This window comes from Sparus aurata, chromosome 6 (assembly GCF_900880675.1).
Source record: "Sparus aurata chromosome 6, fSpaAur1.1, whole genome shotgun sequence".
Lineage (NCBI taxonomy): Eukaryota > Metazoa > Chordata > Actinopteri > Spariformes > Sparidae > Sparus > Sparus aurata.
Window position 1 is genome coordinate 33,311,454 of NC_044192.1, and position 60,948 is coordinate 33,372,401.

Below are 60,948 nucleotides of genomic sequence, written 5' to 3' on the forward strand. Positions count from 1 at the left end.
GGCACTGCTCCCGATGCACATCTGTACTTTGCAGCTCATCGAATATGCCTTTTCAACTGCATTATTATTTTCTACAAGCCTTGAATCTGTGTGGCCTCCTGTCAGTGTGTTTTCAGGCTCTCTGAAGTCTCCGAATCTGAGACGGAGATGACTGTGGAGATATTGTTGCCGATGACAGCTGGCCAGTCACATAATTGGCTTGTCGACATGTCACTCTCTATCACTGATGTTTCCATTGGTGCAGAACACTGGTCTGGGGGAAAGGAATCCACGTTCTACATCTATAATTCAACTGAGACTCTCAAAACGTCCACAGCCAGCAGTTTTTACTTGGCAAAACTTAACAGCTTATGGTACTTGGCGCAGGTGGAAGATGCTTGCTGGGGACTCTTACTGCAGGGTTTGTTTCGTACCGGCTCTACAGGAGCAGTAATTGGGCCATGGTGTTTTTTGGACTGTGAAAACCAATTGCACCTTACTCAGAGGAATACTCACAGTTAACATTCACGGTCAACTTCCCCGATAAATGATCAGTCAGTGCCAGGCAGGTCCCGAGGTCCTGTGCTGTTGCAGCAAATACCAGCCTGAGTTCCAGAGGAGCTGTCCACACCGGCATTTCCAGCCCCATCTTCAGATACTCTCTGTTGATGGATCAAAACCTAGTTGCATTTTATATGCTGCAAAAAACGAAACAGAGAAAAACTCAAAGGAAAAGACACGCAGGTCAGAGCACTAATGTATTTTGATAAAGCGGGGAGGTGACTTTGCCCTGGTGTGTTTATACAGGCCGAGTGCAGCCGGGTCATACAGCCAACCGTGTTGTATGAATAATACAATCAGATCAGCATGTGGCCATACAACTCATACGCTATGTGCTATCTTTAAAGGCTTCATAGCATTTTCCCACAGGTAGAAGAACCTGTTTAAAACTAGGGTTGGTGTTTTCTTTTACAAGCATTTTTTGTTATATTAGTAGAAAGTCTTTCAACATCCCGACAGCCACCAATAAATCAAATGCTCTGACTAAAACCCAGCCTCTAATCCTTATCGATTTTGTGTTAAAAGTTTTTTTTTTAGCTCTCCCACGGACAAAGGTTTTCCCAGTTTTCCTTGACTGGCCTGCGCAGAGCCACGACCTCAACCCCATCAAAGACCTGGGATGAACTGGAGCGCCGCCCATGATTTTGGAGAGAGATGCTAAACTATCCCATGTGGGTGCCTATAATTTTACCATGCAGTTTAATTTAGAGAACAGAAAGAAGGTCTAGCAGCATTGAGAATAATCCACTTAATTTAGCAAAGGTCACCTGCGACTGTAAACAAGAAGATACAAGCATGTTTTAAACTGTTGCAGGAAACTGTTATCGAGCTTCAGAAGACTTCACGGACATGTTTCATGCCTCACCTTACTGCCACTTTCCGCAGTTTAAATACTTTTAATTGCGTTTTCACTTCAGACAGGTACTATCTGTGCGGTCAACATTTAAATAAGAAGTTGAGCCACACTCATCCCGGCAACCAGTCAATTTAAAGCTGGAGGGGAGCTGTGGCAGTCCATGTGCCAGCTCCAGACAATAGATATTCTGCAGAGTGAAGGCTACAAGGCAGAGAAGTCTTTCCCCCATGCACAGTACAGAGTGAGCCCCAGGCAGAGCTTCACTTCTGGGCCCGTCTTGCTAACCGCCTGCCTTCATCCACTTTGATCACGGAGGCGAGTTGAGGAAATTCAGGAGAGCTCGACTTCAATCATCCAGCGGAGCTCCGTCTGTGAAGAGATTCAGTGTAGTGTGGCGTCGTGTGCTGGGAGACTTTTGTATGGTAATTTGTTACGGAGGCAGGGGGCGAGGGAGGGTTGTTTTTCAAAGGAACTCTTTGAAGCTTGCCAGAAGTGTACATGGATGCATAGTGAGATTAGAATATACAGGAGTAATTGTTCTGTCCCAGGCAGAGATGAAACAATGAATAAATTCTTCAGTTATGACCTTCAAGTTTTCGAGTCAAACAGCTTTTGTTCCAATCTGACTTGCGAAAGTAATTTGACAGTTGAGACTCCTCTGCCTTTCCCTGTGAGAACCGACAGACACGGCAGGCCGGGGAGCTGATGTCCTCCATTACACAGCAGCCATCTGAGTGTTTACACCACTTTCAGATGCCGTACGTAGAGATTCCAGCTGTTCTCACAGGGCAATACGAGCTATAAGCCCAACGTGAAGCCTTGATAATTGTTATAATTTTACCAACCACATCATTCAAGCTGTAGGTTTAGCACATAACGAGGCAGTTATATAGATAATTACACTTCAGTTGCTCGCACGTGTTTTAGTGAAATGCCGTTATGTCTTTGCAAATCGCAGCAACTCAAACGTCTGACTGTGAAGCAAGGAGCCTCTGTCCGTCTGTCGCTCTGTGATTTGCATGCCTCAAGTACTGTTCATGTGATGGACCTCAAACTCGACACGTTTGTTGCCGAGGACCCAAGGAAGCGCAGTGTTGATTGCTGGAATCTTGACATGCGACATGTTCAGTATTAATAAAGTTAGATCATTCTGTGCTCCCATGTCATCCCTCTGACATGATCTCATGGCCACCGAACAATAGAGGTGCCACACCATAAAACAGTCATGTAAATGATTTTTCTCGGTAGGTTTTGGGGAGGATTGAATAGCGATGAAAGAGCTGCCCGGTGATGTCATCCTGCCAGTTTGGGCAATTATGAAACACTCACATGGGCTGTTCTCGCGGGCAGCGACAAACGTTTTATTTGTTGTTTATTTGAAGGACTTAATGTATATTTACTTCTACCATCTTAATATGCACTGATCATAACATGCCAAGTCATGCTACAGCCACAGTCTGTTTATGTATTGACCCTTCCTAGTCCCATTTATGATCTTGATGCTTTGTACATTTCTCTATGACTCGGCCACTTCTCAGAGACTCCTCAGCACAAACCCCAGGGCAGAAAAACACAAACCTTGTGTTTTTTTTACCTGTTATCCAGCAGGGTTTGCATCTTCAGAGGTACTTTGGTTATCTCACAGCCTGCCCAGGATGAACCATGCCCAGGGCAAAAGCAACAGCATACAGCTCGTACAGGGAAGAAGAGAGCAGCAGGGCCATGCTTGTAGTGCTTTTGCTGAAAGGTCTGTGGGGATGCCGGATTTAAATGCAGGTTTGGCCCCAGGTTTCAGTCATGTTCCTTTCCTGAGAAGACCACAAACACTTGTGAGAGCTCATAAATACCTTCAAAAATGCAAACCACTGCCGGGTAACAGGCACAAAAATAACATTTATATATCCCACTAAGGTTTATGCAGAAAAGTCTCTATGACTAAGCGAGGTCACAAATGGAGCTATGCCTGACCCGTGCCAATGTTGTCATGAGGCGTTTTAAGGCCAGGTTATGCGGCCGTGTTGTCCAACCAAGTGTGAAGGCAAAAGATTTGTGGCAGTGGCTCAATAGTGGCGGCAGAAGCTGAGGAGGCAGGGCAGTCGTCCACTAATCGGAAGGTCGATCCCTGGCCCCTGGAGTCCAAGAGTCCATGGGCAAAATCTGAACCTCAGTTTTTGCACCCAATTGCTCCTGGTGTGTGAGCGTGCGTATGAGCGGTTATTGCTGATGCGCAGGTCGGCGCCCTGCAACAGTAGTCCCTGCCAGCAGTGTATGAACGTGTGTGTGAATGTGGCATGTGTTGTAAAGCGTTTCGAGCAGTCAGTAGACTGGAAAAGTGCTATATAAACGCAGTCCTTTTGCCATTCCAATCCTTACAGACACACTCAAAGGTAGTGTCAAAAGCATGGTAGGTAGCGTCATATAAGAAAGCATGATGGATAATTATTCAAATAAGGATAAAGGTGCACAGTTTCAGAGAGTCTTTCCTGGAGGGCGTTGCATTGCAATGAAATGTACTCATTTAAAGTGTCAAAAAATTGAGTTTGAGAGAGTTTCTCAAAATGCTGCATAAAGTAGGGAATTAAGGTTGAAAGGTCTGTTTCAGGAAGTTGGAACATGTTCTGACATCATAAAGGTGTGGGTAGAGGGAGCTGATGCTGTTTGCCCATCTGAAAAGTACTTCAGTTGAAGCATACAGTAATGACACCTCTACATGGCTCTTGTATCTGCTCAGGTTTTTGGCTATTTGGAGTGCGTTCCTGTCACATGACTGTGGTGTATTTCTGTGGGGATCTCATACTCGACTTGGTGACCACTGAGGACAGATGAAGCTGTGGCTGGCTTTACTCATACAGTACATTTAAGTAATATAACAATTCACTTCTCAGTGATATTATATCAAACCCCTGTATAAATTATATTGTTTCCCTGTGGTTTTTACAGTGTTAGAGTTTTTTTTTTTAGAGAGATTTGTACACCATCAGACATTCCTGAAGCTTCACAGCAAAACAACGTCATTTCTCCTAACAGCCGAGGTAGATGGGGAACAGATTTGAAATGTAGAATAAAACAATGTAAAAAATGCCCAGTGGCATAGTCCAAGTCTCTGGAAGCCCCAAGAGTTTATGCAGGCACTTCAGACAGGGGGTGTGTGCTTACACTTAAAGGAGAGACATTTAAAGATTTCATCTTTAAACAGGGAAAATGTTGTTTGTAACGTCTTACCAAATCAATTATGCATTATCATGTTAATTTTCATGTTTTTAGTTTTCTTTTCTTCTCAGGTTGTTCCCATCTGACTCAACTGTTAAGGAGAATGCTGTTTTGCTGTGAAGCCTCAGAAATGTTATTGGACTACAACTGCAACTTTCCATCGGCATGGAGGAGCATGAACTCATTCTCTAATGGTTAAAAATCTGGCAAAGCATGGTCATGCATCCATCTGTCTTATTTGTTCAAAAGTGTCTGCAACCACTTTTCCTGTGATTTCGACTGGCAGCTGTGTGCCGAGATTAAACCTTATTTTTTCCATTTTTGCTGTGATTTACATCCTCATAGCACCATAAAACCATAAATCACAGCAAACCAATACATTATGTAAGGGGGTTTGATAGCAGATCACTGAGAAAAAAAACATGTAATATATTACTCAAATGTGTGCGTTTAGCCTTCTACAGATTCTTCTGTCTTCAATGGTTATCCAACCTAACGTGACAGACGCCGCGACTTGTGATAATTACATGTGTTTTCAATCCAACAGTAAGCATCTGATCACATGAATGGTCTGCTTGGTGATCTGCTCCGGCTCACTTTAAAGATCACCTTTCCTGGTAACCCAACCGCCAGAATGAAGTGTTTGTTTCTGCTAACAGTGGGTATGTTGCAACTTTACTTTACGTTCAAGTGTAAGTTTTGTATTGTGATAACTCTGTGCTTATGGTTTAGACTTATTTAGACTACGTGGTTAAGGGTAAGGGAAGCATCATTTTGGCTTACCGGCTTCTGCGGCTGCAAACATGGCTGTGTCTTGTTGAACATATCCAGATGGTGCTAAATGTCCCCACATCCCGTTAAAAATATCAATACAATGCTGCGTGGTGTCACACTTACAGGTGGTGAAAAGCTGCCTCGATCAGTGGTCTCTTGCTTTTCAGCCGTCTCGCTATCCCCTCCTTCCCCTGACATGGAAGTCTGCTCACATACATTTAATCTGAAGGTGGTCGGACATGTATTGTACACCTTTTTGATATGATACACATAAAACACACCCGTTTAACATATCCATTGTTTGAAGAACTGGATTTCCCCTGGTTGGTCTGTGCTTAAAACTTGTAGCCTGTACTAAATTCACAAAGCATAAAACTGTCAAAAAGTATTTTCAGACTGTCGGTGTATAAAAGTTCAGTTTCCGGTGCTCCTGGGAAGGTTGGCAGAGCTTCAGATTCATCCTAGCGGTGTTCAGTTGGAGTCCAAACGATTAGCATTCTGAGAGATAGAGAATGAAAACGGCATAAAAAAAGTCGTTCAATCCACTTTACGAGAAATAATTGCACTAGACGTGGCTTTAAATGTGAATTACTTTGTGGAAGATCTTCACAGAGCATCGCTGCCTCTTTGACTGGAGAGCCAGAATGATGTCACCTATTGCCTAATTGTTGCAATCCATGCAGCTGGTCATGCGCAGCACTGCCTCTATCTGAGTGCCAATCAGAGGCAGCCCTGCCACGCTCATGTGTGTTCACAGCATGCCGAAATAATCATGGCTTCCTCGAAATGACCAAGATGCTTCATCACACATCCTAATCAACCCTGAAGCCGTCTGTAAGTACACTCCCCACTAAAACGCCTCGGTGTAGTGTTGCTGATTGGTCTCCATCTGCTGTTGTGTGCTCACCCATTTGCTCAAAACTGATGGCATTAGCCGTTTTCTGGTGAACTTTGATTTGTCAGAACTGCAACAAGTTTACTCTTTCCTGCCTCGTTCAATTTCACAGTGCGATTTGACATGCTCTGTGTAACCACAGTCTCTGTTAATGCCGGACAAGGCGAGATCATTATGTAAAAAAATTGGCATCTCAAAGAGGCTGCTCCAACAGAGAAGTGTCCCATTACTGCTGTACGAGATGCTATAAATTCACCCTGCTCGCCCAATTTAAATGTTCTGATGTCAGCTGTGATCTCTTGTCTGCCCACAAGAAGTGATGAATCACAAGTGAAGAGCTAAATAGAAGGCAAACAGCCATACTGACATCAGTGTTTTATAAGATTGACTCAGCGTGCAGTACTTTCAGGTGTAATGTGTTTGACTTTACCCTGACTTTCATTGGAAAAATGTTCCTTCAGTACAGAGCATGTTAAAAGAATCACATCTGAGTAGTTCGAGCTCTTAAGTGAAGCGATGTTCAGTGTTCTGCCTTCTAAATATTTCATAACACAAACCGATATAGAATCAGGGTCGCAGATAACTGGACTGGACTGTGTTCTCTGCTGAAATAAGAGCTCAGAACTGAAAAAAAAAGAGCTTTCAAACGATCCAACATGGGAAACTGCGTCATCTTTGTGCTCACAAAAATCAAGTTTGAGTAAAAACCAATTCACCAAACCAAAACAACCAGCGACACATCAGACTCTCTCACTCTTATATCTCCTTTGATATCATCTTTGCTATCTGTGCCTAATTGAATCATACTAATTAGAGGTTCCCTGTGGAGTTGGCCTCTCGTAGGGCCCTGGAGCTGTTTTGTACCGCTCACACGTCAGGAAGCACATGCATGTGGGTAAAGCCTATGATGTCATACTATTCCGCCAATTAGCAGTTGAGAAGAACACTGGATGTAAACGACACTGAATTTAAAATGACTTACAACTGTAGATTGACAAAATAACCTGCATCGGGGTAAAACTCAGTCTGCTGATGAAGACGGTAGTCAAGTCAAGTCAGTTTTATTTATATAGAACCAATTCACAGCAGAAGTAATCTCATGGCACTTTCCAATTAGAGCAGGTCTAGACCATGCTCATTAATTCATTAATATACAGAATCCCAGCCTTTTCCCTCATGAGCAAGCGCTTGGCAGCAGTGATCAGAAAAAAAAAAGCCTTTTAACAGACAGAAACCTTGAGCAGAACTGGACTCATGGTGGGCGGCCTTCTCCGTTGACCGCAGAGTTTATGTTTATTATGGTCTGAATGCTGTTTCAGAGGCTTTCACACCACCAAATAAATACAATTATAAACACTGCATGCTTGTGATTGCTACATTAATTGACATGTAAGTAATGTATCAGTGTAAGATCGGTCCATTCAGAACGATGTATCAATGTAATCATGAACGATCCAATATCATCGGTACAAAGTGAAAACATCAGTCCACGCCATCATTTTTAAGACACACCTTTATTTGGAAATTCTGTATTTTGAAAAAGACAATGAGGGTATAAACAGTAGCTTTAATAAGGCAGCAGTGTGGAAATAATTTGGATTTTGGTCAAAAGTCACTCAACAAACAAAGAGCATCTCACTCAGAAATCTACTAACTTGTTGTAATCGCTGCGACAATGTCAGCTGCAGTGTTTCAACAGCGTTGGGCTGAAAAAACTTGCCTGCAAGCTGAAATTGAACACGCCTCCTCTTCTGTTACACAGCTGCGGTTCTCACATGGCACAAAAGCAATATATTGCAATGATAACTATTGCAGATTTAAAACTTAAACCTCTTGGCAATTTTTTAAGCAATATGTCCTTGATTTAAGATTTTCTTTCTGACAATTTTTGCAAAGCAAATACTAGCCATCTGAGTTCTTAATGCCATCTCCAGCTCAAGTATATTGCAAGAGGAATCATTTCATAACACAAATCCTGTCAAAACATTTTAAAAAAAAAATCCCTATTTACATGGCCTACAGATCATGCTGGACTGAGACTGAAGGTTAAAAAGTCACAGGACAAAAGTTCATTAGCACTCAGGACTGGCTTCTACAAAAATGGCAAAATATCACTCATGGGACGTGCCAGTTGTGACCTCGCAATCAACCAAATGCTCCTTGGCCTCAGATGTAATGCTGGGTTCAGTTTATGATGTTAGTAGAAAGCAAGCTAGCTTACAAGCTACATGAATGCTGACATTTACAGCTTATGTTAGAGCACACAAATGCAGTTTAACCAATACAAGTGTTTTATTGTTGGTTTTGAATAGAATAAAAGCGATCACACCAACCCATAACACTTTATATACTGGTATTGCTTCTACTACAGCCCCATACACTCAGTTCAAAGCTACGTAGCTTGTTTAGCTTTAATTGGAGAACTGATCCAAAGTGGGTAAGGGTTAGGATATGTTTGTAAAATTTGTCCTCTGTATTCTGTCTTTTACCCTTTGTGCGAAGAAAACATAACCCACCAAATATGTCCATAAACCTTTGTTTGCTTACATGCCACAATCATCTTATGAAAGGAAGCATCTGTTTTCTTTCCAGTGTTGGATATTTCATTTTGAAAAGCGCTGATGTGTACTTCAGCAGCGCTCCCTTCCGCTGCACTGGTGGATGTGGATCTTGCCGTAATCCTCGGGATGCTGAGCAGAACCCATCATGGGATTTCACGCCTCCTTCTCCCATCTCCTCATTTCCTCGCCTCCTTGTTCCCTCGTTCCCTCGCCTCCTCTCTTTTCACCTCATCTCCCCTGACCTTCCTACCCGGAGCGCTTCCCTCATTTCCATTGGAAAGCAGTCGTGATGAGCTCCAGCTTGTTGGGGGGGGGGCAGGCTAATCACTAAAACAAGTAAACAAGTGGAAAGGTGAGCAGAGTGCAGCGCAATCAATAACAGTGCTGCAGTTGATTGGTGTGGAGGCAGCAAGTGCATGCACACACACACACACACACACACACACACACACACACACACATCCACACAAACGAACAGGGTCATAGAGGTCAATCCGAACGAGACAATGAGGAGGTGGGATCAGTGTTAAATGGTGGTTGCTTGACATTAACAAACGAACAGGAATCTCTCAAAGTAGGTCTGCACTCGCTCTGACCTCAATTCCTCATTTCCTCTGGAAGCACACAGACACACACAAACACACGCACACATGGACCTGAATGTGTGGACACACAGACACCAACACTGTAGCTCATCACGCGCTCACACATACACAACTCGTGCACCTCAACGCGCACACAGACGCGGAGTTGTTAGCAGTTTCTCTCCATTAGGGAGTGCAGCTGCTGTCGTTGTGAATTTCGGCTGCTTTATTTGATCAGTTAATGGCACTTATTTCCCGCAAAGAGCCTCCACCTGGCTTCCATGCCACTCCATCAGCCACTGATTAAAAGCTGAGTGTTAATACCGTCACTCTGGTGATCTGTACCACTCCTGTGTGTAAAGACAGGGGCTCGGATCAGAGGGGAAGGAAGGATTTAATGATTAAATAAGGCATCTGTTGGTTACAAACATCGCCCAACAAAGAGGATGTGACTCATCTCGAGAGCAAGAAACGGTTCAACCCAAAACTGAAAATTCAATCACAATATACATTACGTAAGTCGGGTGAAGTTTTGTCGTCCAAAAAACACTTCTGGAGCTTCACAGCAGAGCAGTGTCGCAGCGTTCTCCTTAACAACTGAAGTTGATGGAGACTGGATTTAAGACGTACATAAATAAAATGGCTCCATACAGCCAGTTTGTCATACTCTCTTACTCTGTCATACTCTCTCTCTTCAGACAGGGTGAGTGCTACTGCTTTAAGTTCAGCAGCTAGGATGAAGATTCTGGCTGAAAAGAGGTGTAAATGTCTTTTACAATCAGTTTGGTATCTCAGGGTAGACACCATGTTGTGTGTTTTTTTTCCTGGTTGGTTTATTTTAGACCAAGTTCCCTTCTACGTCAGTTTTTATGGAGAATTCTGCGACAATGTTTTTCGCTGTGAAGCTCCGGAATTCTTTTTTGGCGACTGTGAAACCTCATCCGACTTTCAATCGGCATGGGGTTTGCGGAAATAATGAATTTCATTTTGGGTGAACGGTCCTTTCCAAGGAGTTCAAGGAATAGGGACTCGACAAGTAAGAGAGAGGCACTTGTAGGTTGAACGTCTCGAAGCGGTGACGTCCACCGTTTCAAACGCGTCTACCGCTGTGAACGTGACGGTCGACGTCGTATCTGGCGCGCGCACTACCTGCAGGCGGGGCCACACCAGCTTTTTTCAAGGTCACCTCGGAACAATTCAGAGCATCTTCATTACTCCTGTTGGTCCGCTGTCGTTCCCATAGCAACCCTGCTGAGCTGACAGATGAGAGGCGCAGGAGTCGGCATCCCACATGGTAGGAAAAACACACTTCACACACATGCGGGCGCACGTACACACATTACACACATGCACGCATAACTACATCTGGGGAGGCATACCCTGCATAGTTTAAAATAAACCAGGCATCAGAGGCGAGGTGTTGGAGCGAGATTGTCGTACACAAATAGGCCATTATGGCAAAAGTGGAGCACAAGGAGTCTCCTATGAAAACAGAGTGTTCTCTCGCTGCTCGACTCCCTCTTCCTTCGCTCTCTGTGTCTGTGTCTCTCCGTGGCGCTCTCTGTGGGCAGGCCGTGTGTGCCTCTATGCTCGTTATCAGAACAAACAGAGATGAGGGTGGAAGAACGGGGTACACACCACGTACCAGAGAGGGGAGGATGAAAGAGCACAAAAACAAGGGAAAATCAAACAGCCGGCATGAGGGCAACGCGAGGGAATTGTTATTGTTGGTGCACACCTACTTCCATAGGGAGCTTTACCATTTGAAAGCATTAAAAGGCATTGCCACACCACAACACGCCAACACGCACGAGAGATAGTCAGCTTCTGGGAGAAAAAAAACAAAACATTAATTCCAATTCCAGTCCATATCAGATGTACATTTCCCCCGAGGGTCTAGAAGATGAAAAAAGAAAAAAAAAGAGAGAGACACTCCAAAGACTGCAATAGGCTTGTAATGAATAAGACATTGCATCAGAATTGGAAAGACGGTGAAATCTCCTTCCTGTCTGCTTGCTGAGAGACAAGGGATGTATCATTACCAACTCTGTCTTTTTATGTCCTTGGAAGTGTGAATCCACAGTGTGACGAGTGGTGAAACATTCCAATAAATCTGCCAGCCACAGCGTTGAGAGAATCAGCAACTACAACATCAAAATATCATTCAGCTCCTCCGGATGAGGACTCACCGAGAATCTGATGTTCAGATGAAGCCATCAGGTACACATTACTACACATATGTACATTTACGCACTGATATACTTGGTAGTTCTTATGTTATTCAGAAACAGCAGAATAAAGCATGGGTTTTGGATTAAAAGTACGTTTGAGACAATTTATGCCAAGGGCATCTTTTGACTATCCAACCTGACCAGCTGACTCGCCCTAGGAAGGAAGAGAGTCATGACAAGCGTCATGCTAATCCAGCTTGTGGTTTAAAGGAGAACTTCAGTCGATTTAAACATGCAGCTTCATTGCTCAAGCTACCCTTGACTTGCCAGTACCGAAGACGCGAACAAATTTGGTCCAGCCATTACAGAGCTCCGTGAACGGAGATGTAGCATTGAACGCTAACAGCATGGGGTCAGAACTTTACACTGTGTTTTAAGCGTCTTAACATGCTCCACATCTCACACCAAAAGTTATGCAACATCAGCAGACACCTTACAACACAGCACTGTAGCGTGTATGACTCAAAATGAATAAAAAAGCAGTTAAAATAGTGTGTTTGTGCAAGCAGCTACTTACCTGTTTGTTGACATCCGTGTGTTCCGGTAGCTAGACCAAACTAGCATATCCATCGAGTGTGCACTTAACAGGCTTAACAGGCTATTGTAAGGCTCATGGCTCATGACAGGCTGTAACATGTACATTATGAACATAAACACGAAAATGCTGGATTACGTTTCCGTCTCCGCCAGTGAGGGAGTAAGTGCACGCTCGACGGATTGACTAGTTTGGTCTAGCTACCGGAAGACGCCGATGTCAACAAACAGGGAAGTAGCTCCTTGCACAAACACACTGTTTTAGCTACTTTTTTATTCATTTTGAGTCATACACGCTACAGTGCGGTGTGCTAAGGTGTCTGCTGATGTTGCATAACTTTTGGTGTGAGATGTGGAGCATGTTAAGACGCTTAAAACACAGTGTAAAGTTCTGACCCCATGCTGTTAGTGTTCAATGCTAAGTCTCCGTTCACGGAGCTCTGTAATGGCTGGACCAAATTTGTTCGCATCTTCGGTACTGGCAAGTCAAGGGTAGCTTGAGCAATGAAGTTGCATGTTTAAATCGACCAAAGTTCTCCTTTAAGGCTCTTTCCTGGCAAATTTCCGATCGCAGGAACAAGAAATGGACGAAGAGTCCAGGACTCAGGCCGGCCAAGAATCTGGAAATCAGAGACTCTTGTGTCTACATCTTTACAGAGACCTGTCTCAACTGCAACAAAGTGCAGGACTACAGCAGGAGGAGAGGTGGACTATGTGTTTATAACATTGATGCTTGATGCTCATACGTGGTCAAAGTTGATGGACTGTGTTTACCAGATGTTGAACTTGTAATATGAAGATGCAGATCAAATTATCAGCACCATCTTGTTGCCGCTGTTTACATTCACCCCAATGCGAATTCGAAAAAAGGACGACATGTTTGTGTATCTACATATATATATATATATATATATATATATATATATATATATATATATATATATATATATATATATATATATATATAAATACCTATATATATCTTCTTGTGTAGCATATAGTTTACTTTCATTTCATTATGCAACCTTGCAATTTAATTTAACAAGTGTACATCTTGTGATTGGATCACTGTAGCCGCCCCGCCCATCAACATGTCGACATTCTGTACATGAACACTTAATACTCATAGGCCAGACCACCATCTTGCACCACATCTGTGAAGTGGCTGTATTTCTCACAGTTTTGAACAAAATCTGTCCATGTATTGTCAGGCTGACATATACACGCCTGGCGAAGTACTCAAAACCACTTCTGTGGTAGTTCCCTCTACAGTAGGTGCCTCCAGGACCACAGGTTGCCATAATGAGACACATACAGACTCACAAGGTGGAAACATTAACAGTCAACACTGTTGTTGCTGGCTGATAAGTCTCAGAGTCTGGCCTTAACAGCAGCTCCGTATGGCTGGGCGTAGGCACAGTGGTGTGTTGGGATAAATACTAACACCAACCTGCTGACAATGACAACGCTGACTGTAGACTAACTTGTAAACATTTGTGAATTTCAAAATACAAGGTACAGCTCTGGCTGATGGGAACGTCATCCTAGTCATGACGTGTAGATTGTGAAACCAACATACAAAACTTGAAATACAGTTTGTAAAGTTAGGTTTACAATGACTAAGTCATTTGAATATGCTGAATATTTTCATAAACAAAACTTTATTATTTAACATGTTATACATTATATCCAATATAATAATGAAACAATATCATAAAAGATGTTATGTGCATGAAATATGCTCAGTACATCTATTTCAGGCAGAAACAGAGGGAGCACAAACAGCTTACAATTTGTGCTTGTCAGTCACGTTCTGATTAAATCTCCCTGTGTGAGTCCAGACAACTTCAGTTTTTGACCTTCAGCTTTCTAGATGAAGAACGTTGTGCAGCCTTATCCACGGCTGGAGACTGGCCCCTGCCATGCTGTGATGCAGTCACCCATCAAGCTCCCTTATCTCCCGAGGGAAACACCCTCAGTCCTGATGTCTGGATATCTACGTAACAACACTGTCTGCCCAAATTCCCAAGCGGCTGACACAGCCTGTAGAGAACAGAGACAGCCTGGGCTGGAATCAGACTTCTGATAACAGTCAAAGAGGATCAGACTCTGACAGCCATTCAAACACACACACACACACACACACGCACACACAGTTGTGATCAGAAGGTTGATAAAAGCAGGTTGATTACGTCAAGATTGAGGTTTTATTTGCTGTTGTAGTATCACAACCTGAGTCACAGAGGATTCAAATCAACCTGTATCATTAGAGTGTATCACTGTCAAAGTGAGGATCTTCTGTCAGAGGCAGTTGTAGTACTGTAAGCTGCCATTGGGTGTCCCTACTCCACCAGTAACATCAACTGGATGTGCCTGGACTCCGGTGATGGGTTTTCTCCTCCCTGCTCACAGTCCAGTCCGTCTGCAGAACAGGTGAATGGATCGCGAGTCCTAACGAAATCCAGCAGCCCTCCTTGCTTTTTATTTTCTAAACTCTGTTTGTATGTTTTTGCACCTCCATCATAATGAAGACCAAATATCCCAATAGAACATTGAGCTGTCAGAACTAAACAACAAAATAGGTTGAAGCTGTGTGTTTTGGTCACCTGGCATAGATTGGTAGGATGAAGACAAGGGATAATACTTAGTTAAAGCTGCCATTCATCATCTTTTTATCACTGACAAATGAAACGACCACTGCACATGTTATGTGACAAGGCTTGCTTGTAGTGGCGAGCCCACAGAGAATAATCTCCAATCTGACAGCATTTCAGCTCTACTGAGCTTTATTTGTGACTTTCGGCACATTGTTTTGGTTTTTCATCCAACAACTTTACTTTTTGGTTCAGTCTCAACGGTTTCATTGATTTTCGATGTACAACAGACGTTTTTCGGTGAAAAAGCTCCTGCCGATGTTGCTCTGTGTCTGCTGAATGTTTCAATAGTCAACAATAGTAAGTCACTCTCAAGTTAGCCAGACAACATTTTAAGGGGACAATAATATGTCTATATTGTGTTTTAAGCTCGTTTTTATGGGCCTCATATTTCAAACCTGCAAACATTAGGCCGTGAAAAGGAAGGAGATTTTCTGGGCTGTCAGCAAATGGTCTACACTTAAAGGTGCTATTTGTAAGAATAATGGATTTTTGAGTCTCACTCCCAATGCTGTGGGATGGCTGCTGACCCGTCCTACAATCAGCCAGGAATAAGACTCAAAAATCTACTTTTCTTACAAATAGCACCTTTAATGCCCCCACGGCCATATAACCCTACACCACAGGTTCATAGATTAATTAAAACAATGTTAAAGCCCCTGTACGGAGTTTTTAACTGGATATGCAAAAGTCTCTGGTTTCTGCTGATGTGTCTGTGTTACCTACAACAGCAAATGAGCCCATCAGCGTGAAGATACGCTTTTTCTAAGTAGTCTAATTCTATACCTCTGAAAGGCCTTGGTCGGGTGGGACCACTGACGAAACGATTTACGGCAGTCAGACCGGAACTGACGACACTCAGCATAAAACTTTTGTCATGGCTGATATTGAGACAATGAAAAGAAAAATAATTCGAACCGAAGACCAACGAAAGGCCGAGAGGGAATCCGATCAAGCTAGGGCTAAACATGGATAAACATTGGCGATTCCTTCGAGAGATGGAGAGAGTTGCGGGGCTTGAAGGGATTCAAGAGGGATTCCTCCTAGACAGGTATGTAAATTTTATTTCATTTATGAAATGTATTGCGGGACGTAGTTTACAGCAATACATGAATTTATACTGTTACAACAAAGCTGGCTAACGTTACCACTAGATTAGCTCTTGATACTACACTCGTAAAAACGACAACAAACGTCTTAGATCACGCATCCATTTCAGCTGTGTGTATCAGCCCAGCTGACCTGCAACGATGCATCGGTAATATCCTCTGTCATTATAAATGATTCAGTTTCTTACTTAGAACAAAACATCCATCACAATCACTGTGACTTTGCTGTAACGCTAGCTCTGTAGCACCGTGGGTAATATTTATAGCTGGGAAATTGCAGCGCAACAGCAGCATTACACACAGTGACAATAGTGCAGTCTTTGCATGTTTAGCCTATGTCACAGACATCACGGTAATACAGTTAGCTTACAACGTAAGATATTATGTTGGCAATGCTACTGCAGTTTTTTCCAATGCTGGGTTATTGCACTGACAATAAAATATTACTAAGGTAAGTTGACAACTAAACTAAACAGTTCTACTACCGAGTTATCTAAACTGTTGGTTGTAGGCTTACTGAACTTAGATGTATGTCTGTGTAAATTCTCATTTGTCCGGGTCAAGGCATGATTCAATTACTTAGAGAGAACTTAGATACAAGTTTTAACATTACTTTGTTTCACCTGCGGCATATTATATTACATAGAAATACAAATAGACACATTACCTCATCCATATGCACGCTGTAGACAGCTGCTAAAAAAAAAAAAAGTTTCCAAAGCAAGTCCCGTCTTCTTCCCGACGTTTCCAAAACAAATCTACACGCGCCGGCCAGACAAACGTCTTCACGACAGTGGGCGCTAGGGCTCGTGGGAAATGCGGTCTTCATTCCGTCAAAACACCACCGCTTTCGTCCACCGGGGCCACCAAAATCAACACTAAATGAAAAGTCTGTACAGGGGCTTTAAAGTATGCTTAAGTTTAACTCTCATGTTGTGTTCATTTCATGTTAAACAGTTTTGTGTTCCCGGTCAAAAATGACCGTTCCATTTAAACTCATCATAAAAACTGTGTAATACATATATTATCACTACTTGTTGTGTTAGATCTTTTTATCAACTTCAGTTCTTGTTAACGTTACAAGTTTTGAACTTATATTTGTTATTTATGGCCTGTATACCTCACTGATCTGAGCGTATACATCTTGAATTCGAGTTCTAAAAAGCATCATTTCTGGATTATTTTGACTATAAAAAATAATCAGATGAAACGTAGTATATTGTTTATCACAGACTACTTAGGGTCAAAGTTACCAAGGACATTTGTTTTGAAACCATTTCATTTTTTTATACAGTCAAATAAAGTAACACTAGTCGTGTTCCCGGTCAAAGGGTTAGGTGGGTCTCAGGTGGGGATGAAGACCAGGATAAGTTCCCATTCTTTGACCTGAATGTGACAGCAGCCTCAGCATGGCCATCCTCTTCATCGATGGATTCCTCCCCATCAGTTAATTCTTGGTCTGGATTATATTCTGTGTCGTCTTCATCTTCTGACACTTCCTCCTCTAATCCATCCTCACTGTCAGTGTCCTGGCCTCTCTCCTCCTCACCAGTGTGGTGATCACATATGTAATCAATAGCCTCACTTATGGTATATCGACGTGCCATGGTGCTGCCACCCAATGAACTGTGAGCAATGCCTCAAAAAAGCATTTAGATAGGCTACCAAAGCTGTGAGAAAAGTTCAATATTATTAAAATAATGTTGCAACTTTCTGAGAACAGGTGTTGTTCCCGCGGGAGAGAGATTCTACTGAGCTAAGGTTCCCGTGGTGGTTGCCTGGGAACCAAGGTGTGTGTGTGTGCATTTGTGTGTGTGTCCATATGACAAATGAGGATGTACCTGAGATCAGTTTGTTACACTAATTAGAGTCTCCCCCATTCATTTCTAATGACTGGTCATTTTTGACCGGGAACACCAAGAGTGTACAAAAGTTGAATAAAATACACAAAATTGTATGCAAATAAATACTATTTATTTTGTGTGTTGAAATCCTCTTTGTGGACAAAGTCATGGACTCTTAGGTCAGTCTGATCAAATTAAGTACATTTTTCAGAGATAAAACTTTTAAATCGGTCAGATTTGACCGGAACACAACATAAAGGTTAATCAATCCCCAGAATAAAATTTTGGCATTTAACATTTCTGCAAACACCACATATCTTAAAATCTGTCCATGTCGTACATACCAACTTGAAAACTGAGCCTATAGGAATGTAGAGTTGCAACATAAAGAAAAAACCCCTCAAGCTGAAGCATATCTGTGGTTTGCAGTAATGAACACTTCCAACATGTATTGCTTGATTCATAGCTAACATTAAGATGATAAAAAAAAAACATTTAAAATGTGCAAAAAGGTTATTATATCGAAAGTCAACGTATAAAACTTTTCTGTGGGACCAGTTTCATCTATTTTCAAATGTTGTCTGAGTAGCATGGACAGAGAAAAATTACTCTTATTATTTGATTTTTATCACAAAGAAACAAAAGAATAATGGGTGAAATATCCAATCAGAAGCCGAGCAGGAGAAATGGTTAAAAATAGGTGGACCTACTACCGGGTGTACGCATAGGGAAAGATCGCCTTCATGATTCAGAATACCAAAACAGACTTTTGGTCCCAGAAGACATGACCCACAGTTTCTGGTGCTGAAATCACATCCTTTATGCATCTAACCATCCCTCTAGAGTGATTTCTGCCTCTGTTACTGACAGGGACAGAAAGTAATCTAAAGACTGTAGGAGGCTGCTTGTCAGGAAAACTGCATTTAATCAAATTTCCAAACTGACAGGAACATTCTCAAAAAAATATATTAAGACATCATCTTTACATCAAGACACTGGTGAAACTGGTGTGTCAAAACAGTTATGTGGTGGGGCGTCAATAGTTAAACCGCATCCACAACAGCAGAGCTGGTAAAATGAATGACTTTTTGGAGTTCCATTCGAGGCCAAAGAGTGAAAAAAATACTCCTAACACCTTGTGCCAACACCTTGAAACTAAATGAGTGAACTGTGGGTCCTTAACTCCAATATTTACTTCATTATCCTCTATGTGTTCCTCATTTGCAAACCTCAGGTTGCCCCAGATTGATTTAATGGACGAGTCATGCTGCTTTAATGTGCCCCTTGCATGTTCCAGACTCCCAGTTTGTAAGTCATAAATACAGCTTGTGGCAGATTCATGTACATTTTAGTCAAAAATAACTATGTGGGCCATAAAATTAACAGCTGTCTCTGGAAAAATTTGGAGAAACCAAACAATAGAGAGCCGATTCATGAGGCAATACAAGGAAACATCTTTAGACTGTAAATTATTTGGTCAACTGCACCTAAAATTTTTCAGTTCTCACCCAAAACATCCCTGACCTTAAACCTGCAGTGCAGAATTATATATAAATGAATGCCCGTACCATTTACCATCCTTGACAAATGAGGTCACACAATGCTGATTAAGGCTGCCAACCAGATAAATCTCTCTGTATTTAGCAGTATGCTGGAAATCTGGAGTCTGTTGACTTTCACACGATGTGTTTTGCAGCCTTCCTGTGGGAGGGTGAGTGGAGGGGTATTCAGTTATTCGCAATCTTCAACTTCTCAGTGAGATGTCGCCAAATCATTCATACTCAGGGCCGGCCCGAGGCATAAGCGAACTAAGCGGCTGCTAGGGGCCCCTCGTTTTTTTTTTTTGTTTTTTTTTACATATTAAATAAAGGGGGGGCCCACATCAAATTCAGCTTAGGGCCCCCAAAAGGCTTGGGCCGGCACTGTTCATACTGGTCCTTTAGGTAAAAACTGCTTCATCTCGGTGCTGATATATTTGCTAAGGCTGTAACCATTGTGCCGGTGTTTCTACTCTAAACAGGTGGATGGTGGTCGGGTGCGCACCCAGACCTTCTGGAGGAAAAAACATCGTATTGGATTCTGCTCTGATCCAGAGCCATTTACTGATGAGAGGAGAGCTCAGACGTTCATTTAAAAAATTTGGGACTAAAAAGTGGATTTATCTGCACCCATACTTTCTAAAACTGTCTGCAGCAGTGATCCACGGAGGTGACCTCCATGGTTAGGTGTTTGTGTTCTGTATTGTTGACTGCCGTCTGGAGCTGAAGGGGAAATGTACTTAAGAGTTATAAATGTACAGAGGAGATAGGGAGAGAACGTGAGTCTGGCGAGTACTGAGTTCACTGACAAGCTTGACTGAATTCAAAAACACACACACACACACACCCTTGGTGTACCATTGCTTGCTTGCTTACGGCTAATGTATTGCAAAGTATCTGGCAGTTTGAGGCGAACCCACTAAACATTAGACGTCTTATGGACTTGCAGATCATGTCTATATTGCGTCCGTCAGTCCAAGACCAATTCTGGACCTCTTCACGTCGTGCAAACTAGGTCCACAATTTGGACGTCTAATCATGACCCCACTTGGACGTCAATATGCAGTTGAACATTTGAACGTCGGGCTAGGTCACTTTTTTGGACGTCTAAGACAGGTGCAGGGAATTGACATGATGTAAGTAATTTATTTATTTATTAATTATTATTATTATTATTATTATTATTATTATTATTAGTATTATTATTATCATAGGAGTAGTACTAATAGTATGGACATGATTATTTTGTGATTAAACATTATTTTTGAATAAAAGTAATGTTTTTGTTTGTTTACATTTCCCTGTTTTTCTTTTCTAAAACAGTGTAATTCTGTTTAATAAAAAAAAATATATATATATATATGTATACAGTCAACGCCATTTTGATTGGCTGAGGCATTGTGTCATTACAACGTACATCCTAATAGCCATTCCAATTGGCCCAGGTGTGGCCGCTCGGCTCTGTGCACCGTTGACCTATACAACAACTTACAGCAGTCCGAAAATTAGCATCCACTAAATTGTAAGTTTCGGTCAGCTTATAGACCCATAAGTTAATTTTATGTTCATTTATGCATTTATAGCGTTTGCCGTTTTAGCTTTGTTGTGTTAATCTACTCCAAATCTGTTGTCGCTATAATTAGCATTACATCTGCTAATGTTAGCTTTTGAACACAACCTTTTTTACAACGAAGCCGGCGAAAAATCAATACATAGAGTGATACGCTTGAGCCGTGGGCTGTTACCCAACCATCGCCGGCAACAGGAGCCTCCAGTGTTAACGAGCAGGAGGCCCTTAGCAAAAAGTAGTATACTTGAAGTTCATTTTATTAAGTATGCTTGAGTATAAGTATAAGTATAGCAAGTATACTATGGACCATGTACTTGTAGCATACTAGAAAGTATACTAATTTAATACTTCTTCGGACTAAATTGGAACATTTTAAGTTTATAAAAGTATACTTTAAGTATACTTTATAAGAACATTTTAAGTTTACAGAAAGTACACCTTCAAGTATACATCAAGTACACTCCCCTATATACTACTAGTGTACTAAGTATATACTTCTAGTCCACATTTTAGTGTATTAACATGTAAGTTCAGAGGTAATACCTCAAAGCAAATGTGTGTAGTGAAGAACATTTTTATTCTGCTAAATTAAATGTAAGCACAACTCAATGACTCAACATTTTTCTGTACTAATATCGTATCTCTCTAGCAAGAGATTCACCATTTATTATCATACATGACCACTGCTTAACGGACGGGAAGTCTCTCCTGGAAAACACCCCTTCACTCACGGTGCCAACATTTTTTATCATCTTTGTTAATTCGACACAATTTAACCACAGAACAAGGATGTGAATTAACCCGCAACCGTCTTACACATCATCTTATTCACAAACACATTCAGGAACCATAATTACACTAACAAAAACAGAATACCCAAGAGTCTTTGCGCCACAGTCCACAGTATACTAAAGTACAAGTATAAGCTTTAGTATTAAAGTATAAGTCTAAGTATGAATATACTTAGTCTTAGACTATTCTTTATACTTTTCAGTGTAAGCCAAGTATACTTCACTATACTTTTCTTAAGTATATAAAATGTAGTATATAAAAAGTATACTTCAAGTATACTGCCTCAGTTTTAGTATGAAATAAGTATACTTGTAGTACACTTGAATAAACTACTTTTTGCAAAGGGGGGCCATTGTGGTGAGCTGGGAAGCGGGTGTTAGCAGCGGATGTTAACCGCTACCGCTCGTCGAAGTTAGCATAAAGCTACCTCATCACAACGGCCATCATACTTGTTAAGTTACCGGTCAAGGCTTTTTTGTCGGTGACGGCTGTGTATGCGTCCGTGGCTCCAGCGCTTCACTCAGACTGTAGTTATTTTTCTTTGCGGTGCTGCTGCTGACAGAGACGTGCCTGCACTTGCTAACATCCGGGACAGCTAATGGGGCTAGCAGCACAACAAAACAAAACAGAGCAAAATACTAATATACAGGCGGGAGGAGGGGGAGCTTCAGACACAACCATGTGGGGGTTCGCAGCCAAATGCATAACAATTTAGTGCAATGGAGTTCTGAGTTCCATTGCAAACGATGTTTAGTTGGGTGTTTCTAAATCAATCTTATCCTTTTGTCAGGTGGAGTTTGGTCCTCTTTTGAAAGTGGAGTGGGGTTTCCAGCCTTTTGGAAGCCACCTAAACAAGGTACAGATTGTGACCTCATGCTCCTTTGCACACACCCAGTCAAATAAATTGTAAGACTAAACTGACTTACACTGCATCTGTGTCTACAGATGGCTATGAAAATGAGAGAATGGCGAAAACACCTAAGAGACATGGATGAACTTCTACATTATGACAGCAAAGATGGACATCAGAGCATTGACATTAATATGGATGTTGTGGCTGGGAGTTGTAGCAGTGTAGTTGTAGCAGTGTGCCTGGGACCCCACGCAGTTTAACAAGTGACAGCGTTCCTGAGACATCACATGGTTTTGATTTTGACACTGATGTGGACTGTTTGTCCACTGACTCTGAATATGAACCAAATGATGATGAAGCCGAAGTGATCAGCAGGCTTGAGGATGACCTGAGACAGTGGGCTACAGACAAAGGGAATGTGTGTTTGAAAATTAACCATTTATGTGTGGAGAAAAAAAAGCCAGATTTTTGTTTATTTTCACAAGATGAATCTGGTAAGCCCTTTAATTTTTCGGTGTTCAGTTTGATTTTTACCCCAGTGTTCACACTTAAAAAAATAAAAAAATAAAAAAAATAAAAATATATATATGTATATGTGTTTAATTGTTTTATATTTGAATTGTTCTTGTGTTTGTACATAGTCACTCAGGACTAACCCTATTTTTGTAGTACAGACCAAAGAGGTGTAATTTTATTTATTGTATTTTACCACTTTGTTTTTTTCAAACTTAATTGAGGGTTATGCTGCCTGCTGTTAAGAAGTAGTAGCCTAGTAACTAGTATTTCTCAACTGAATCCTGGAGGTTGTATTGTGATTTATTATTTTTAACAGCATGCCACCTTCTGAAACGGGACTACATTTATGCATAGAAACTAGAAGCAGTACAGTATAAAACAATGTCTAATATGAGTTCTAATTTGACGTTGAAATGACGTCCACAACGACCATATTTGGACTAGAAATAGCTCCTGTACGGAGGTACTGTGGATGTCATAAATGGACGTTAAGTGTATGTTGAAAAAAAGACGTCGTCTGGAGTAACAGTCTGCACCTTGAGGTGACCAAAATTAGAGGTGCAAAAATGACTTGGAAAAGACGTCGTTTGGACGTCTCTCTGCGCAGTGGGAATAGTCATGTCCGAGAAAATGAATAAAGATAAATGAACACAAAATAAGAATGGGTTTAGCTTGTTAAGGTAAATATCCAAATGTCTCAACAAAATATGGCAGTGATTTGTCGATGTTAAAAATGTCCGTGTAGCACCTTTAATCTTTGATTAATGTCTTTAGTTCGGTCAGAAGAATCTGCAAAAGAATTGTCCGTGGGCAGTTGCTGCAGGTGTTGACACAAATATTTAAAGCCAACGTGTGAAGAAAAGAGAGACAGAGAATGACAGAGACAGAGGGAACAGATTCCCCCCTGCTCTTGTAACTCCCTTTCAACGCTGACTTTTGCTCTGACGACATGATAGAGCTACTTTTTCTCCCCGTTTTCTTCTTCCGAAACGTCAAAGAAGTCGCCGTGGCTGCCGCCGAGCTGCTCTGTGTCTTCACTAGCAGAAAAATAGGCAGAGTGTCAGTGTTGTTGTAGTATACTACTCCTCTCTCTCTTTCTGTCTTTTCATATCTGAGTTTGCAGAGGCTTTGGGAAGAGAATTCTCCCCCTCATTAAAACATTGTAAGAGGAGCAGTCTGGTAGTTGCACACACACACACACACACACACAGGCGCGCGCTGAGTTATGGACTCATACACAAATACACAAACAAACTATAAACGCTCAGATGGTTCAGTCAAGCTAACGGAACCTGACAGAGCAATCCCAGTCACATCCATGCTTCCCTCTCTTTCTCTCTCATCTCCGTTTCATCTCCCTACCACCTCCATCCGCACATTTTCCGTACCCTCTTCCACCCCTCTTTTTCGCTGTTGCATTCCTGTTTTCCCTCGCCGCTGCTTCATCTGTCCTCCTCGCTGGCTTTTCCCCATTTTTTTTTTTTTTTATTTTGTTTTACCTAATTAAACCGATTCAGCCTCTTCCATCAGCTCTCGGGGCAAAAGGGACACAAACTACAGCTATTAAAAGAACACCTGGACTGTTCAATTTCCGTTTAAGCGATGAAAGCATGCAGAATGAAATCCATATTAAAATTATAAAGATAGACTCTGGCAATCACATACTCATTAGGTTGCTCTCAAAACAGAGCTGACGTAATTGAGATAAGGATAGAGGAAGTGAGTAGCCTGAAAAGTGAACAATTGTAATTTTAGGATTGAGCTCAAAATAAGTGAAAACAAACGGGATACATCAGGGCAATTAGCTCCAGCCAACTTTTGTACTACATACAGAAAACATTTCAATTGTTCCATTAGTCCAACCGCAAGTAAGCGCAGGACGTAGCGAACTAGACGTAGCTTTCCAAACAGGTTGAGAGCAGCCCATCCTCATCAGAGAGACGACCATTGAGGCTCACTGTGAAAACAGCTTTTCATGACCAGAATTTGTGTTTGTCGTTAGGTGGCGACCTCTAGTGGCCGAAGTAATTATTGTAGCAGCAAAGGAGGCAGTCAGGGGAAGTACTAAAAAGAGCAACCAAGTCTTTATTGGGGGAGGGGGGGGTGGAAGGCTGGGTAACATCAGCAGAGGGCTTTCACCCAGCAGACCGCTATTCATGTCCAGTAACTAACAAAGTTACTGCGTGCATGTGACGTAGGTGTTGATGCCTGAAGTTACAGCAGCAATGTAGTTATTGTAGTTAATGTAGAAACCACAATGTCTTCCTTAACTATACCAAGTGGTTGTAGTGCCTAAACTTCACAGCACCCATACGACGAAGGTCCGGTAGGGCTGAGGAACTGCGCTAAGTTACATTGTAACTGGCTGGTTCAAGCAACTCCGCGTTGCGTGAACAATGATGAGTGGGAGGCTTGTATCTTTTTATGTACTGGTTGATGTACTGGTCGGATATACAGTCGGCTCGCTAAAGGCCGCTCACGCACAGCACACTACAAATTAACAGAGAGGTACTTTAGCAGAGCAGCTAGCTAGCTAAGTTAGAAAGGGCATTACTCTGATATTGGAACATTTCAGCGCATAAAAAGTAGCCTGCAGCGACCCTCTCGTAAGGGCTTACGGTCATTAAAACACATTATTTGTGGGTGGCACTTTTTCACCATGTCTGAGGAACGTCGCCCTTGAACCAACAGATCCACACAAATACATCAGCATCAAAGTAAGGTGATAACGGCAAGTGGAATGAGTTACTGTTCAAACTCAGTTTCACCTGTCGCTGGTGATATATGTGTCGGTTGAAAAGTACCCAGACTTCCCTGCTCAACACAGACCGCCAAGCAATATTTTAACACGTGCTCTTATCTTCTAAAACATGAACAAACAGTTTGCTCGTGACATGACAAACGATCTTTGACTCTGACAATAAAGTGTCATTTAACCTAACTGTGATCTAATTACTTTTTATAAATGTGCAGGGCGAAAGTATCATTAATGTGAGGAGCACATTCATTTTTATGGAAGAAGTGACAGACTGGATGAAAGGCAACAATTCAAATTTGAAAGCTGTTGATCCTGCTTGTACTGTTGAAGTGCCGCCTGGTTTAACCCAAAGTTTTGGAGTTTTAATCCAATGTGTGTACACCCCATGTTTTTACATCATAATCTGTCTTATATACAGTAAAGGATTTGACCTGCACACCTACCATTCTCTATCTAGATATAATTTTATAGTCATCATCAGTAAGGCAGCAAATCCAAAAGGACTGCAATGAGGACTGATGACTTGGTCTATTTATCCCTCAGAAAGTTTCCCTTTCTGACTCACGTAAAGGTGGAGGGTACAAACAAACATGTGTCGGCGGTCAGGTGTTTAGAGGTATTGATTGTGTGAGGGAATGTTGCAGCAGGGCGTCACTTTGAAAGAACTACAGTGGCAAACAAAGTGGAGGGAGGATGTTCCGCTGACACAGCGCATTATTATCAACGTGGTGTTTGCTAAAGTGCAGCACATCGCCCGGGAGACACAGATTTCTCTCAAGTTAACACTCGCGTCTCCCAAAACCCTGTACAGTATTGACTGTTCTCCTTCAAGTCAACAAAGAAGTCACATCCCAGTGATTTAAGCAGCTACAACAGTCTCATTGGCTGTCTTTGATGTTTTTTCTTTTCCTCCCTCTCTGTCTGTGGTGCTGGGTGGGTGGAGGTGGAGAGGTAATGCGATGCAGAGAAAGCGACTGGAGCGAGACGGAGCTCCGAGAGAAAAACCCTGGTTCACACCAGGGTGGCTTACACCGCCGCTTTACTCTCTGTTCACACACACATGCACACAAATGAGCATACGAGCACCTGCGTATGCGCACGGGGGGCACGCACGCACATACAGTACAGCCAGACCCACAAACACACGCACACAAATTCAGAGCGGCTTATGAGTTGTGCGCCTCAATACCAGCCGCAGTATAGCCCATCTGTGAAAAGGTAAATTGAATTTTACAGGCACAAAGCCGACTCCCCTGCGGTCTTTAGAAAAAAAGCCCACTTTGTGAGTCTAAAGCTTTTCTAAAGCTTTCGTCTCTTCATGGGTTTTTTTTTTTTCTCCTTTCCTTTTCTTCTCTCCTTCCTCCCCGTCTCTCTCTCTCTCTCTGTGGGGGAAATGAAGGTGTGAGAAATGCTGATCGATATGCTCATTAAAGAGTTGTGTCTTTTGGAGGCCTGCAGAGGGTCTGCACACAAAGAACACGGAGGCAAACGCTACATCACCACAACACCGTCCACGACTGAACAGCACCACATTTTACAACCACAAAGAGCTAACTGAGAGTAAGAAGTAGCCCTCCCTTTTTCTCCCTCTTCCTCCTTTTTCTCAACTTTTCCTCCTCCTCCTCCTCTCTCCCACCGCCTCTTTGCTTACCCAGAGATGTAGTTAAAGCACTTTTATTCTGCTTGTGCAGAGGATTTTCCAATCTGTCCGTGCATCTATTATTAGAAGCTCCCTTACATAGCCTGTGTTTCTGTATTGAGTTAACACAAACAGCTATGCAGCTAGTCATTCTGCCCACACAATTAACCCCCACACACACCGTGGTACTGAGAAAACTCAGTTTTGATATGTTAAATTCTAATTAACAACAGCACTACCGCCTCCACTGTTCTATTGCATGTGTGTGTGTGTGTGTGTGCGTGTGTCAGGCAGGTGGGATACACACTGACAGGTGGAATTAAATTGCCAGTGCGAGGTAACCATCTGTGGAGGATCCACCATATGCATTTCAGAAACTCTGCGAGGTTTCCATGCCAAATGATGGAGAGAGATTGACACTGTTCCATCTGCCAGCGCAGAATCTATATTTGAGGTGTATGGGTATAAATAGGGGTGGAAAGATTATTAAAATGTCCCACTCAATTTGAAAAAGCTGTTTGGCCGAAGTATCTCATGAGAGGAGGATGAAAATACGACTGGAGGAGTCAAAGATGGAGTAAAAATGTTTTCAGGAAAAAATAGTAAGTGGCTCATTCAAAGCTGATAAAGAGAGGAAGTTGGTGAGAAAAAACAGAAAATATGCTGGTGCACATCATTTATCTAATGTAATGCAAAAAGTAAGTAACCCCCTGAGCTAAAGGAATAGTTTCACATTTTGGGAAACAAGTTTATTCATTTTTGTGCCAACATGATGAGAAGATCAACACCACTTTCATGTTAAATATGAAGTGACTGCCAGCAGCCTAGCCAGCTAGTTAGCTTTGCTTAGCATAAATACTGTAAATGAGGGGAAGGCTGTCTAATTATCACTTTATATCTTGTTTGTTAATCTGCACAGAAAACTGAGTTGCACGACAAACATAGCTGCTGCTCAGCGGCTCAGAGCCGGCCAGCGCCACAGGGGAGAGTCAGGTGCAGATCCAGACCTGCTTGGAGGAATAAACGCCCAAAGTCACACTGGATTCTGCTCTGATTCTGTGTCGTTTACCAACCGAAGGAGAGCTATCAGATGACTCTTAAACTTTTGCGTTAAAATATATGTTAATACGTAATTTATCACGAATGTAATGTAACGGAGAGAGAGGGGGGAAAAGAAGAGGTGAGTGCTGAATTCATAATGGTGCTTACCGTTTTTGCTAGCTTAAGGTTACTGTACTATACAGAACTTGGCTGTTTTGGGCGAATGAACACTCGTGCGAGTAATGCCAATAAACACAAATGATTCCAGGGTCAAACTTGTGTGAGTAACAGGAGGCGAAAGTTCACGTCAGCACACATATCAAATAATCACCCTCGCAGATAAAAGTCTATCTACATGAGTGAGGCAGAAATGTCGTTATAATCGATACAATGATTTATTCACGTTATGTTCAGTCTTATTCACAGACTCTCTCCTGGAAGTTATAGCAACAGGCAACCGAATATGCAGAAATCTTATATTTTTCAGTTTCAACTTTGTGACTCACAAAGAGGCTTTTTAACCCTCCATTCCAGGGCGGCATTTATGCCTCCTCTGATGTTCTGATCAATACCCAGCAGCCTTAACTACAACAAAATAATGCGCATAAAGAAGTAACGTGGATCCACTGTTCCTTGGCTCTGCCCTCTCTGCTCACATGTAAATTTGTAACTTGTGTTCTGCTGGAGAGCCTGCAGATATTTCAGGCTATTCAAATTTCAACAAACCGGAATGCGATTCAAGTGCATTCACCGGAACTGTTTCCTGAAAATGCGGCTCACTTATGGTAACAATTGCGAATCATTGCTTGCACCCTTGGGAGTAAATGTTTGCGCTGGGTATGCTCAGACCGGTGAGTGTTGATACACTAGGATGGAGTCTGGGAGGAGGGCTCCATTTGTGCCTCTGGTTCCCATACTTGGACTGGCTAGCTCTGGTTGCCTGGGTTACTGTTTCCCTTGTGGATGGTCAGCTCGCTGTTGCTATGCTAATGAGAGCATATCAAAGCCACGAGCGGCAGCGGCTGCCTGTCGAGTGTAAGTGCGTGTTTTATTTACAGTGTGACACCGCAGGGTCACAGAGAGGCCGCCGCTTTTAGCTGGAAATGTCACGCCAATTAATAATTTGTGAAATTAAGCAGGCGCTATCAAACGTAACATTTTATTCATTAGGCATGGAGCTGTTTCTAATGGGATTTCTCTCTCGATCTCACTGCTGTGTCGCTTTTCCCCACCTCTTCTCTCACCTCCCCTCCTGACTCGCTCCTATTTCATTATTTACATCCCCATCTCTCCCTCTCTTTTTGGCGCAGTTTATCAGTTTAATCAGCCTGCGTGGGGAGAGGAAGAGGAGGACAGGAGGGGGGCGGGGAGGCTCGGGAGAAGGGAGGGGGGGGACACACGATCTGCATCATTCTCACATCCTCGTAGTAATGCATCTTTATTAGGCTGCCCGACTTCAGCCCAGGAGACGAGTCTCTGCTATCACTGTCAATTAGCAGGGGAGACGCTCGGGGAAACGGCTTGCTTCTCTTTATTAATATCTCCAAACAACCACACAGCACTCAGATGTATAGAAGGAGGCTTTCTCTTTATTAAAACACACTCAGAGCAGCAGTGCAAACCATACAAGAGAATGTCATCAGGCAGAGTAAGGTGCAGTGGCAGAGATTTGGGTTTCATTTACTGAGAGAATAAAAAAAAAAAAATAAGGGGAAAAGGATGAAGGGTGCTTTGCTTTATTCAACACAGGGACAGATATTACATTATCATTTCATCATGGCTTTCTGGCAATATGGCTTTTTCAATCAGCGGATACAGACATTATTTATTCATAGATGCATTTTTTAAAAGGCACACAAGATACAGCATAGCCAATCTCCATAGAGTTGACACAATCAAATATACATGAATATAATATTAGTGTGAGGTGGGGGGAGGGGCGGCTGGTTGGATAAATTCAACTTTATTCATATGGCGAACAAGGAGAGGAAATGGGGTGAGGAAAAAAAAAAAAAGAATTGGATTGGAGCGGGGGACGTTTACTACACCGCGTTTATTCCTCCACTCACTCCACCTTTATTTTCCTCGCACAGACTTCCTTTCCGATTTGTCCGGAGCCGCTTCTGCGTGTGCATCACTTTCTGTTAGCCAGAGTGAATCTCTAGTGTTGGTGTTGAGCGTGTGTGTGTGTGTGTGTGTGTGTGTGTGGTCTGGCAGTATATCCTTGCTTTAAGGCAAGTGTCTCTTTAATGAGGCTTTGCTGCAAAAGGAGCTCCCTAGGACTCTTGACGTGCTCTGCATTTCAAACACACACTCTCCTGCAGCACGCAGACCGCTATCACATCCTCTCCTCCATCACACACACACACACACACACACACACACAGAGTACCTCGTAGGTGTGCGTGTGTGTGCGCGCGCGCGTGTGTGTATGCCCCGCCGTGCCAAAGCATTGATTGGTGGCTTCCTGAAGAGAGTGAGAGCTTGTCAATGAGAGACAACCTTTCTGATGCAGTATATCTGTCTCTCCCCGGCTCTCACCCTCACACACTTTCTTTCGCTTGCCCTTTCTCCTTGTTCCTTCTACCATCTCCTGCTGCGATACACTCTGACCTCATGTTTATGTATCTCACTATGTCGAGCTGTTCGTCAGTGCTGCTCTGTCAAAGGTCCCTCCTCCTTCTCCGTTTTTTTTCTCTCTCCGTCTCTCTGCCTCCCTTGTTCCCCCGCCGCAAAGGCCCAGAGATATGAATAATATAAAAATCCCATAAAGAATAAAAAAGAGAGATAGCATCACACACAGTCGGGCGCCGTTGTGTGTGTTGCAAGGTGGCGGCGGGCGCAGGGGGCTAACAGGGGTGAAAGAATTTGCAAGATGCTACGAACAACACACACAAATTCTGTCAAACAAACTCAAAGTCTCGATGCTCAAAGCGAAGCAGCATTAACGGACAGATTCTGGAGAGCGAAGAGCGATTTGCTATGTGCTTTTGCCACATATTGGATCGAAGGCACAGGCTTTTTATTGGTTTAGACAGTATCAGTGGCTTAGTAAATGTTATGAATAGGCTCAAACAACACAAAGTGTATTTGCAGTTTGAACAGAAAGGCTCACCGCCTGAGCTTCCTAAACAAAGACTCCGCCAGCTAGTCTCCACTTATTTGGAGCTCTGATGAACTAACATCTCGGAGAATCGACACAAGACGCAGTCGGGACAAGTGTTTTATTTCTCTCTGTGTGTGTGTTTTCATGCTTCATTGTTTTCCAAAGAGAATGAGGTGTTCGAGAGCAGATCAGCTCATTAGGGGCCCTGCTGAACTGCTCTTAATGAAAGCCATCAGCCTCTAATGAAAAGTATTGTTCTTCAGCACAACTAAATCAAAAGGTGCTTAAAGCGCGCACTCGTGGCACACTCACACACACACACACGCACTTCATCAATGAGCGTTTGGCGTAGAGGTCTCTGATGGCGACTCAACACCATAGTTACAGAGGCTAACACCCCTTGAGAAATCAAACTCTCATTTAGACCACAGCCACTGCTCGATACCCGCTCCGCTATCGACCAGCTCCAGTGGAAGTGTGTGTGTGTGCGTGTGTGTGTGGGTGGGTGGGTGAGAACAGGAGGCGTGGCAGGATGAAGAGAAAGAGCTGAGGAAAAAAAGGGGGGAGAGAAATTGATTTATCTCCCATTGATGACGGCGATCTGGCATCAGATATGTGGGACGCCTGACCTGTTTACAGCTCGCGGCCAATTAGAAAAGTTTTTCTCTGTCCAGAAGACGCAGCTCGATATGCATTTCTGTCTGCTTCGAGACCGTACGGTAAACATAAAACAGCATAAGAGAAGAAGTTTTTAAGAAGTGATGGAGAAAGTCTATGAGAAAAACACAGCGTCCATCTCGGTGTGCGCCTCCTTCAACCTTCAGCCTCTCAGAGACTCTCGGCACTCAGATTAGACATTGGTTTTTTTTGCTGGCAGAGTTGCTGCTGACTCTGGAGATGTTTTTTTTCTTCTTTTTTTTTTTTTCTAATGTTCTCATTACCCCCTCATACAATCTGACACTTCAGACTGTTAAGCAACACTACTCGAAAAACCCAATTTGTGGCAGTGAACCAGGTTAGATTCCACAGAGTGTCCCAGTAATGTTCCTTGTGAGTATTTACAGAAAAAAAGCAGCAAGCAGAGCAATGAAATATTAAAGGTGCAGTTGGTAAGATTTAGTGTTATCTAGCGTTGAGTTATCTCTCGTCTGACCGTCCCCTACAGTGGCCGCTAAAAATGAGAAGAACATGATAGGATCAGTGATTCTCTAGAAGATATAGCAGAAATAAAGATACTCATGGTCTCAGCATGGTGAAGCAGCACTAAGCATGGAATGTATTTTACATCTGATCTATGGCTTTACATTTGTGACAAGCCCATGTGTTCGTATAGGAACGCGAGAAAATAAGTGTTTCCTTTCAGCCGAGGTGAAAATGTTGAGGTTTATCATTGTTTGCTTGAATGAAACCCTGTCATCAAAATGTTTGATGGCGGCAAATGTAAGTAAAAGCGCAAACGGCACCCGGTAAGAACTCCTGTCCTCAGGATGATGGCTGAACCTCTTCATCACCTCCACCCTCTCTGGTCAGGAGCGGGACATTTACTGATGCCGCCTTAAACGAATTTCTCGGCACTGAGGTCCTAAATTTCAATCAGTCATGTCGCGCTGCCATTCCGAGCTGTCACCATGTTAAATTGCCAGGTGCAGCTTTAACAGCCATTTATAAATAAACTTTGCTTAATTTCATCACTCCTCAGGCATCGACCTCAACTCTCGCGGGTGACAGAATTGCTTTTCCATCGCAAATAGAGTATTTGGGGTTGGCAGGAGATTTGTTGGGGTTTTGGGGGGGGCGAGGGTTGGTAATGAACATGCCGCGGACCCGAGGTTAGCACAGCAGGCTGCAATCTAATCAGCGCTGCGCCTTATTTCTATCGAGACGTGAGGGAGAATTAGATATTTAACGGCTGCAGTTTTTTCTCCCGGTCACGCGGCTTTGGTCTTCACCGCGGACACTTTGTTAAGCGCCTCGATGTGTCCAATCAGCCAGAGTAGGTCGGTTGTCAGCGTGAGTTTGTGCATGTGTGTGGCTGAAGGTGTATGGGTGCTTTCAGCTGGTTAGCGCCCTCCAATCAGTTTTGTGTGTCTGCTTGTGGCGCGTATTGGCGTTTGATGTCTGCAGACTGGCACAAATTGGCAATCAGGTGAGGTTGGCATGGACGAGGGCCTCTCCTCACCGGGATCCTGACTCCAATTGGCCCCTTCTCTTCTCTCCCGTCCTCTCATCCCTCTCTTCCTCTCCCACAGAAGCCGTTTTAACTTGACCCTGACAGGTGCTCCTGACAAAACCCATTACAGTCTCAATTACGCCATATATCTCTCTCCTCGTCCGCCGCTTGTTTTTATCTCCTCTCCCGGCATCCCTTCTCCCCATTCCCTCCTGCGACGCTGGGGGCAGCTCTAAGCGGTCGGCGTCGGCGCTTCCCTCCTGACTCTATCACCAGTCTATCAGCGCCCTGCATCTCATTCTTTCTAATTAGTCATGGTGGGACCATCGCTTCATTGGGAAAACAGATGTGTGTGAGGGAAAGAGAAAGTACTGCAGGGACAAGAGGCTGATGAACAGGAGGACACGCTGGAGGGGAAAAGAGCAGTAAAGTGCAGCAGTAACAGGGTTGAGGGTTCCATCCCCTGAAGAAAGGTACCAACATTTGTCAGGACTCAAACTGCATGTAAAGGTGCTCGCAGATGGAGAGCAGTTACTGCCATTACCTCCATTGATTCCAATGAACCTTGACAGCAACCCTGGTGCGGAGGTTGGCGGCAGCGACAAGGAGAGATTGAGTGTATGTGCATGTTTATCCAGCAGTGCCTGTGCCTACTATTGTTTTAAAGAATATCTGACTGGAATTTGGTCTTTATTTGATTGTCAAGGTAGACAGAGATTGGACAATTGTAGACGATTGTGTGTCACGCGATAACGATTGCTGGCAAGTGTCAGACTGCGATGTAGCAGCTATCCTCCTTACTCCCAGCCCCCACGATAGCTTGGCTAATTAGGGTTGTGATTTCCGTCTAACGTGGAATCAGTGTTTTCTGTGGTTTTCAAAGTAGATGCTTTTAGAGCGATTGGTGCACCATATCATTCCTTCATCAGGGTGTAGGTTTGCAACTTTATCGAATGAACACTACACACGCTATAATTGCATAGTCCACTTACAACAGTTCTGATGAGCACCGGAGGCATCACCCAGCATCGTTTCCCCAGCAGCCTCCCCAGGAAAATTGTGGATACTGCATATTGCCTCTAAACCATTAAGCCAGTAGAACACCCATTTTACTGTTTTTAGCTTGTCTCGTGGCTCCACAACGAAAGTTAGCTTTTCTGGTATTCTGACCTGGAGTACTTTATACTCAACACATCAGCGTCTAAGTTTGATCAGCCAGTTTTTTTGGGGGTTTTTTTTTGGTCAAATCATAAACGATGTTTATGATTTATGGTAATGGTGACTTACAGACACAGTACGTAATTTCTGCCAGCAGGGGTCTCTCAATGAAAATCAAAACAAAAGACGTAATTAGTGTGGGATCCTGGGAGGTGCCGTCTGCAGTGTTCAACACCATTGCTGATGAAAAGCTATCCAAGTGGTTACAACAGAAGTGTTGACAGACGAGGTAATGTGTTCAAGTTATATTCACGTTACGGTTAGTCACGTTTGCCCCCTTTCTACCTCACTCTTTGACATGCCGTCTTAAGTCGTCACAGAAGTTAAAGGAACGAGCTACTAAATGAAACACACTGTTACCTTGAGTAAACTATCGTGCAGGGTTATGGGGTTCAATCCCTTACATTATGCAGAGGGTAAACCAACACACTACCCGGTGTTTAAGAGGAATCATTTTGGGAAAGATGCTTACACACTGTGTTGCCAAGAGTCTGCTTCCGGTCTTTATGATAAGCTAATCAATACCCACTTCCTTCTAGCGCCACGCTAACCATACTGAACAGTCATGGCAGTGCTACTGTTCTTCACATTGAGAGACCAAATAAATGTCTTTCTGAATATGTCCTCTAAAATGGGAACGGACCCAAGGCTCTACCGTTACAGTTTGTTCCCGGGATCTTTTTTTTGTGCGAATTTATGTATGCACTCATTATACAGCAGGAGCCTAGGATAGAATGGCATATATTAATATTATAATATCATCTCACCTAGATGTATTTCAGTCTCTCTTTCTCTCACGTTATACATTAATTCTCCCCTTTTTCCCCCCTTCTCCTTTGTCTTTCCAGCGGTTTAGCATCTTTTGCGGATGAGATGGGGAGGGCGGTGAGATGTTGAAGGAGACGGGCGAGAGGTACACGGAGCAGCAAGCGATGAATCTCCCCGCCGTCTGTAACACTCTCCGCTTCGTCGACTCTTCCCTCGTTTCTGACCCAAATCTAATGCGACAGGACTCGTTTTCGCTGTCCCCACCCACACACGCGTGCACACACACCTCCTCCCGCCTCCTCCTCCCTGCTATCGCAGGAGTCGTGCACCACCCCTCTATTTTTAGCTGTTTGTCCTTGAGTTACAATCCCTGAAAATTGCCATGATCCATAAAGGACTGGGTTGTGGTGCTTGAGGGAAAACACACACCCGCCTCCCGCCAACACCATCCACCATCCAGCCCCCCACCCCCCCAGTTTACCACCTCCGTATGTGTGTGTGTGAGCAACAAATCGTTACCAATTTCAAATCTTTCGCCATTACTGGAGCGAATATTCCTCTCATTAAAGAGGTGAAATGGAGGGAGCGTTAAACGAGTGTAACACCGACAGATCAGGCCGTTCTCTTCTCTGCCCCCCCCCCCCCCACGGCACACACACTCATCCCCCGCCTCAGAAAGTTATCCACTGTAGCCAATTAGCATGACTGCTCTGTCTAGCATTAGCCCCCCTCTTCCATATCCGACTCTCGCTCTCATTACCGTCTTTTTCTCTCGTTCTCTCCTATCCTCCACCAGCCCCTCTTCTCATTCTCTCCTTTTCTCATTAGGGCTGCGTCGTAACACAGTGAATCATAATAGGTGCTCTACACTGTGAAATGGTTTTAGCTTTGTCTCATTTCGCCGCCTGTAGCGGGAGAATGAGTAAACAGACAATCTTTTCCACGCAGGCACAGACACACACCGACAGACACAATCAGGGCCGTCCATTAATCTGTCGTAAAGCAGCTTTCTGTCCGCCTGAAGAAATCCCTGATATTCAGAGTCAGAGAAGGAGCAAGCGGGGGCTAATCTATGGGAGCTGCCATGCAAGGCCATGTACTATCCACCGATAATAAACAGATGAACCCGACCAAGAAGAGGGTTTTGGCTGAGATGTAAAAGATGAAGGAGGAGGGGAGATAACGGAAGGAAAAGGGTGATTCAGGTGGAAGGCCCAAAGGTAGACAGAGAAGACCGGGAGGATGGATGGGCGGAGGCGGGAGGTGGGAGCGGAGTGCGGCGGGGGGGGGGGGGGGCGGAGACGCCGGCACCGAGACGCATTCTAAGCCCTGAATGTAAATATGCGTGAGGGGATTATCACAGAGTGCCAGGCGGCGCTTTTGGGGCTTTGTTTCCGTGACACCGTGACGTTGGCTTTGTTTCCCTGACAGCAGACGTGTGTGTGTGTCTGTGTGTGTATGTCAGTGTGTGTGTTTGCGTGTGACATCCAGGCATCTGTTTCCTGCTGGAAAAGGTTAATTACATCTCCACTGCCTGACTGGACGTGCCATGCATAATCACACAGGCTAATGAGACCTGTGCGTGTGCGTGCGTCTTTGTCTTTGTGCCTCGATGCGCATTCTGAACAGGCAGTTCTATAGCACCTCAATAGATATCTCAACCACTTGTTTCGGGTTTGAAAGTCTATTGTTGCAGTCGAGAAGAAACAGAAAGGACACAGAGGCACTTTTTTTAGAGTCACACACTCACACAGGTGACAGCTGGAAGCGCACCACAGTGGCATTTGCGGACAGACACTCCACTCCCGCCGGGGGACATTAATTGATGGGTCTGCATCGGTGTGCGTGTGTGTTTGTAATTACTTGGCTGCCTATTAATGAGACCGAGATGCTACGGCATCAGAGGAGGGACTTCTCACAAACCCTGTTGCTCATTCTGACCCTTGACTCCTATCTTCACACTCCAGCTAAGCTGCTGATTGGACAGCTGCTCAGCTTTAGATTGGGCCCAGCTCAGCGTGAAAACCGAGATGGGCTCCGGCCCTCCGTGGGTGACTTTGGAAATTACTGTACACTTTCTCACTTGGCTGAAGTTTTTCGCTAAGTTGATCTGACATAAGCAGGCAGGTGAGGAGGTGCAGAGCTGCGCCAAGCTTTGGTCCCCGTTCTGCCTCCGCGGAGCTGCGATTAGATGGGCCGTCGCCGAGAGTGCGACTGAGAGAAATAATGGATTCCTAGGGTTCAACATCTCTTCACACCTTACACAGTACAGCAGCGAGACATGAATCGAATGCATAAGAAATGTTTTTTTTGGAATCACATCAGCAGAAGCAAAGTTCTCAGTCAGCTGCCAAGGGAAAATTAGAGTGCTGCAGAGATGGGTAATGGGGATGAGCTCAGAGTTCACAGGCTTTTAATTTCATCAATCCTGATTCATCCCGAGGAATATGGCTCAAGACAGGGCTGTGATTGTCGAGTTTAGGCAGTTTGAAAAGTGGAAAATAAGTGGAACATAAACCACTGGAAAGGATATGTGGCTCGAAAATGCTCAATTAAATCAGAATTTTCACTAAAAGCCTGTGTTTGCTGAAGCCCCTTTTAAATCCCTGTTAGAATATATCAGACAGTACTGAGCACCAGTAACCGGGGCTGTACATTCCAGGCTATTAAAGGATAAAACCCCCGAGAAGGTGAGGAGATCGCAGCTGACAGCGCGGCTATCACACCTCTGTCTCCTGATCCCTGCATTGTTCTACCTCCTCACCCTCCTCTTCCTCCACTTGCTCCTTTTTCTTCTTCTTCCGTCTGCGGCAGAAGCCGTTCAGGCCACAGAAGCAGGCACAGGTGAAGGGCATGGCCTACCTGATGCACCGCATCCACGTCAACCTGCAGCGAGAGAAGGGGGGGGGGGGGGAGGGAGGGAGGGAGGAGAAGAGGGGAGACGTTAGACCGTTTCTGCTTCATCTGGCAATCTGCCAAGGCATCACACCGCTCGTGAGAAAGCGTTCTCCCGTGAAGTCTTTTGAACACACACGGATATCTGGCATCAAAGAACAAGAAAGGGCTTTTTCATTCTTTCATGAAAATTGAGGCAAAGTGAGTTTTCTGATTAGAACTTTTAACTAAACTCTATGATGAAGAGATTTCTCCCTGTTTGGCTCAATTTGATTCACTCAAAGTTTGCCTAAAGGACTCGCCTGAAGTGAAATCACGATTCAAGTTGAGCGAGTGGTTTTCATTTCATCCCGCGCCGCGGACGCTCACAGCTAAAGTGCCTCCCAGCACAGCACAGCACAGCCACCAGCGCTTGGCTTATTCTTGTCGTGGCTACTTTGAACACAAACTGAGACATTTTACCTCATGAACTGCAATTCATGACCTATCATGAAGGACTTTGCAAAGACCTTTCAGCTATATAATCAGACTGTAAACAACTGCTCTGAGGAAGACCTCCGGCTAAAATTTGGAGGCGGCGTTGACGTGTATCGGAGCGCAAGGAGAAGGAGGTTTTCCTGTCAGGTCGGAGGGGGACCCAGCAAAGAATGCCGCTGGGAACTAGAACCAGAACTGGAGCCATGGTAGGGGGCAAGAGAGTTAGGCTCAGCGGCGTCTATGTGGACATTGGACAGAGGTGAAGAGACACAAGAGGACTTTGGACAGAGGAAGCTAAGAAGAGATGAAGAGGGAGTGATTGATGTGACCGGCTTGTGGTTGTTGGCGAGAGCTGAATCTAAACAAAATAATGATTTCCATAATGTTGCATTAATTCTGTGCATCCCTGTGTATTTCATCTGTGATAGAAGAGGACCACACAACCCTGTTTAAAGCCGTAACCACCAGGTCAACGTCTTTGTATTCCAGTGTACCAGAGATTCAAATCTGGCGTATGTCAGACCAGACTGCAGGTTTCTACGTTCTGAAAAATCAAGTTGCCCAAACCGAACCATAGTTCAACCCAGATCTTTCTGCTGTAGTTACTGTAAAAAATGCGCATTTTAACCCTTACCCTAATGTGACTTTTATTTCAGGATCCCGAGACACGTAAAATGACTCCACCTTCAACAGAACTCCAAATGTAAGATGTGAATTTTATCCCTGGCTGGGCCGGCGCTCCAGATTGTGATCGAAATTCAAAGGACATTGGGACACGTTCTGGAGTTTAAAGAGGGAACCAAAGTGGTGTGATAGTGGCACGATGTGTTTCCGAATTGTCAGGAATGTATGATCACGATCAGCCACATGGCTTTAAACCTTCTAAACCTTTTAAATCATCTGAGATTTACCGTCATTTATATCAAGTGCAGCAGGGAAATTGCTGTGATCCAGTAAATGTATACAGCGGACAGCTGTCGATATAATACTCAAGGCAATGTGTCTATGTGTGCTTCACAGTTTTGCAGCGCTCTCAGCAAGAAACTCAATGCAGAGTCAGTCAATAGGTCAGTCAATCACACACACACACACACACACACACTGCAATAAAGATCGGCATGGCAGTCTATTGAGCGCTGTCAATCAACAAGGAGAAAAACTCCTTTACCGTTATGCTTCTTCTCACATTTTTCTCTACATCTGTATTTTTTACTCTTTGTACTCGCTCTCCCAGGATGTCTCCCTCTCTCTCTATCTCTCTCCCTCTCTCTCTCACACACACACACACACACACACACACACACACACACAGAGCCAGAAGTGGTCTTAAGGCTCACTAAACCCCCAACGTTAACATTTTTCGCTAGCGTGCTTGTAGCCAATCGGAAAGGAGCGCTGAGATTAGGGAGACGCGAGGTGAAACTGAGAGCTTCATTAAATACCAACCTGAGTCAGCAGCACCAGCAGGCCTGGCTGGGGAGTGTATACTGCGCTTGTTGTGTGTGAGTGTATAATGCAAATGCATGTGGGAGAGAGTGGGTGACAAAAACAGGCTCAGACCAAACATTAAGTGTCTGCATTCATGCGTGTGTGTGTGTGTGTGTGTGTGTGTGTGTGAGTGTGTGTGTGTGCGCGCGCGTGTGTGGCTTTAGGGATTGATGCGCAGTTCAGCCTGTCTCATATGGGGGCAATTAGCTGAGCTAGACTGGGCTGCCTGCGAGCAGAAACAAAAATGCCCCAGGCCATGCAGTGTATACGTGTGTGTGTGTGTGTGTGTGTGTGTGTGAGTGTGTGCGTGCACATACATGCTATTAAACCTCCATGTGCTCTTCCTTTATCCCTCCTCTGTCATTCCATATATCCATCTAATCCTTGTCTGCAGATCTCCCACTCTGTACCCAATGGCTTTAGACCCTATGTGACATGCCAGAGAAAATCACATAGGAATAGAAAGCCATAAAACACAGCAGCGAGCCAGTCACGGCGGCAGCAGGAGTAAACTTTTCTCCCCCGCGCGGCGGTACGCGTGTGTGTCCGCGAGCGTGTGTAGCTCTCGCTTCATGCCTTTAACACCCTCAGCTTGTCTGACAGCTTACAAGGCCCTGCAGAGGATTTACAACAGTGTTGAGACACCTCTCTCCACTGTGTATCCTTCTTGTCTCCTGTGTATCCTGCAATCCCTCCCCTCCTGTCCTTCGATCCCTCCCTCTCTCACTCTCACCCGCTTTCCCTCTGTCCCCCCCCCCCCCCCGCCCACCACCTCCCACCCGCACGCTCCGCATCCCCAGCCACGCTGCCAGCCATCAGGAGTCGTTGTCTTGTTTTGGCGGTGTGTAATTACTAGGGGTTCTTTCACAGGCGAGCGCAGAGATGAGACAGATGAAAACACAGCCTGCAGACCCTCTGAATTATTAACTGGCTGAAAATGGATGAGTCAACGTTAACAGAGAGAGGGAGAGGGAGGCAAAGCAGCCCACGTGCATCCACAAATACACACATAAATGAACAGCCACGGGCCTGAGTACAGCGTGGCACCGTGCATGAACCAACCGCGGTGGGATCCAAACTCGGGCGAGGCCGGTATTTCTGATCGGTGATGCTGGCCAAAGAAGAAGAATCTGAATTATTATCTGAATTATTCAATACTTTTAATAAAAGTTTAACCAGTTCTTATGAAATTATTATTCTCAAGGCAGTGATACGCCCAAGTATCCCTACCACAGAATGGCTGGTTGGCTCATTCTGCTCTACAAAGTTGTAACCCTTTGTAATGAGCTGGAGATTTTCAGGATTGCATGTCCAACTAATACTGGCTCGTAGGTGAGTCTCTTGCTGTGGGGTTGCACGAGGTACTTGTGCTTGGTCGGTGTATTACCTGCAGAAGATGGTCAGCTGTGGAGAAGCAGCATGTAGCACCGACAACCGTTGAAAGTCCGACCCCAAACCGCTGCTCTGCGGCGGATACAGGCAGCGCAGGCACAGCTGCGCCTATGCGTAGGAATATGGACGGCTGAGGGAATGTGGTGGTCAAAGGAAAGGGCTGTCTGACGGAAATGTCAAACACAACCATTTTGTACACTTAAACAGATAAATATTGTTTTAGCTGTGCAGTCTTCTGGGTAGCTATAATACGTCTTGCCGCCGGTGCCTGTCAGCGGTACAACGCTCTGCTTCCCGAGCTGACCGTCATCTACTGCAGGTAATATGGACAAGTACCTCATACAACCCAACATCAAAAGACCTGAACTATCCCTTTAAGGCTGATACGTGATATGTGAGAGTTTGAGAATTCCATGACAATGTATTCACTTACCATTTTCAAAATAGACAAATGAACAGAGCGTTTTGATACCAGTAAAGACTTGTGACAAAAATATGTACGGTACATCTGAAAAATTACAATAGCCATACATCAGCCTTACTGACGTATCAGCCGTAGAGCTCAACCGAACTTTTAGGCTTTTTTAGGCAAAGACCAAAACAGCCCCAAAATGTGTGAATGTCAGTACAGACTGTATTGGGATCGGACCACTTGGATCAGTTCTGATCTAGTCTCATTTTATTCTAAATGTGGTTTTAAAACTATTTCTACCCTGGAAGAGTTACAGGCATGCAAATGGTTCGATTTAAAAAGAAGTGAATTTAACATAATACCGTGTCATCCATGAACAACCTTAACCACTTTGGCTCCTAAACGATATGCGACATACACAGTACATGACTGACCGGTGGGGAGTAAGGTTGGTTTTCTTCACGATGGCACAATCGTTTCTGTTTTTGATGCCCCACGTTTGGGTCACGCCAGTTTGGGTCACATTAGACTGATATTGTGAAGTCTGTTTCTGCCATAGATGTGTCAATGTTTATTCGAGAGATATAAAGGCGGGCAGATTTTTGTTCTCCTTTGAACACAGCCAGACTTGCTGCTTCTTCCTGGTTTTAGTCCCAAGCAGAGCTAACCAGCTGCTGGCTGTTAGCCTCATACAATCTGTATGGACCTGTGAAGTACTGATCTTTTCACCTTACTCCCGAAACCAAAGTGAATCGTTTCGGGAAATTTCAAACTTTTTCAGATCAAATGAAAAAGTGCATATAAACACAGCCGCAAAATGTCTAATGACGAGATGTCTGTATATTTCCTCTCTATCTGGTGAACAAAGCTCCTCTTCAGGGGTTGGAGTGGAATCACTACTTTTTTGAGCGACCGCTCCGGCAACAGGCATGGGAGTGGGAAAGTCGGAGAGCTGGAAAGACATGCAGAGATAAGAAGAAACGAGAGATAAAGAAGCAAAGCTCGAGAACAAAGCGAGAGGGGCACTGAGAGAGAGTTTTGCAGCAGGTAGGATTAATGTCAAAGTCATCCGTCTTTGTCTGCGTCCGTCTCCTTTGACCTCGCAGTGGTGAAAAACGCGCTCCGCTTCTTTGTATGTGCATGTTTATGTGTGTGTGTTTTTTCTTCTGTGTGTGTGTAAGCTGATTTGTGTCTTATTGAGATCCTCTGTGGAAACAGACAATGTGGTTTGTTTGTTATCTTCTTGTTTGGACGAAGCGATAAGGCGATCGGCGTTTGCACGAGTGTGTGGAAACGTGTGAGCATGCACGTTTGTGTTTGTGTGTGTGTGTGTGCACAAACGTATGTGTATGCGTGTCGTAGAGCAATAGATAAGCTGAGTGTTGTGCCTTTGAGTTTGAGTGACAGAATCCTAATGCTGATCCCGATGGTCAACAGCCCAGAGACGTTCCACGGAAAGCTTATTAGACCTTTATCCATTATTTATACCGTGCCCGCCTTCAGAGACGCACACACACATACAAAGCAGAAACACTGTATGTGAGCGTGATTCGTGCTGACATGTGCCTGACTTCGACTCATGGAATATAAGTAGCCACTGAGAAACCTCCCGTCCAGAACATTTCTCATCAGGCGGGCGACAGCCAGCCCTTCGACTGGTGTAGAAACCAGAAGTTTCACTCCGCAGTGGCCTCGAATATTCCGACTCCCTGAGCGCTCGCTTTCATCTACTGTTTTTTTAGGTCATTATATGCAGGGGGGAACACTCCGGAGGCACATTACAGCACACAGAATTCATAGAATACTTTTCAAAAGCAGAAAAAAAGGCTGATAAATATGAGAGAAATGCCTGCAGATTTCATTTTTTACTTACATCTGGTATTTGTCGGAACAGCTGCGGTCCCGCGCTTTTTTCCGAATTCCCCTCTCTCTGTCGGTGTGTCGCCACATACGCACTTTTTTTTTTATCTGATTGAGTCAAGCACATAGTCGGTCTCTTCGTCTGTTTCCTGTCTCCATGCACTTCTTTTTCTGGCTCCTAGCCCCAGTTACACTCTTTCTTGACCATCACATGGATATAAAAACCCAGTGTGTGCTCCGGATTCCTGCACTTGATTCTGGTACCTGCACACAAAGCTTTTACCTGTATCTGTCGCATTCTCGTCCCCCCCCCCCCCCCCGATTGTACCCACCCACCCAACTCTCTCTTTCTCCCCTCCTTCTCGCTGTCCCTCGCTCCAGCACAGAATGCCCTCTGTCCTGCTCTCAGGTAAAAACTCCCACCCACCGACCCCCCGGTATAGATAACCGAGAGGGCTGAAAAAGCAGGGGAACCATTCCTGTTGTTCCATCACAAAGACGCCAACGGGTGGGTGGGATGAAGAGGGAGGGAAAGACGGTTGATGTATAGAAAGAGAGTGAAAAGAAGTGGGGAGCGAGGAGGAGAAAGTCAAGGAAGAACTGATAAGGCGATAAAGAAGGTAAAGCAGGAACGGTGGACGGAGATTGGATGACGTCCTGTCGGGCTGAGGTATTCGGTCAGTGTGTGTGCGCCGCTGCACGTGTGTGTACGCAGGTTCAGGTACACAGTGGTACGTTGGAGTCTCAGTTCGTCCTCATGGCTAACTGTCTCCCAGTCCCAGTGAACAAAGAGCCTATTGACTCGGTAACACACAGGAGCTTTCTCTCTTCTCCACAGGCCAGTGCTTTGTGCTTCTCCCCCCCCCCCCCCCAACACACACACATCTTCAAATTCCCCTAACACACACACACACACACACACACAAATACACTCACACAACCACTCCACCTGCGCCTGGATACATCCGCCCTCTTTTCAGCGCGGCTCGATACTCAACATTGATACGTCCATTTTGTCGAACGAGATGCACAAAATGCCCATTTCTAAAAGTCACGCACAGCTCCCCTCCTTTCCACTGCAAATCAGGTTATTCTGGCTGGTGTCTATGAATAAAGTGGCATTTACTTGACGCTTGGTGAAGTGACTCATCGTGTTGACAGAGAAAGTACTAGTAGGTAAGTCAAAGCGTCTGGTGCAAGTGAGGTTTTCTTTGCTTGACTTTGTATGTCAAAAGTAGGACTTTAATTAGATTAAATGAGACAGAGCGGCAACTAATGACGACTTTTCTCACGTTTGATTGATCTGTTGTTCTATCATTTCAGTATCGTAATTCATGACCAACGCCAATGACAAGTTCTCAAGGCCCAGCGTGTCATCCTCCGAGGTCTTATTTTGTCAGGCCAGCAGTGCAAATCCCAAAGAGATTCAGCTTCTTATTGTGTAAAAAAAAATGAAATAATCAGCACATGGTTTTGCTTGATGAGTGATCCCTGTGATCGACTGATTGTTGGTTACTTTCTGTTTCAGCATTAAACAGTAACTTGTATGGAGGGAAAGGCTTGCTGTGCTGTCTTCTACGGATTGAGTGCAATAATGGGCTCAGTACGTTGAAATCATAGTCGAAGAGTGTCTGAAAAGTGCCCTCCCACACACCTTTCAGATGCCTGTATTACGACGGCTATCTCGTCCACTCCACACAGTTACTGGACAGGTGTGCCGAGATGAAGAAGTCAAAGCGTTTGAACCTCTCTGTCGTGCTCTGTTGTCGAGACTCATAAAACTACTTCTGTCACTTTTCATTTGTACCGTCGAGTGCAACATTTTTTGTGCAAAAGTGTGCGCCATTATCCTCATTTGTAGGACTGACTACAACAACGGCATTTTTTCACCTCGACCTTCGGAACAGATATAAACACTTTTTACCTTAGCGGGGGGGGAGACCCTTCCTAGGAATTCATTACTTTCAAACCTATACAAGCTTTCGAATCTGTTTCCAATTCTGTTCAAGTTCGGTCTGTTGCACTAGAATTTAGAGCCTGACCAAGAGACCTAATCGAATTTTGGGTCCCGATACTGTTATAAATATCAGGGAGCAGCAATTTCCAAAAATCGGCGAATAAACACTCATTTTTTCCGATGATCCGTCAAAGTTAACAGAGGCAGGATAGATTACAGTTGAACAATAAACCTTGCCGTCTAGAATTACAGAACATCAGTGCACTGAAACGGTAAACTGCACCGATAACTCATTATCATATCTATTATTCACCAAGCAACCTCTGAGATATAAAGTTGTTCCTATTAGGCACATATCAGACTCTGATGCCAGTGTATCTGTGATAGGCCAATATGGCTGATATCGGCCAACTGAGAGATCTGTCGGGCTCCGCTTGTGTTCTTTGTGGAGCAACAAAGGTACAGTAATGGGAAAGTTTTGGTGCAGCCTCAGCATCTGTGTTGCACCAGAAAAGTTGGCTCCAAACTTCCCCCAAGGCTGCTGACAAACACACTTTGTGTTGTCCGTTGGCTTCTATACATTTCTCGTGCCCCCTTGTGGAGTAAGACCAGGACTGCAGAAAAACACAACGAGGAGCTCCCGAGGTCTACGGGAGGTACATTAATTATAACCTCCGGGTTCCCAGTGGGGAATAAGGCTTAACGAGGCCCGGGCAGAGAGCAGGGGGATTACGAGGTCTCACTCGCACTACAACTGTCTGGCCAGGCATTGAGCTCCTCTATGAAGTTATGAACGTGCTGAATAATAATGCTGCGAGGCATTGGCAGGAGCCTTAGAGCGACTGTGAATTGTGTGTGTGAGAGAGAGAGAGGGAGTGTTTTTGTGTGTGTGTCCGGCAGCCGAGAGATTTTTTTTGCCTCGGCTGGTTGGACAAATTACCCGAAACTGAGAGCGAGAGAGAAGAAAACAGATAGCGAGTGAGAGAGAAGGCGAGGGAAAAGAGGACAGAAAGGTCACAGTGATCTCAGAGCTGTAGAGAGATGGGGAGAGAAAGATGGATGGAGATGGAGAAAAGAAGGGGTGCAGAGAGAATACCAGAAGAGGAAGTGGGGACGACTGCTGTATGAGGGAGGGTGTTCATCACAGTAACGCTGTGTTCGAAAGGATAGGTTCAATCTTATTCCAACACTCGAGGACTTATCGGTCACTGTTAGCATTCCTGATGCCATCTCTTCTTAGCTTGATGAAGAAATGGAGGTCAAAATCTACATTCCCTGATTGGTTAAAAAAAATACATGCAGACAAGCTGAGGCTCATGCTGGGCTTCCACAGTCTCAGTGCGATATCTTCGTCCTGTTAGTCACGTGAACCTTTGTTGCCCATAAAACCTCCCTAGTATAACTCCATCATGGCGGAGCGAGCAGGACTTTGTACAAAAAGGAGGTGGTGGTAGGGGGCCTGACGCTTTAGGCGATGGTAGCTCGACAGAAATGGGGCACTTCTGGAAGAAAAGATGGTTGCTCGTCACATCCGTGATTAGGTAACAAACAAGCTGTCAGAAGGATATTTATCCTTCAACGATATGATGTGACCGAACAGCCTCTGGTTACCATGGAGAAGACTGAAACCTTTCGACGCAGCACAAATTGAAAACCATTATAACAAACGGAGCGGCTCTTTAATTTCTGTTCAGTGACACCCATCACAAGTGTCGAGCCACACCATAAACCCGGGCTGAGACCTTCATAAACACTCGACTTGATTTGGCTAGAAGCTTGAACTAGGACTAGGAAGTTTAAGGTGTATTAGCCAGTTAACAGTACAGCTGTAAGATAACGACGTCTGCACAAACGATTGGTTCCATAAACCTCGCTAGTCACAGCTGGCAATGACTTTATACCCGAGTTGACGGCGTTCCAGTACAACAAGTTGGGTACTAGTTCTAGTCAGGTTAGACATCGTCACCCGCTGTTAGAAATGGCTGATTTGTGCATTCCAAACAACTGGAGCAAAACGTCCACAGATAGAAGTCGGACAGTGCTGCATCTAATACTGATTTAGTGAGACACAAATGAAGTGCTGATAAACACGATGTTCAGTTTTCTCAGTTGATGTGCCAAGCGGCCGTCTTTGAATTTAAAGGCTGGGGTGAGTCAGAGTTTTTGAGTCTGCCTTCATTCGGTGTCCAGTTAAAAAATGCCAACTGGGAATGCACCATGTGTGTGTTCGTGGAGTGTGACAGTGTCTATGTTGGAGCGTGTACGGATAAACCCGCGAATTGTTCTCTCCATGAATCAGAAATAGGAACACTTCAGCGTACGAGTTGAGCGAGCCCAAAGCGTCCTCTTTAAATTGCTCGATTTGTCTGAACTACAGTTCCGTCTTTACTGACCTGCAGTATACATGTTGGCTGTGCCGCGTTTGTGTGTTTGTGTGTTAGCTCAGACATTCGTCGGTGATGAAGCCGTCATAAAGCCTCTGGATGAGTGAGATTTTCTCACAGGTTCTAAAACTTTTAAACTCACATCACTGAGATTTGCATCGCCCTGAACTACTTTGCATCTATTAGCGCCCACTCCATTTCCTCACTGACTCTTCTTTGCAGCGCTGCCACGTCTGAAGAGAAGGAAGGGATGATTGCAGCGGCCAATAACTTGCTGGTGTTGCATTAAAATAGACTTGTGAAAGTTCAAACTTGTACTTTAAGCGCTCAAGAAAACAGAATAGTAAAAACGGTTACGAGAGGCAAAGGGAGGACAGAAAGTCGGAAAGAGGGGGAGAGAGAAGAACGAGAGAGAGAGAGAGAGAGAGAGAGAGGGAGAGAGAGAGGGCACCCTGCCCTAGTTATTCGCCTGTAAGCTGCTCACAATGCAGACATGGCAACGGGCCGCGTGAGGCGAACGCGGGAGAGGAGATGAGAGGAGAGCGGAGAGATGGGCAGAGGAAAAAAAGAACGAGGGACAGAAAGTCAGGCCAGAGAAAGGATTAGTGATCAAAGAAAGCCAGCGGCCATCCTGAAAGCCCCCCGACACACACACACACACACACACACACACACACACACAAACACATTCATAGAGAGAGGGGGAGAATAAGGGAGATTAGAGTTTTTCCATGGGGTTAATCATTTACCTTCCTCCTTCCCAGCAGCACCTTGGCTGTGAGAACGAGCACTTTATGCATAATTCCATTTGCATTAGCTGTAGTGTAAATGTGAGGAGGGCAAACACTCACCGGCGTGCGCGCGCGCACACACACACACACACACACACACATTGATTGATTATAGCGCTGTAATGAGAATATATGCCAGTCTAACTCTCTCTCTAATTGGTTTCATAGCTTTCTCCCTGGAGAAGTGCTTTGGGAAAAAAACACAATATGACATCTACCTTCTGCAGGAAATTCGAGCTGGAAGCTAGACTTCTGAAACGCTTTTTATTCCTCCTCAACCTCTGTGTCTCCGTCACTCCGAAGAGTCGCCGATGAAGGGATAAACAACGGGCCGAAGACACCAATTAGGCCGTCAAATGGCGGCACAGCAGTCTTTGGCACTCCTCTGCTTCCCAGAGGAGCACTGGTGGGAAAACAAAAAGAATGGAGGAAGGGAGGGGAAGGAGAAGCTCGTGCAGCGAGGAAGAGGAGGAGGGGAGGTAAAAGTTTTCGAGAGCTCACATCTAATCAGGAAATCCTTCTTCTCAATCTCTCCGTGCAGTGAAACACATAAATACACACATCTCTCCTGTCAGAGGCTTGACCTCCACTAGCTGATCTCGCTCCTTGGTATTCCATCGCCCTCCCACCGGCTGACCTGATTGGCTAATGACGGCTCATTTATCTTGATGCAGCACCTGCAGTGTCTACGAGCTAGAGAGAGCGCGTGCGCTAGAAAGAGTGTGTGTTTCAAAGTGTCTATATGTGCGTGCACACACACACACACACACTCACACACAGTGTATATCTCATCCCTGCTAGACTAGCTCTATCTATGCCAGCGCTGCCCTTGCTGCAACAGCTTGCACACATTGGTTCACCTCTGGGGAATGATGGAGAGGAGAGAGAAGAGGAGGAGAGGATAGAATGAGAGGGGTGGAGGAGGTGAAGAGTAAAAGTAGGGAGACAATGATAAAGGATCCAAAAAGGGGGGAAAGGAAGGAAGAAGACCAAGAACAGGTAATTAGAGGAGGAAAGAAGCAGAATAATGAGAGGCAGAGGAGGAAGAGAAAAGGCAGAACAACATGAGAAAAAGGAAAGATAAACAGAGGGAAAGAGAGGATGAGGATGATTAAAATAATAAAAGTGGAAAGCGGGGAAAAGGAGATAAAAGAGAATGAAACAGGGAGAAAAAGCAGACAGAGGAGAGGATGGAGGAGGGGAGCTCAAACGAAGGGAAGAGGGATTGATGCATGTTTTATTCACTCACCGCTAACACTTCTTTAATTACAGCAGCTCCAATCACTCCCAGAGTGTGATCACTGCGTGTATGTGTGTGTATGTGTGTGTGTGTGAGGGTCTCTGGGATGTGTAATACACAGCAACCATTAATTATCAATAGGATAAATAAGACACAACACAAGCCAAAGGGACAAGTCAAGCAGTATGCAGATGTTGTACAGGCCTAGCATCCATGGATCACTCAGGTGAAACAGTCCAAGTGTGCAGGGCACACTGCGGCACAAAGCTGACCGTTGGTCATTTTCGAGCAATATTGGAATATTCTGATTGTAGCCAGATGTGACAGCGACTCTGGATGTGATGCATTGAAATATTAACGTTGTTTGGCTAATGTGACATTAGACAAGCAGACATTTGTTTGAATCAAGTGGCAGCTAAATGTCAAAGATGAAACTGTGAAACTTTTAAGTTTATCTAGCGCTACGTTGTCGATGTTACCTGTTAAACATTAACCTTGCGCTACAAGTGACCTGTTTGTTAATTCACTCGGAAAGAGCGTGCTCTACTTCTTTGAGCGGCCGCGCTCTAATTTTAGTGTAGAGCGTCAGATCCTATTTACCAACACACTTGTAATTACTTTCCCTTTCTTGAGTCATTCCACTTTATATCGCTCGTGTGAACTTTGAAGTTTCTGCCTTGTATTAACATTTACATAGTCATGTTGCTGACATACCAACTAATTAACACTCTCAACAAACAGAATGGTAAGTGACAGTTTACTTTCAACAAGTCCTTCGACCCAAAGACCTGAGTCTGATACGGTTTTTAGATTTCATCGCTCACACTTACCTCTGACAAGGACATTGTGTTTTTCGCCTGTGACCATTTGTTGGTTTGTTGGTTGCTTTGACTGCAGGATTACACAGAAAGTACTAGATGGATTTCTACTAAACTTGGATGGCAGATGTGCCTCAGTCCATAATGGACTCCTTTAACCTATGTTCCAGAACCGGATAAAAAGATGGATCTAGAATTAAATATTTTTTCGATTTCTGTTACATTGCAATGTACACCGTTTTTTCAACATTTCCGTTAATTTCCCAGGCAATAACTGGTGTCTATGAGTGAGTCCCAAAGTGGATGCGCCACTGGGTGCCAAGCTGTAGTCTGAACAATATGACATGAAAGTTAGAACAATAGAATTATGATGACAAGAACTCCAGAGTCCAGAGCTACCGAATGAAACACGTTCCGTTCCGTTTTCTTCCGCTTTTTCCGTGAGGGTTGCGGAGATGTTTTATCCCCCTTTTTCAGGGGGGGTTACTGGGGCCAATTCCAGTTAGCTACGGGCGAAGGCCAGGGTACACCCTGGATGAGTCGCCAGCTCATCGCAGGACCCTTACTGATGGCAGAGGCTGCCACACAAGGTGCCAACTGCACATCGGGCGCAATTTTGGGGTTCAGTATCTTGCTCAAGGATACTTTGTCTGAGCTACTGCCGCCCCCGCATGAAACCCAAACTCAAATAAACAGAGTTTTCTTTAAAGTGGCATGGACAACGTTTAAGTTTCAACCTTGATTGTCGTGGATTTAATACTGATTGCACAGTGTATGCTGTGGAAAACTGACATTATTTGTTCTCTATAGATCTCACTGTTACTATGCTATTCAGTCGGCCACTGGATCGGATTTTCCCTCTTAATTAAGGACAGTTAACGGCACAAAGGAAGTTCCCTGGTCACTATCCTGTGGAAACTGAGGTAAAACAAGAGTGAACTGACGGCATTCACTCGATGGAGAGCTCCAGCGTCGTGTGTTTCCCCTTACCACTTGAGGTGGTTCAAAGCCGACATTCTTCCTCCAATCACTAAGTCAAAAAAACTTGCCTTTTCATAGCACCTAGTTCCGGATTTTTAGCTGAAATTGGGATTCTTATGTTTTGTGACAGCAGAGCCAACAGTAATACCACAATAAACACTAGTAGTACAGGCATTATACGACATGACGCCACACAAATTGCAACAGAAACTCTTTCAATTGTTCTAGTCTCATGAATATGTCATTTATAACATATCAAAAGTCCTAAGGAATCCAAGTGGTGGAAAGTATTGAAAGATACTGAAATTGGGGATGTCACAATTTCCCATAACCGCCCATATTAAAAAATAGATTCATGCATGTCTTCTTGACTGATGTCCACACAAAGGGTTCAATACTGTCCACTATCAACCAGAAACTGTGTTTTAGCTTTCATAAGTGGGTATCTCTTTGGAACCTTTGATTCTTATCAACTGTAACTGTCAGGTAAATTTACTATGGCCCACACAAGTATTATCTCTTTTACCTCAGAACATTTTTGATGTCATCAAATTGATATATTTCAACAACATATTTGCACATTCATGATTATTGTGTGAAAGAGTATGATATTATTATCATGTACCATCAAATTAGCCTACTTCATAGTTAGCTAACTGTAGCTAGCTAACTGTATATGGTTGTGTTGTTGACAATCGTTTAGCTTGATGTGCGTAACATGGAGAGACAGACTCTTAATTATAGGCCAGTCAATCTAGCCCAAAAAAACAAAAACAAAAAATGCAAAAGAAATGTCTCAGTTTTTATTGGTCCTGATACCCTCCTGAATCATATACTAACCCTAACCCGGCAGTAGATGGAGTGGAACATATTTTTTTCGAGATTAAAGGCCAAAGTTGTGCCCAAGTAAATTGAGTAGAATAGGGGAACATTTTCAATTAATAGCTATCAATATGAAACTTCTCCAGTTGATTTGTGACATCATACCAAAGAAAAATGTATTGCAAGCTTTTGAGATTTTATGTTTATATATAACGTTTTACCCCCTCGCGTCTAGCTGGAGGGTGGAGGGACGGCGGTCATGTCTATGTTTATGTCAGACAAAAATGTACCATGCAGTCCCAGAAACAATGGCACTTTCTCAGCTTAACTATGGTTGCAATATTTTATACCTAAACACATTGAGTACCTTTGTTTACATTTCAATTCGAACTAGAACTTCCTAGAGGAAAGATTTATAATTTAAGATGACTTTTTTTAATTGAAAAATTATCAATAGGTACTCTAATGAATTATTTGTTTATTACTACTTATTACTGAATCGATATCGAAGCATTTAAGTTAATATTGAATCGAATCGATATTGAATCGAATTGCGACCTAAAGAATCAAAATCGAATCGAATCGTGAGGTTCTTAACAATACCCAGCCCTACCACAGAGTCAAATCTATAAGTGTTATAGCCTACCTCCTATTTTGTATATTGAAGTGCCTACTGGGCTTTCCCTTCTACATCTGTCTCTTGAGTTGTGGTTTTGGGTACGTATTGTCTATTTATAGATTTCAATATCAATGACTTGTCTGTTAATAGTGGTTTCCTCTGAAAAATGTATTCCCTTTTACTATAATCTTTAAAGGGTGTTTTCTCAAAAGTAGGTTTTCGTACACTGTGGAGGAGACATCTCAACTTCAGATTTCTTCCTATCTATATTTTGTGTTTGATTAGTGAGGAGTTCTGTTGATATATCTTCAATATATGATATTTTCTACATTTTATACATGGCGAAAATAGATTTTTTGATGACTCTAAATAGTATTTTCTAATGTATGGGATGATAGAGAAACATAGACACAGTCCCTTCTTCAGTTTTGTCTTTTTGTATTGAGTCAACATAATGAAACAATCATTTTTAATCTGGCTTCATCTGATTTTAAAATTTTGTGTTTTGTAATATATGCAAATGATGGTACATTTTATGAAGAAAGGCCTAATTTGCATATAAACATAAAATCTCAAAAGCTTGCAATACATTTTTTCTTTGGTATGATGTCACAAATCAACTGGAGAAGTTTCATAGTGATAGCTATTAATTGAAAATGTTCCCCTATTCTACTCAATTTACTTTGAGTGTTGGGCACAACTTTGGCCTTTAATCTCGAAAAAATATATGTTCCACTCCATCTATGGCGGTAGACTTTTAGAATATGATTCAGGAGGGTATTAGGACCAATAAAAACTATGAGACATTTCTTTTGCAAATGTTTTGTTTTTTTGGGCTAGATTGACTGGCCTATAATATGGCCACTGTAAAGGATCGGAGTGTGCAGGCTGCATGTTATGATGATGAAGATGATGGAGATGAGCCAGACAACTTAGACTTATGATGACCAGCGATGTTAAAGTTCAAGTTCAAGTTAACATGTTTAGAGTGAAACATGTTAACTTGAAGTTGATGTTCATCAGTGCCAACATTTATGTTGTGCCAATTTGGAAGTATTTTGAAAGTAATATAAAAGTGCTATTTTAAGTGATATTTACATAATTTTCTTTTAAATGTATGTTAAGCAATCAATAAATTAATAAAACATTTATATGGATTAGTGCAAAATGATGTTGCCTTGCATACAAGTATATAGTTCATAGTGATGTTAGCATAAAAGTGGTACATGGGTATGGTTAAGAAACACCTTTGAAAAATATTTTCCACCACTTGGATTTCTTAGGACTTTTTATATGTTATAGAGGAGACTTTTATGAGTAATAAACATTTATCAGATATTCTGTTGCAATTTGTGTGAGGTTTGCCCCTTTTTTCTCATAAAATGCCTGTACTATAGGAGAAGAGTAAGTTGAAAAGTTGTCTGTTTCCGCTAAGGTTTGGTTAAGTTTGGATCTTGGCCATGCTTAAAAAAAAAAAAAAGCAATCTCACAGTCTTGCGATTTCCTCGGCACTACAGTGTCTCGCTGCTCACGTCTTAGCTTTGTAGAGAGGAAAGTCATTATTTGAGCGAACACACAGGGTTGCTTGCCAAAATGTCGACTTTGGTCGTTTTAAGAGTTCAAGTGAGGACAGACTCCTACCTTTTGATGTGATTCAGCTCATTACAAAGCTTCATCTGGGTTTAAAATGTAGAGTGTAGCCATCAAGCATTTTTTTTCATCAACATTTCATTACATTTTTGCGCCCTACCAGTTTGACTTTTCTGGAGCATCTGCCTTGCTGCTTATTTTTACTTTTATATCTATATTTTCTTTTCAATATAATCTGATTACTGCAGTCGCCTTACATGTTATGCCTTACTCATCCCTCTCTCGCATCTCCTCCTCCTCCTCCTCTCCTTCCTGACTGCAGAGAGAGGAGGGTTTGCATGTATTATGTCTTCTTTTGTTCTTTGCTGTCGGCTCATTGTCAAAGGAAAAAGAGGAGAGAGGAAGAGGGCGGTTAGCGAGGGAGAGAGAGAGGGGGAGAGAGAGGTAAAAGATGAGTGGGTCTTCGCGTGACGTCCGTCTGGACTGTAGGTAGATATTGGAGGCTTCACCCACTACCACAACCCCCACCCTCACATCCCCCTTTGTGCATTCTTATCTTTTATTTTCTCTCTCGAGCCAGGTGCTGCTTATCGAGCCTTCAGCACATCTTATCCTTACCCCCCACCCCCCCCCAACCCCATCCTGCTTTATCTCTCACACCGCTGCCACAAACTCACACTTTGACATATGAACACACACATTCCTTCAACCTGCTTCTCCGTCTTCCCTCTCCTCCTCCTCCTCCTCCTCCTCCTCCCTCTACCCCTTCCACATCCTCGTCTTTCCGTCCCTCTCTCTTCACCGCTGGAGGCAGCCGGCGGGCCGTGACCCATCCTATCGCTGCTCCGATGTCGGCCCTGACACATAGACATGGCGGGCAGACAGACAGGTAGGCAGGCAGATAGACAAGCAGCTAGAAACTCATCAACTCCAGATCTGTATCTTAACTCCAGTCTTAGAGGCTTAATCCAGCTGCTTTTCTCCAGCGCAGCCAGCTACTGTAGCAGCCAAGAAGCCGGAACAGACAAATCCATACAGCTTAAACTCCCCGCAATCTTTCAAAAGTCAAGTTTCTGGGAAGCAAATTGGGCTCTTCTGTGTTTATTTTGCCTTTTTGTTTTTGTGGGTCGTGCAATGCAAAATGACAAAAACCACCTAATTCCAGAAAGCTGCATTGTTTCGAAATCTTCGAAAACTGAGACGCCCTTTTGTCCTCACGCCTCCTGTGTCCAGTATCGAGGCCAGAGTGTGTGGGATCTGGCAAACGGCTTAGCGTTGCCGCTTCACACTGTCGCAGCATATTCACTCCATATTATTAACTGCAAAATGATACATTTGCAGCTAATCTTTGAACTCTTTTTTTTTTTTTTTTTTTGGAGCGCAAGTGTTGTAGCTGCTGGCTGTAGCGGGGGGGAGGGAGGGCGGGAGGCAGGGAGGGAGGCTGCCTGAGCCGAGCTCTCCGTCCTGATTTAGAATTAGATCTATTTCTGTTCACCCTCCAACCCCGCCGGGAAATATTTAAATCTGCCATGGAATGTGTGTATATGTGTGTGAGACAGAGAGAGAGACAGAGAGAGCAACTGAGAGAGGAAGAAAGAAAGAAAGAAAGAAAGAAAGACAAACAGTGAAAGAAGTCGGGGAAATATGAACATATAAACTGTTAGCTGCTTGCTGGAGAAAATGCATTTGGTACACGGCTTTGGCAGAGAGGTTTCCTATAGGCTGGCATGCCAAATAAGTCGCTGAAGTCAAATCAGACAGAATGGGAAAAGAGGAGGATAGAAAAAAATAATTGGACAGATTGGAGTGGAAAAAAGAGCAAAAAACTAAAATAGGAGAGCGAGAGTGTTTGCATGCTCAATGTGAACTAGCGGGAAGTGAGACTCAAGCCGTGGTCAGCAATTCATAAGCAGAGCACGTACAGACTTAGCCAAGCTCACCCTCTGGCTACACACACACACACACACACACACAGACACACACACACAGACACACACACACACACGCACACTCATAATCACGCCAGCAGTCTGGACGAGCCTGAGCCACAATCTCAGCTCCATGTCCAATCCAAGCCATTCAAATGTCACCACCAGCACCTTTGACCCCTGTTACAGCAAACAACACACACAGAGAAAAACTCACACACACTCTTCCATCATCCTCTCTACACATGAACTGTGACGGCAAACACACACAAACACGCACACTTTAAAGAGCGGTAAAACTAATTTACAGGCTGAAACTGTGAGAAGTGTGTTTATCGGATAAGGAGGTGACACACACTCACCTCAGAGTGGAACCCGGCGCTCGGCTGTGCTCTGCTGTAGAAATGACCGGCTGCACCCCCGTCCTCGCAGAGACACATGCACACACGCGCGCGCTCACACGCTCGGCCGCGGCGAGGTGTGTGTGTGAGGACAATGAGACCGGACTGGATGGAGCTAAGCAGCAGCAGTAGTAGTAGGAGGAGGAGGAGGAGGAGGAGGAGGAGGAGGAGGAGGAGGAGAGAGGGAGGAGGAGGAGAGAGGGAGGAGGGAGATGTGTGGTTGGGCGGGAAGGTGAAGAGGAGAGAGAGAGAGAGAGAGAGAGAGAGAGAGAGACTGGGTGAATAATGAAATACAGCAGGAAAAAAAAGAAAGAAATGTGAAAAGGGTCCCACTGAAGCGAAGTCCCTCTTGTTCCATTTGTCGTTTTGTCTGTGTCTTGAATGTGTTAAGGTGCGTGTGTGTGTGTGTGTGTGTGTGTGTGTGTGTGTAAAGGCTCGAGAGACTTGGCGCTCTGCCTCAGAGCAGAAAGTGTAGCGAGAGCAGCTTTACATCTCTTGTGTCGGTGTGTGTGTGTGTGTGTGTGTGTCCCACTCAATCAGCCAGCCTGTAGCTTGCCAGCATTACAACACATCTCATGTCGTCTTGTCTCAGAAGCTCCTCAAGCCTCCTCTTCATCCTCTTCATCTCTCTCTCTCTCTCTCCAGGGAAATACCTCTGCCTCTAATCTCTTCAAAGGTCTCTCGGCCACTCGAGCTACCAAATTCTCTCCCTCTCTCTTTCTTCGGGTTTTCCTTCTCACTCAGCTTTGCACTGTAGAACGTTTCTTACGAATGAGCGTGCCGCGAGAATTTTCTACAAGTTGGTGTCCGAGGCAGGAAAGAAGGAGACAAAGCAGGGAACTGCACGAGAGTCAAAAATGAAACTAGATTTTAGAAAAGGACCAAGACCAAAAAATGCACTGATATTGAATAATTACAATAATGATAGAGTGTTTAGAGTCTGTTCCTCCTCTGTGTCATAAGGCTCCAGTTCAAACAATTAAAAACACCAGTGGCACGCTCCTTCTTTGTTAATTTTGAGTCAACCCTACACACGCCTCAAAAAATCTGTGGAAAAACTCACTAGAGCATCAAGTGTGTATTCATTCGCGGCTGAAAATAGTCCCCAATCAACACATTATTTACTCCTGTTTGAGCAACGCTTGCTAAAAACTACAGTGCCCAGCTGTTTAAGGAAATGATTCAGCCTCTGTCAACTATGTTGTTTTGTCTCTTTCTGCAAAGTTTAACATCTTCGTCTTGAAGAGCCACACAGAGGATGTGGGAGTTCGAAAGTGATGAAAGACGCTCACACGCGTCGGTTTTGGTCTTTTCACGAGGTTCGCGGACAAAACCAAACTTTTTCTTTGAAAACGACCTAATAAATGACGTGTTAAGAAAATTATTAGATTGTGACCGGCTTACACCAGCACTCACAAACACACACGCACGCACACACACACACCCTGAGCTCCAGGTGTGTGTGTGTTTGTGTAACTGTGTGTGTGTCTGTGTGTGTGTGTGTGTGTGTGTGTGTGGAGTGCAGCCTCAATCCTCCGGCTCAGCCACAGAAAAGCCAATCTCCACATCCAATTATTTGCTTCTCAAAGGCAGACAGATGGAGAGAGGGAGAAAAAAAACAGAGCGAGCGAGAGAGAGACAGACTCGGAGTCGGAGAGAGAGAGAGGCTCTTTGAGGGTCTGCACAGGGGGGAGTTAATTAGAATGAAAAAGAAAATGGAGGGAAGAGAAAGTCTCTTCTCCGCTCGAGTCCGGAGAATAGTTTCACAATTAGTCAAAATCCCAAACAGAGCCTGTGGACACAACTCAGCAGAGAGGGCGAGCGAGCAAGCTAGGGAGTGTATGAGAGAGAGAGAGAGAGAGAGAGCGAGAGGGAGAGATCAAAACCCAAATGAAAAATGCCAAAAGGGACAGAAGAGCTGGGGTTGTTCGAGAAATGATTGGCAAAAGCATGTTATATATGTTTTTTTTTTTTGTTCTTATGGTTTCTGTGTTTCCATACCCTCCTGAGGCGAGCGCTGGCTGTCCTGCCTCCTCAGTCCTTGTAGTCTTCCTTCAGTCCTCCTTCTCCTCTACTTTTTCTTCTTCTTCTTGCTCTTCTCCTTCCTTCTGCCCTTCCGCCGTCCGGGATATTCCATCAAAGAAGAGTCGGGCTCATGGTGGATGGAGGCATCGCTGCGCTCCAAACACACTCCAGCTCGAACTACCTTCTCCTCTTTGACTCTTTTCTGTGTTTTGTCCTCTCTCCTCTCACTTTCGTCGGACGGAGCATTTTTCTTTTCTTCCCGGCAGCGGTGACACACAGCGTAGGGGGGGTTGAGGACAAGGAGGGGTGGAGAGAAAGACTGAGAGAGAGCAAAAAAAAAAAAAAAGGGGGGGGGGGGGGTGAAGAGCAAGTGTAGGTAGATGGACCGGCAAGCGGGGAATGACGGGAAGAGGCAGGTGGAACTGGTAGTGACACATCGCGGAGGTGTATGTCTGCGTGTGTGTGAGTGTGTCAGAGCACGGGGGCTGTCCTTCGAGTCGACACACCACCGACGAGGAAGAGGTGGAGGAGGAATAGATGGCTGGATAGATAGATAGATAGATAGATAGATAGATAGATAGATAGATAGGTGGATGGCGGGATGATAGAGGGAGTGATTCAGCAAGCATGCCACCTCCTCCTCTTACACACACACACACACACACACACACACAAATTTGCCTTCGTTCATTACCATTCACTGGATTTCGCCATGACACGCATGGCTAACCTACTCACGGAGACGGAGCCAAGCCCTGAACTGAATCCTAATGGAGGAGAGGGAGAGAGGATGAAGAGGAGGAGGAGGAGGAGGAGGAGGAGGAGGAGGGTGTATCAGGAGAGCAGGTGTCCCCTCTACATCTATTGTTCCCTATCAATGTGTGTCTATGTGCATGTGTGTGTGTGTGTTGGGTTGTGTGTTGGGGGGGTGTGTGTGTACGTACGCACGAGTACGAGCACGTGAGCTTTTGCTTGTGCTAAAGTCGCTGAAACGTCGCACACATGCACACGTTTAAGCTACAAGCTCCACTCCTATTTTGAGATACAAACTTCCGTTGGACCAAATTTTTCAGCTCGAAGAGAAAAAGTACGGCAGGGATTCAGTGT

General features: G+C 44.1%; 2 long non-coding RNA genes across 2 annotated transcripts; one reads left to right on the forward strand and one right to left on the reverse strand.

The window, feature by feature from the left end:
* Nucleotides 1-10,610: 10,610 nt before the first annotated feature.
* LOC115583842 (uncharacterized) lies at nucleotides 10,611-22,981 on the forward strand. Its single transcript, XR_003984438.1, has 3 exons — nucleotides 10,611-10,714; nucleotides 22,483-22,548; nucleotides 22,638-22,981. It is a non-coding gene; the product is annotated as an uncharacterized LOC115583842 (long non-coding RNA).
* Nucleotides 22,982-30,068: 7,087 nt separating this feature from the next.
* On the reverse strand, nucleotides 30,069-60,699 carry LOC115583494 (uncharacterized). The gene is made up of 3 exons (XR_003984371.1): nucleotides 59,818-60,699; nucleotides 57,778-57,931; nucleotides 30,069-38,647 (listed from the first exon to the last, which is right to left on the reverse strand). It is a non-coding gene; the product is annotated as an uncharacterized LOC115583494 (long non-coding RNA).
* Between the last annotated feature and the right edge of the window lie 249 nt (nucleotides 60,700-60,948).